This window comes from Cryptomeria japonica, chromosome 10 (assembly GCF_030272615.1).
Source record: "Cryptomeria japonica chromosome 10, Sugi_1.0, whole genome shotgun sequence".
Classification (NCBI taxonomy): Eukaryota; Viridiplantae; Streptophyta; class Pinopsida; order Cupressales; family Cupressaceae; genus Cryptomeria; species Cryptomeria japonica.
Window position 1 is genome coordinate 122931663 of NC_081414.1, and position 72089 is coordinate 123003751.

Here is a 72089-nt window from a genome sequence, read left to right on the forward strand (position 1 = left end):
CGAAGAATATCTAGATTAAAAAATATGAAAGACTGAACTAATTCTTGAGTAACTTTTAAATTTCAAATCGCTTAGAAATTACCTTGACTTCATGAATAATGCGTGAAGATCACTCATTGTTCAATATGACTAACCTACTATTGTAAATGTGACTACACCTTAAAAAGAAAATGCTTGTCGTGCATACCTGTGTGTTTTAGCAATAGCAACTATATGTGCAACGATAATACTCATAGAACATAACCAGAGAGTGTCCTATAGCTTTCTTAACGGAAGGAGATAAATTACAGCTGTAATATTAAACTTTTGACAGAAGGTTAATATTGGAACCCTATCAGCATAAGGGTACAAGAAACCATACAACACAGCTACAAATATTTGACCCTATGCATCCCCTTTATGAAATGATTGGAAGAGTGTAATCCAAATGTTAAACAAGCTTTGTGGCAAGAAGAAAGCATGCATAATTTCCCATGCAAAAACATAAGGCCTGTATGAGTTGCTCGCGCTCACCATGCTGTCATTCACCTTAAACAAAGTCTTCCATCATTGAAATTTTCTTAGGCATACTCATTGCCACGATTTAGTTTGTTGCTAATGGATTCAACGAAAAGAATCCAGTTCAATCTTTCATTTGCAAGGGTTAAAATTGAAATTGCCGGTATTGGCTTAGTATGGTGTTTAAGTTGTGGTTGTTCTTGCCATCAAGGTTCAAACCCCACTGGGGTGTTATTGTTAGAGTATTTATTTCAGGGGTGAGATCCCCTGTTTGTGACCTCACCGGTTCATGGCTCCAGGTCAATAGCGTTTATCCCTTTTAGAAAAAGGGTTGAGATTGAAGTAATAATAATTCTTGAAATGACCAAAGCAGATGAATAAAGCTGGATTGGTGAAGTACATTCTCAAGAAAACCAACTCCAGAAGCACCTAACAAAGGGATCAGCTCCACAACCAATTTTGCTATTTAAGGTTTCTACAAGATCACTCCAGCAGGCATTGCACAGTTACATACAACGTAGCTTTTTATATGGAGGGTTGCTTTTGGAACCTATATAAATTGATAGAAATAAGCGTGCAGTTCAATGACAAACCAGTGAAGTTGCAGAATAGAAATTAGACATTTCTACATTTGTAAACAAGTATTATAGATGTCACAACTGCCATTTAAAAGTCAAAACTTAAGATCAACGCCTAAATCTCACTTATCTTGTAGTTAGTTATTCTTGCACTTGCACCAAGAGGTGCCTTCGTGAATAAAATGAATTGACCTTCATTTAAAAAATATACAATTAATCCAACCATGATCCACTAACATATTATTTTAAACAATGATAATAATATTTGATTATATCTATGACAAAGAAGACTGATCACTAGCACCTCAAGTGGGGCCAGTAAATGGGGGTACAAGCCCATAACCCTGAATGCAAATGCAAGGTCAATATCTGTGAAGGCAAGACAAAGGACAATCAGCTTGTGACTTTCACATAACAACCTTGCACTCATTACTAAAAGTGTTTCAACATAATTCTACCACTCCTTTAATTTCAAAAATAGTCATTGTGCATGCAATCTTATTCAATAATGTTCTTAGAAAAACCTTCTCATCAACCACTTTATTGGCTTGAGAAAATGATACCAAATAACAGTTCCAGAAGGGAAAATGAACAAAGCATATATTATACAAGGAGGGAAACTGGAATTATGTTCACCTTGAGCTCTTGAAGTTGAAATTGGCCCAGTAATCCCATTGTCTGGTCCATTTCCTCATAAATTATAGACTTGCTGGCAAAATTTAACATTTACTAGCACTTTCTTTGAACTAAGCATGCCTGATCATTTCCCTGTACATCAAAACCTAGACTTTCCAGCAAAACTCATTGCTTGCACATTCTTACAGTAGAATAAGCCTTTTTCTCAGACGTAATTTACGCATTACACATTATCTTGTTTTGGCTTTCTACTGAGCTCTGCATACTTGTCTCCCATCAGTTGTAAAATTTCCTCCCACAGGTCTGAACTTGAAGTAGATATTGCAGAAATAATAAGATTGGGGCTGCAGGCAGCCACATGCCAGTACTTGTAAGAAGCAATCTCTTCCTTCAGCTGATCAAAACCCCAACTTGAGTAACCCTGAAAGAACTGAAAGTTCTGCGACAAAAGAACCTTACCTCTCACAAGTTCTGCTGCATGATGCAGGCTGTCCCTTGCACCATAATACAAACCTGGAAATACTTCCTCAAAAGAATCGCTAACAGCATTTTTGTCCTCGGATATTAAAAGAAACATGTTCTCCTCAAGAGGTCCTCCAAAACGTAGTGAGCAATCTGAAAAAACTGTAGCCATATCTGGATGTGTGGGTCTCCTGTGCACAAGGGAGCCATGCATGGGACGATTAAGGATTAATCCAAAAGGGCACTCGGCATCAACATGTAAAAGCAAAATTACAGTCCTTTCAAAATCTGGAATCCCATCTAGCCTTTCAGTCGCAATGAGCACACACCCAGGCTCTGGTTCATATAAAGGATGAGCCCACTTGGATCCAACGGAAATTTCAGAACCAGATTCTGCTTCTGACCCACTCCTAGAATCATTTTTCGAGGATTTACCAATCTGCTCTGCTGTGAAAAGTTTTGCTCTAAAAGCTCGCCAATCTAGATTTTGCACAGAGCCTGTAATGTCTGACTCGTCTTTTTCTTCAGGGTTTTCTTCTTCAGGAAGAGGAGGTTCATTATTATTTTCTGAACCAAACCACACGTCACTGAAATGAGCAAATGAAAATATGCGAAACTCCATAGAGTGACAATATTCAAACTAAAGATGAAATATTTAAAATAATTGATGAGTTGTTTGGCAAAAAGATTTTGTTCAGACCCTGTAATGTCCGATTCTTATTTTCTTCAGGAATTTCTTTGCTGGTTAAACATTAGTCGTGTTTTGCAAACCAATCCACCATTAGATATTTAGATATATTAAATATTTAAAAGACGGAAACCTTATTCAGAAAACAGTCTTTGCACAGATCCAGTTTTTCCCTTCATGATTTTCAGTTCAAGGTTCAATGGTACTCTCTGAAGTAATCCACCAGATCATACGAGTAAGCAAATTAAAAAGGGAAAACCCAACAAGTTTAAGATATAAATATTGAAAACGCTTGAGGTAATATTCCCAAACAGATATTTCACAGGCCTTGTAATGTCTAACTTGTATTTAACTCTTCAGGTTTTTCTTCTGCACATTCAGATGACCGTTATTATTTTCTGTACCAAAACACTCACTTGAGTGAGGAAATGAAAATGGGAAAAAATACACAAAATTAAGATACCATAAACAAAAGAGAAATATTTCTTGAAAAAAGGTTTTGCACAGGACCTGTTACATCCTTGTCATTTTTTCCTTCAGGGTGCTCTTCAAGAAGAGATTGATCATTATTATATTTGAACTAACCCACTGTGGCCAATTGAGAGAGAAGATGAAATGGGCAGGACTACAAAAAAGAAAGAAATAAAACATTTAAATAAAGTATGCCAAAGAAAGGTATGGGAGAAATTACAAACATTTTTAATATGAATTATGAAACATTTAAATAAAAGCATACAAAACAAGGGAAGTTTTTCTTCCGATAACAGATTGATACACACCACCCACCATAACTATCTGGGTATCTAACTTATACTGGGAAAACCTAAAAATAATCAACATTTTTGCCTAAATTCTATAAAATAATCAAATTGGCAAACAAAATAAATTATTGATTTTTACAATAGGTTACAAACACAACAATTTAAAACAAGAAAGCCTCAGTACCATGAGAGTGGTTTTCAATCTATTATCAATGTATCATTAATAGTTACACGTATTAAATCTCCCATCATTCTGCAAACGTGCCAGCAACATGGATCAACATTCTGAGCATGTGACAAGACAAACATTAGGAGGAATTCTGTTATTGATGAGTCAATGCAGAAGTACATGGCATAAAGAAATTGGACTGCATAGTTAGGAGATTAAGCAAGTCTCAGTTTTACTGCTATCAATACACTTCATTTAGATTCTCATTATGTTTTGTTTTTATAGATAGCACCTTATTGTTTTCAGATACAGAACTACTTTGCTATAGCAAATGGGACTGACCATGGCAGAGCCTCTAGCTCCGGTTCTACGAATTTCAGAATGCCAGGCAGTTTGGCCAAAAATACACAACAACAGTAGCAATGGTTGTGTTCAAATAATGCCCAGAAAAATGATCTGGAAGAATGGGAAAACATGGGAAAAATGATCCAAAGAACATCTCAGATCATCTAAGTGAAAGTTTTGGATAGAATTTTGAGTATTCCCACAAAGATATTTTTTCAATATTTTTTACATTTTCAGGGACCTTCAAAGTGGAATTGGCAAGCAGCATTCTTATGCTACCCTACAACCAAGATTGTTTAGTTTGTACCCTACAACCAAGATTGTTTAGTTTGTAACCTAAACTTTCTAACCTATATCTATATGAACTATGAATTTCAATTAATGGGCTACAGGTGACAATTCCAACAAGTAGGGGTACCAAATTAAATAAACATTTTTATTTACTAAGGCCATCCATTTATCCTTCCAATAAGGGTGTTAGTCACTACCAAGTGTGATGAATCTTCAGTTCTCAACAAGAATCCTAATTTAGTTATTTTAATAAGCTTTTTATTTCCTCTACTGTATGCTATACATAGTTTCGATAGAGCAAAAATTTTCAACTTAAATTTCTTTTTTTTAAATTGTGTATAATATATTGTGCATAGCTTCAAGTAATAGCTGTGTGAGTTTATTTGCTCTCTTCTTCCTGATGACGGATTGTGTAGTTTGATCCGAAACATCGAGGAAATAAACTCGCGCAGATATTACCAAAAGCTATGCACAATAATGTTATGGACTGCAGAAATCATATGTCTATGTATAATATAGTTACAGAATGTATCAAACGAGTCTGTAAAACATTGGGGAAGTGTTTCCTATTAGAATTGAACACAAATAGAGTACAAAATCATATCATCATGTGAATACAACAGACAATTGATAACTATTATGAATTTATGATAATTGTCATTACAAATCATCATCATAAATTGCATATCAATACAAGTTAAAAATTAAATTAGTTTACAATTTCCTCTTCTCCATTCTAGTGAAAAATAGGTAGAGGATCTAGTCCTTGCACATGGTTGCAACTCCTCACTCAGCCTAGAAGGTTGCACACATGGCTTCATCTTGGTACTAAATGGCAATGACTCCTCTGCCTCATGTTCGACATCATCTGGAATGATGTGATCCGATCCAATCTATACTGCTTCTGTTGTACCTACACCCTCCATAGCTTGTCTCTCAAAATCGCCAATCTCATCCTTTGTGAACAAGGGGTCTTATCCTACACAATCCAATCTATGTAGGGATCAATCTCATCCAAATCTATAAATGTAATATCTTGTTTAAATTTTTTAATACCCCAGAGGGAATGTTTGTGAACAAGGGGTTCTTATCCTACACAATCCAATCTATGTAGGGATCAATCTCATCCAAATCTATAAATGTAATATCTTGTTTAAATTTTTTAATACCCCAGAGGGAATGTTTCAATTGGTATTTTAATTTCTATAGAATGATATATTTGCAAGAAATTATACTTTTTCCAATTGATATTTTTGATAATTAGTCAAATTTGCACAATGGTGAGCTCTGTGTGAAAGCCCTCTAAGGAATTGTGTGTTTCCAAATCTAAATCTAGAGGGGTTTCTTACTCGAATTAATTGAACTGTAATTCCATGCTCCACCAAAAGAACAAATCAAATAATAGAATACTTCTCAATTGATCTCCTTCTCCTTACTTCGTCTCTCTTAAATACGATTTTTCCAACAGTCACAACTATTTACATCCCTTTCATATAGAAATAAGCTTTATTTTAAAATCCAATTTATATTATTTAATTCTTCCTTTGGTGACCCACAATTTCCTTTATTCTTCTCAACCGACAACTTCTCTTAGTCTTATGGATTGTTTATGTGATTTGCTGCATCTTTAATTAACTCTAATATTTTCTTAGCAGAAGATTATATCCTTTGTATGGTAATCGCACATCCATGGAGAATACACCTGCACCATAAATACTAATGTAAACGTCACCATCATTAGTAGCAACCTACTATGTATGTAGTTAAGGTTTTGGTTTGCTTAGGGAATATTAATATCAGCCCTTCCCAAGAGTGCTTGTCCTGAAGCATAGTAAATTTGGATGTTGAAGAATTTCCACACCCTCCCATGTACCATCCTCATCAGTAAGATCTTTCCATCGGACCAAATATTTTGTCATTGTTTTGATCCTTAGCCTTTTTTCTCTAAAATTTATAACAGCCTCAAGAATTAAAATTACTTTCCCTTCATCATCTAGTAAGGGTAGCTCTATGAAAGGAATAATTTGATTTCCTAGTGCCCTTTTAAGCAAGAGATGTGAAATACATGATGAATCTTTCTATTCTCTAGCAATTCCAATTCATATGCCACCTCCTCAATTCTTCACTTGATTCTATAAGGGCCATAGAACCTTAGTTTTAACTTCTCTACTCCATTCTTTTTGAAGGAAAACTATATATAAGGTTGTAGCCTTAAGAAGACCGTATCTCTTACTCAAAAGTTCTTTCAATCCGCTGTTGATCACCATATAAACTTTAATAATTTTGTGCTCTTTGTAGGATCTTCTTGAGGGATTTCAAAATTTCTAGACTTTGCATGACTAGACCTTTTGCCCCTGGAACTGAACTATCTAAGATGAACAAATCCACAAAGAATAAGGCACCATAACCATACAAGGCCTTGAATGGTGTCATACCAATGGACATATGATATGTAGTTTTGTACTAGTATTCCCTCAAATAAAGCCAATTTATCCAAGTTGCCCAATGCCCTGCTACATAAGTTCTTAAATAGCCCTCAATCCATTTGGTGACTATTTATGTCTATCCATCAATTTGTGGGTGATAACTAGTACTTGGAGACAATTTTGTTCTTGTTAAATGAAAGAGCTATTGCACAAATATGCTAAGAAACCTACTCTCTCTATCACTTACTATGTTTTTAGGCAACCTATGCAATCAGAAAATCTCTTTTAAAAATAAATCAACCACTTGAGGTGCCTTAAACTCTATAGGTATGGTAAAGAGATGACCATATTTAGTAAGTCTGTCAACCACAACATATATACAATCTTTACCTTGTGGCTTAGAGAATCTATAATAAATTCCATTGAGATAATTTGCCATTTTTTATTTGGAATCGGTAAAGGTTGCAATAACCGTATAGGAAAAACATGTTACGTTTTGTTCTATTGACAAGTAAGGTATTCCCAGATGTACCTAAAAACATCGTCCCTGAGACCCTTCTATGAAAATCTCTCCCTTATTTGTCGATATTTCTTGAAGTAACCTTGATGCCCTAGCAATGATGTGTCATGTGTGGCTTTCAAAACTTTATCCTTCACTTGATGAATTATGTCTTTGTCTAGAATAAGATTGTTCACTACCTGTTGTGACGTTTTCACAAATTGCCCCATTGCAAATGGGGACCCCTGCTTTTTGCTTTTTAGGGTTTGTTTTCTAGGTCCTTTAGGGTTTTGTTAGTTGGCCTTTGCATTTTGAGTGTCGCAAAAGGGGTCACCTGGATAGCAGGTCATGCTTGAGTGATGTCCTAATCCTGAAATTTGGTTAAGTCTGGAAAGTCCTGATCCTGAAATTTGGCTAAGTCTGGAAAGTCCTGATCCTGAAATTTGACTAAGTCTGGAAACTGAAAAACCTCCAGAAATTAGATTTTGCGATATACCTCCTGGAGGTCTGAAACCACTCTCAAACATCCTAAAAGTATATATGGAATATAACTTAAAGTATCACTTATACTTAAATGTTATATTCCATAAAATTATCCTGACAGAGAGTTCAAAAAGTCAAATTTCGCTCCTGACCCTCAGAGAAGGCCCACAGCAAAAAATCGCTCCTGACCCTCAGAGAGGGCCCGCAGCAAAAAATCGCTCCTGACCCTCAGAGAGGGCCCACAGCGAGATTTTGATTCCTTCATTTTGCAATGAAAAGAGACCAGGTTTTGATCATAAAGGGGAAATAAATGACTTTCTCCACCCCCCCGAAGAAGTTTTGACTTGAAATAATGAAGGACCTTGTTGAAAATAGAAAAGTCGCTCCTGACCCTCAGAGAGGGCCCACAACGAGAAATCTTATAAGGGTCATTGCTAGCCTTATTTGGTCGACTTAAGATGTCAAAGGCATGGGGATGGATGAAATGAGCAGAGTGTAGTATCCAGACTTGATCAAAGATGATGAATTGAAAGAGTTTTGCCAAGGAAAGGAAAAATCGCTCCTGACCCTCAGAGAGGGTCCAGAGCGATTTTCTTGGTGTGCACATTTTGGGACCTTTCTTGGACATGAATTTTTATTCATAGCAAAGAACAAGATGCCATCTTCCTTGGCAAAGTGATTTTGAGATGAAAAGTGAAGCATTTTGGTCCAGGTAGCAAAAATCACTCCTGACCCTCAGAGAGGGTCCAGAGCGAGATTTTCAAAAATGCACTATTCTTACAAGATCAAAGTATGTTTTATGATTGGAAGGGATGAAGGAAAGCATGTTCTATCCGTTGAATATAATTTGGAAGATCAACACAAGATGAAATCAACCTAAAATTCAAAAATCGCTCCTAGCCCTCAGAGAGGGCCCACAGCGAAAAATCGCTCTGGACCCTCACTGAGGGCCCACAGCGAGAAACCTAAAATGGGAATTTTTCATCCAAGTTTGAGGAAGGCTAAGGTTAGGCATGGGTTTGAAACGATGTTTGAAAAGCCTTGAAGTGAAAAGAAATCGTTGAGAATCAAAATTTTGAAGGCAATTACAAAAATCGCTCCGGACCCTCAAAGAGGTCCCATAGCGATTTTCCAGTTTTCTCTCCTTGGTTTGAAGAATTGAGATAAAATCTTGCTTGGACAAGAGGAGAACGTGATGTGTTATGCCTTGGAGGTAATTTGAAGATTAAAAGATAAAGGAATTTGCCTAAAACCCAAAAGTCGCTCCTGGCCCTCACTGAAGGCCCACAGCGAGATTTTCAAAAAAGGCATCTTTTCTTCAAAATGGTGCTAAGGCAAGGTTAGGACAAGGAGAAGAGACCTCCAAGAACATGATGAATATTATTTTGCCTTTGAAACTTGATGATTTTGGTCAGAAAATGAAAAATCGCTCCTGACCCTCAGAGAGGGCCCACAGCGAAAAAATCACTCCCGACCCTCAGAGAGGGCCCAGCGCGAAATTATTGAAAATCCTCGTTTTACCTTGCAACAACAAAGCGAGTTTGGATGAGATGGATGAAGGAAGAACATTGCCAAGTGATGAATGAAGTTTCAATGAAAAATGGTGGATAATCAAGCTTAAAATCAAAAGGTCGCTCCTAACCCTCAGAGAGGGCCCATAGTGATTTTTCAGGATCCTCTCCTTTGTTTGAGGAATTGAGACCAAATCTTGTGTGGATAGGAAGAAGAGATGATATTTTATGTCTTGGAAGCAATTTGGAATCCAAAAGATGAAGGATTAAGAGCAAGATTGAAAAATCGCTCCTAACCTTCACTGAAGATCCTGGGCGAAATTGGTGATATCCTTCATTTTTACATTATTGAGCGTTGATATTCCTTAAAATCCTCAAAATTGCTAAATTGGAGGCATTTGTAAAATTAAAATCAAATTCGCATTAAATCAAAGGCATTTTAATTTAATAAATTAATTTTTTAGGCCTTGAAATAATCAAAAATCCACTTTGGAGGCATTAAAATTAATTTTCAAATTTTAAATGAAAGTGAGCGCTCAAATACATTTATTTGCTTTTACAAGCAAGTCGGCCTTCTTTTGAGGGGGATTTTATTTCATTTTCATTTCCCTTTTGGCAAGTCGGCCTTGGAGGGAATCAAGGTGAGCGCTCTATATATGGGTGATGCTTTGTTCAAGTTTAATCATTCATTCATCCTTTCCTAAGTGCGAAATTGGAGAGCTATTTGAGGAGCGAAATCCAGAGGTTGAAGTGCGAATTGGAGGAGCGAAATCTAGCTAGAGTGGAGCGAATTTCTACTAAGTGTTGAAGATCAAAGAGGGTGGAGTCTATTCTTTTGAAGTTAGAGGAGGCGCAATTCATCCAAGGGAGAATTTTGATTTAAATTTTGCCTAGCAAAATCCATTTTTTGCATCATTTCTTAGAGTTTAATACTCAAGGGGAGGTATGGCAAAATCATCTTGACACCCTTGTTTAAGGTTTGATTTTTGGACATTTGTTTTGGAAAATCTAAGTATTGCATGGTTAATTAGGAAATGATAACTCGATATTTATCATGAAGTTTCCTGATTAAAATCTTAAATCTTCCTTTTAAGTTTAATTTCTACACTTCAAGATATATTACTAATTGTGAAATGTTGTGTAGGTATCAAGATGGTGATTCCAAAGCCCGGAGGATCTACAAGTCGGCAGGTTCTCATCAAGGACGATCAAGCAAGGATAAGAGCGACCTCCTCCAGTCTAGCATTGACAAAGAAGGCCTTCTTCGGACTAACATCATCAGGAATGACTTCTTCCAATCCAGCATTCCAAGGCGAGGTACATCAATCATCCTGCACATCAAAGACAAGAGAAGTCAGAGCAAGGGTTCATTGAAGAAACAGATAGTTCCAGAAGAGTTAATTAAAGCTAGCTTCTCAGCATCACCAAATTGGATATCTACCGGCATCAACGAGTGTCAAACGAGGTGGCATCCTAGTCATCACTCCTCCAATTAGATTGGTCCACCTCAGCGTGTCCAGATTCAATGTACCTAACTCATGGGAGGTGGCACAAACTTCGATGTACCTACCCCAACTATCCATTGGTCGAATTTTCCAAAGAAGACATGTGTCCTTAAAATGTAATTTTATCATTGGTCAAGCATTAAATGTTATGTAATGGTTGTAACAAACCCTAATTAGGGTTTGCATTGTTGAATCTTGGCCATTGATCTCAAATTCATCTGAGCCATCGAATTATATTATGGGCACTATATAAGCCCCGACTCTTCATTTTGTAAAGGCAATTGGAAGCAGTTAGAAGGTAGGGAGTGAATAGTTAGAATAGTGAATTAGTCAGTTGATAGAATAGCAATTAGAGTGGAGTAGAGAGAAAAGGCAAAGATTGTTGCCAAGGTGTTGTTGTAAAAGACTTGTAAAACTTTATTGAAGAAATGGTGAAATTCATGGGTCGATTCAACAATTTGCATGGTCTCTATACTTCTCATATTTGATTTCATGTTATTAGATGAGTGGAAGAAATGTGCTTGATTGATGGTGAAATTCGTATATCCATACTACTAGCAGTTTGTTGATTGCAGACTTGCCTTGTGTAGTCAATTGGAATCATTCAGCTTAAGCTTAACTTCCATTGTCGCTTCTTCATTGATATGCATCAGCCTGATGGTGTCTATGCCTGCAATGATGATTTGAACATCATAAAGCTTTCCTTCGAAGATCGCACTAACCTTGTGGAGATGGTCCTGGGATGTCAAAACAAGACTAAGTTAGAATTTCATCAAAGATCATTCATTGCTCTTACATTCTTAGTATCAGAATTAGATCCTTTCCTCGCCCTCGTCCTTTTTCCTTTTTTTTCAAATCTAAGCTAGTAAAATCCTATGATTCTAGCAAATCAGACGTTCAGGTCATCAAGTGTAAGTCCCCTTGTGATTCCAGCAAAATCACATCATACCACAAAGAGCTTATCCACACGTAGAGATTCTACAGCAAAGAACCTTGAAGTCACCCTGATTGATCCTTTTTGCGATATCTTCAGCATTCAGAGGCTTTACTCAAGAGAGGATAAGGTACCATTTGGGTATTTTATTCTGTGTTTGGTTGTGTACAAAATACACGTCAACACTACCTTATATCAATCATCTTGAATCTCTCCTTCAAGTATATCCGTGGCAAATGTATCCTTCCCATATTCTACTAATATGTTAGCCTTCCAATCAAGAAAAAACTTTGATAATGAACATAAGTAAGGCTTCCTTGATAGAGCATCAACTACTACATTATTCTTACCTTTGACATATTCGATGTCAAAGTCATTGGCTTGAAGCTTACTTACCCCCTTTTGTTGTTTCTCTTTCAAATGTGTTTGGCTAAGAAAAAACTTAAAACTATTAAGATTTGTTTTCACTACAAACCAAAAATTGCCTAAATTTGTCTAGAGCATGCAATATGTTTAGCATCTCTTTACATAGATGGAAAAGCTCTTTTCAATGTCTTCTACGTTTTTACTTTCAAAAGCTATTGGGTATCTTTTTTAAATTAACACCACTCCAATTCCTTCACTTGAAGCATACATTCTAGTACAAAACATGAACTTACTACTTTCTTTAGTTTATCAAAAAGCCTAATGAGTTGTCTTTGTCCAAACAAATGGTCCCTTCTTGGTCAAATTTGTCAAGGGAATGGCTAACTAAGAGAATCCTTTGACAAATCTTCTATAGTATCTACCTAACCCAAAGAACCCTCTCAATCGCATTAAATTGGTCAATGGAGGCCAATCTAAAATAGCTTGCGTATTTTGTTGATCTACTTTAACTCCTTGAACAATAATAACATCTCCTAAATATAGAATCTTTGTCAATCCAACCTCACATTTGGAGTCCTTAGCAAAAAGGAGCTATTGCTCCAAAATTCCCAAAACATCATCCAAATGTTGTAGATGTTCCTTCCATGTTTTGTAAATCAAAATATCATAAAAAAATACTAGAACAAACTTTCTCAATTTATTTTTGAATGCACGGTTCATACATGATTAGAAGGTAATACAAGCGTTAGATAACTAAAAAATCAATATGTCTAGAATGAAATTGGATAGCAATTTTATGCACATCCTCCTCTATCACCCATATTTGATGATACCTAAACCTAATGTTAGTTTATGAGGAGTACAGTACTCCATGCAATTCTTCAATTAACTCGTTGATTCTAGGAATTCAATACCCATTTTTTGGGGTTTTCTTGTTTAAATCTTTGAAAACTATGCACATTTGCAACGGTCCATCTTTCTTCAAAACTTCTCTTTTGTGGTAAGGCCTTTTGTTGAGGAAAAACTATTTTTAAAAAGGTTTCTTATTATGTCCTATATAAGAGGTTCTCTAATAGAACTTATTCTTGGCCATTGAAATTTCTCAATTCAAATCTCTTTTAATAGTCTCTTGATGGGTCAATGGATCAAATGTCTTAATCAAAACCCTAAGATGTTCAATTAACCCTTCAATGAAAAGGACAGTTAATCTTTTTGTAAAATCAGGCACTATTACCGATCACTTTTGGAATTCCTCCACATATTTCTCCACTATTCCCTCTTGCTTTTATTGGGTCAACTCTCTAAAATGAACTTCAAGATCCTTTCTATCAAAACTTTCAATTAATCTTTTGCAAAATTCATCATATGTGCCAATTAGACTATGACCTTGGGTAACTAACCCATGGTACCACCATTCGTGTCTATGCCTTCCAAGTGTAAGGTGGCAAATTTGATGGCATCGTCCTCAATCATAGTTTTTTAAATACCTATGTGTCTAACTTCTACACCCATGCATGAGCAATACACTTATCAAAACCACCAAATGTAAATAGTGTTAATTTCCCTAAAACTTGTTGATGGTTATATTGGCTTGATTGAGATCTAAGTTCAACTCTTGGTCCATTTTAGTTTATTTTCATTGTTATGCAATTACTGAGAGTCATCACTTCTTGAATCCCTAGAGGGAGATCTCTATATTCTATACACATGGTATGAATATCATCTTGCATTGGGCTTTGTGCTTCTCTCATAGGAACTTTCCTTTAGAATGAAAATAGGACGAAGAGGTTGTTGCTAGTGGAGCCTGATTATGTTCCTATTTTCTTTCAGCCATGTTTGGATCCTAGTTCCTGATAGGGAAGTCTGGTGGGGCTTGTCCTCCCTCTTCTATTGCCAAGGGATCCAAAGGGGGTGGCAACATATTTAGAAGCCACCCTTGGTGAGGGTTTGGAGGCACTGATCCCAAAGCGAAATTTTAAAATAAATAGCCTTGTAAAATATTATAATTTCATAGTCAATATGGATAGTTCATGATTAGGTTGCAGATCTAATGGTAGAAGTTATGTTGGTACCTTTTTTGCCCCAAAAGGCAACCCTCTTTTATGAGAGCTTTGAATTACAGATGTGTATTGGAAGAAAGCATTGTGACTGAGAGAGGAGTCCATAAGAAGGAAGAGGAGGTTGCAGCAAATGTGCTATAAGTTTTATCCTTTCATTTTGCTGGACAGAATAAAGCACTAGCTGGTTCTTTGTGGATGTAGCCCATATTGGGTGAACAACGTAAATCTATGTCTCTCGTATAAGTTTTTTGAGTGTTCTATTTTTGCATTCATTTTTTGATTATTTTGCTTCTCCTATTCCTAACAAAAGCCGATCTACAAATCCAACCATGTTTCTCTATGTGTGACTTTTTTGTTTATTATGGTGACTATTGTTGGTTTCAAAAGAACTTTCCTCACTATTTTGATTATTGAGATTACCACATTATTTTGTGTTTTTTGTGTTGGTGTTGGAAATAAGCCACACCCGGACCGACGATGGACTAGTCCAAGAGGGGCCAGTAGCTCAGTGGTAGAGCACTCCAGCAGCGTATGGAAGGTCCTAGGTTCGAGTCCTAGCTGGTCCATGTCTCAACATGGTATCAGAGCCAGGTCCAGGCTAGGAGCCCCAAGCACACGAGAGGTGTGGCTTAAGGGGGGGTGTTTGTGTTGGAAATAAGCCACACCTGGACCGACGATGGACTGGTCCAAGAGGGACCAGTAGCTCAGTGGTAGAGCACTCCAGCAGCGTATGGAAGGTCCTAGGTTCGAGTCCTAGCTGGTCCATGTCTCAACATTTTGGTTGTTATGCATCATATGTAACATCTACCCCATCATATTTAACATAAGGTCGAACTTCCTTTCAAATTTAACTTCAAGGTCTTATGAAGCTTTCTTCTCTCTCCATATTTACTTCTAATGCCTCAAATTCTAATGGAGTTTCCGTTTCTTTGTTCTTGGGAAATTGATATTGAGTATTTCTAAGTTCCCTTAGATGATACCTACAAACTTTGTCACTTGATTGCATAGGAAGAATGTAATGTCCCCTTTTTAGCGCAAAAACATGATATGGGGTGTCGTTAGCCTATTCTAACACGGTCCCGAAGGCTAACAAGGACATTGGTGGGATCCTGAGGTGTTTTGGCCTAGGTGTTTTCACTTTTCAGTTTCAGGCCAATCGGAGCTGCTCTGACAAGGTTTCTAGACACTTACTATTTATAGTAAGTTAGTCTCCAAGCAGTGACTTGAAATTTTTAGTGTTTCCCTGGTTGGCATAATTATCAGTAAAAAATATTTGAAGGCGACAATGATTTAAAGGGATTATCAACAATGTTTTAATATTTAACGATAAAGTGTAAAGTTAAATTAAATATTTAACTTTATCATTATATTATAAGGTTGGGAATATAGAGTAATGTTTAAAATATTAAAAGTTCCCTTTAATGTGTACATTGTGAGAAATAATATTTTATTCTAAAATGTATTATCCCACATTTAGGAAATGAAGTGTTTGCATCCAGGAAGAAGATATAAATTGAGGTTGAGAGCTCTCTTTTGGGGTATGCTTGGATGAGATTAATGTTATGCTGTTGGATTTCGTAGAGATCTGATTATTGGGCTTGGAGGACGGAATCCCTCTTTGCTAGCATTCTCTTCGCTGTTGAAAGACACAGTCAGGAGGATTAATGGTGTTTTCATTCAGGAAACACATTGGGCTTCATCTGGTGCTCTCGCATGAAGTTTTTACAGGGGTTTGAAAGTGCAGATTTGAAGATAGTGATTTTGCTACAGTACTGCGTGAATAGTGTTTTGCTACAGTACCACGTGAATAGTGTTTTTGCTACAGTACCACGTGAATAGTGTTTTTGCTACAGTGCCACGTGAATAGTAAAAATGCTACAGTGCCATGAATAGTGCTGCTATAGTGCATGAACAATGTTGGTATGAAGTTTACTTGTTTTTCCTGCTGATTAGAAGTTTGGAAGGCTACCATTACATCTGCAAACCACTACAACATTCAATTCCAAGTTTTTTCTATCATATTTTCATAACTAGGCATTGTAATTGCTGAATACAAACCTGAATAATTGTCGCAGCCCATAAGGCAGTTGAATGTGCACATTTATATTGCAAATCAGTATTTAACAACAAATAAGAAGTTTCGCATATATTGTTGTATGTTTGTCAAGTGTTTGATAAAATGCCATGTTGATTATTAAGCAATTTAATTGATATCACATAGTAGTTTGCAAGTTTCTTTCAAAATGAAAATAGGGGTGGTCATTACAAAGAAAAACTCACATGCTAGCAAGAAACAACTCTAATACCATTGGAATATCTAGTTTAAAAAATTTAATATCTCAAAGGGAATATTTTGCAATATATAATCAAGTTTAATTTTTTATTTCTAAAGAATGATATATTTGCAGGAAATTATGCTTTCTCCAATTGATATTTTTTATAATTAATCAAAAAAATTCAATGGTGATCTTTGTGTGAACTCACTTGAAGGAATTATAGGTTTTTATCCTCCAACTCCAAAACTAGAGGATTTCATCCTTAGCTTATATGAACTGTAGTTCCATGCTCCACAAAAAGTACAAATCAAATAATTAAAATGTTTCTCAGTTTATCTCCTCCTAGCTTGGTCTCTCTCTCTCTTAAACACTTTTTTTTCTCCAATGGTCACAACTCTTTACATGCCCTCTGATATAAAAATGAAATTTAACTAAAATTCCAATTTATATTATTTAATTCTTCCTATGGTGACCCAAGGCATCCTTTATTCTTCTCAAGCAGTGACTTCTCTTTGTCTTGCAGACTGTTTATGTGATTTGCTGCATCTTTATTTGCCACTAATGTTTTCTAAGGAGATTATATCCTTTGGCTAGTAACCACACTTCTATAGAGAAAAAACCTCTGCCATAAATACTTTCATAGACATTATATTAATTGTAACCTAGTGTGTATGAAATTAGGGTTATGGTTCAACGAAGGGGTAATACAATAAGCTCATGTGCATATGTATCCACCTTTCTTATGTGAAGATGAATGTTGTATTGCACCAAAAAAGTCACTAAGGCATCATTGAGTCAACTTATTGTGCTTCTTTGTGTGAGTAGCCTCAAACAAACTCTAATTGCACTCACATTCATAAATGCTACAAGGTTGAAACAACTTGAAGGCTAGCTTTTGAATGTTTGGGATATCTTGAACCCAATATTTCGACCAAGAACCTACAAATACAATATTCAAAAATTTGTAAGTAAATAATAATAATAATTGTAATTTGGAACTTATATGAAATTAGTAAAGACTTTAATTTTTTCACCTAGTGTCTAGATGGATATTCCTCAAATAGCTCATGGCAAAGAAAGCAAAGAAAACAATCTCCCTAAACTTGCTTGTAATTCTACAACTCTAAAATAATGAAGTCCCCTGACCTCAACCTCAGGTGTCATCCTCTCAGTGTATATTAAGAGACCGTCCATAACCTCCCCATTAACATTTATGAAATCATCAAAGAAGAAAAACTACAGTTTTGAGACAATACCCTATTGCATAAAAGGATTCATAGAGTTGATTGTTCCACTTCTAATCAATGATCTCAAAAATGAGATCAAATCTATTGTAATGCCCCCAATTTCTGCTGGAGTCGGCCAGCCCAGTGATAAATAAAATATTATATTATAAATAAATTTATATTTGTCCCTGGGCTGACTCACCTTAACTGTCCCAGGTTGGTTTATTCATGAGGCCAACCTATACAAAGTTTATCATATACAGAGAGTCAATTGAAGGTAATAGACATTGGAGAATTTATATTTTCTTGCATTAAACGAATGCAGAGAGGTGCTTGGGCGTATCCCCAAGTATTCCCAATCCTGGTGGAACAAAGGATTGGGGAACAAAATCCCTGCCACTTACTATCAAGCATTATATTTGCTCACTCATCTCCTACAACGTCCATTCCGAGCAGGTGCGATTCCATCAAAGGAGGCGTCTACTGGGCTTCAGGCTGAAGCAATATCTCTCAACACATTGCAGCCATCATAATCTTTCTGCACGTCCAGATGGCAGCAAGCCTACAAGGTCCTTTCAAGCACAAGATGGGGTCTATCACTGCAAATTGGATAAGGAAGCCCAGCACTAGCACCACTATCCTGATCATATGACCTGCCAAGTATAGCACCAGTCCAACTCAGATCTCTCCACAGGGTGAATAATCTCCAACACAATAACCAGACCTGATTATTATTGCACGAATCTTTTAGTCTGTGTAAATTCGTAACAACTGACTCAATGTAGATGGGGAACTGATATAAGTGTATGAATTCAGTAGCTCTATACATATTTTCTGCATATTAGCACGCAAGGATTCTATAATATTGCTGTCTGTAATGCTGACCTGTAGACAACCTGGTTGTAATAATGATAGTTATTGCTTGATCATTTATTTTTACTCAGAGTCAACATTGCAATCAATTTATTTTGAGTTGAGATTCTGTTGGTGTACGTTTTATCATATACCGAACATTAGAATAAAATACCCAAGGATACTGTATCCTCTATTGAAAAACCACCACTTATGCTAAGGTTGCAAGAAGACTATATGGCGATTCCAAGGTTTCTCTGGTCAGGTCTTGACGTGTGGATAAGCTCAATGGGTGTTGTGATATGCTGGTTATACACAAAGGGACTTACGCTTGGCATGTTCAATTCACAATGGAGGTTTCGACAATGAAGCTCTATCATCTGGGACTTGGATCATGGACTTCAATAAAACTAAAAAGGAGGTAAAGTTTAGAAATTCTAATCTTTTCCTAAGAATTCAAGAGACGGTAAAGACTGGGTGAAACTAATAACAACACTTTGTTTCGCCACACTTAGGACAACTACGCAAAGCATGTGCAATCTTCTAAGGTTGTGCTCAATATTTTCACACTTATGAATAATACCAACAATTGAACAATATTACTCAAAGTAGAAGTTAAGCATCCACATCAAAAGCTCACGCTAACTTTACATATTGAATGAAAATCATCCATCCAACAAAAGTATGAGCAAAAAGTTTCACCAATCTAAACTATCAAATCCTTCATTCATCTAACATACATGAAATAAAATCTAAACTATGATGAGGGATAAGAACCATGCAGACTCCAAAATAAGGGAAATAATCACCATCAATTTGAACAATGTATTACTTATTAATTTGGCAATCCTAAGCAACAATTGCTTATCTCAACATGTTTTGCAACATGCTCCCATAATTTACAAATGAGGGGTGAGCTCAATTTATAGGCTCCCCAATTACAATTCAATGGCCAAGATCGATTTCCAATCAACGGTTGAGATTAAAACAACCTAACCCTAATCAAAGTTTCCCAAAATAGATCAAATATCCGTCAGATGAGAGACAAGTGGCACAAGATGTTATTTTTTAGGATTGCACCCCCTTCTTCTGCTGAGAGGTAGTGTGTTCAATGAACCTAGACATGTTGACTTGAATTCCCCAATTTGTGCCGAAAAATTTGCCTAAGTATGGAAATTTGTCTAGAATACTCTTCTTGTCGCCAATTTATGTTGCACATGGGAGCTTGTCTTTGACTCTTCAGAAATGAAATCCTTCAAGAAATCTGAAGTTTCTTTCCATAGTTTTGCCGAGTCTAAAGACTTTTCTTTCTTGATGCCTGGAGACTCTTTCAAGTGCCTTGAATTTGGAGAAGAATTTGATTCATCTCCTCTTTATTTTCCCCTTTGTTCTTCTTCTTTCTTCCTGTTTCCTCTCCCAACATTTAGTCAAAATTTGATTCTTTTGGTTGTGGAAAATTCCACTCTTAGCCATTTTTCATGTATCAAACTTTTATCAACCCGTTCGTTTGATTGACCCTTGATTTCATGTGCTTGTCAAATTTATTTTCCTACTTGATTGCTGGTCTGATTTCATGTGAATTTGTCAAAATTTGTCTTTCCTCATGGCATGCCATCTTGACTATCTTCTTGTCTAATGGATCAAATTTGAGGTCATTGATCCAACATCTTCACATATTCCATTTATGCCTTGGACAAATTCATGTCTGAATTTGATCAACTTGCTTGGACAAAGGCTTGGACAATTTTCAAAACTGTCTTATGTCCTGACTGTGAATGTGCCAATTTATGTTTTCTCCCTCTTAGGCTGTCTTAAACCAGGAACTTGAATGTGTCTAACATATTAGGGTTTGTATCTTGGAACAAATTTGTGTCAATCTTTATGTATTGGCATGCTTCATGTCAATTGGCTTGTCACATGTTCTCTTGTCTTTGGCACATTTTGGAAATATAATCAAACAATTTGTCTTGCTCTTTGTCATGTCATCTTGGCAGGCTTCGGAAGTATGATCGGACAAATTGGACAATTTGTCAGGCCATCTTATTCTTGTAAGGACAAATTTCATGCTTTGGATTGTTTGGCATGCTCGAAGGCTTTCCTCTTGGCAGGGCGAAGTTCACATATCCTTGGACAATTTTTTATTTGCTCTTGATTTAATCGGACAAATTTTGTGCTTAGTTTCTTTGGACAAAATCTTTGGACATGTCTTATTCCTCAACAAATTTTGGATGACTTTCTTCCTTGGATATGAAAGGGTGGACTTTCCACATCTTTGGACAGATTTTGGTTCATGCTTCATTTCAAACTTGGAAGGTTATCACATGTATATCAGATATAAACAATCTTCCTCTTCCAAGACGGGTTTGGAGATGATTAAAAATTTCCTTGCTGATCATGATAGCAGCAGTTGGACAATGTGAATTCAAATTACTTTCTAGTTTGTTCTTCCTTAGGCAAGTCAACTTTCAATTTGCTGTCTTGAATGATTTTGGATGAGTTTTTAATATGTATCTTCCTCCAATTTGTCTTGTTTTCTCATCAAAGGCAGATTTGATAATCTTTTGGACAAGGTGAAGTGCATATTTGGAAGACTTTTAAAAAGGCCATGTGCAGATTTGATTGATCTTTCTCTCCTTAAGCGGATTCAGGGATGAACAATAGTGAATCTTTCTGAATATGATAAGATACAAAGAGCTTTATTGTCTTATCATCAAACCTTCAATCTGTTGTTAATGGCGAATTTGGAGGATATACTGCACTTCTTGAATACCTCTTTCAAACCCTTAGATTTGCTTTATATGGCCAATCCTCATAAAATCTAATCAGACTTTGGAGTGATTTTCAAGAAGAATTTGAACTTCTTTCTTGAATCTGCTTTATTCCTTCTTCTGGAGATGTTCAAGGTAGAATTTTCACCTTCAAACTATTATCAATGCCGAATTTGAGGAAAATATTGAACTTATTTCCTTCAACCCCTTGATTTTGCTTTATTTCTCATTCAAATTCTTCTGAAAATTGGATTTTGGAGTTGCTTCCTCTGACGAGTTCGAATTATTTTTCTTCAAACCCTTCAATTTACTTTATCTCTGCAAGACTAATCTGATAACATGATCAGATTTTGGCATGAATTTGATAATCTTTTAAGTTTTTGAGCTGCTTACTCTGATCACTCTTAGCAATTTTCTTGAATTTGGCAAAGAGAAGTGATGGTAAAACCTTGTCTTTATAGCTTCTTGAGTTGCTTCTAGAAGCTTTATTGTTTTATTCTATCTTTAGAAAATTTAAACTCCTTGCCTTCTTCTAGAAGGAAGCTTGGAAGATTCTCAAAAATTAGAAAGTTTTATCGTTTTATCCTCCCTCTAAGAAGTTGGAATTTTATCCTTAGAAGTTTCCATCATGTTTTATAAAGTTTTATTTGTTTTAAATCTCCTTCTAGAAATTCGAATTTGAGGAAGGCATGACACAAAAAAAAATTAGTTTTTTTAATTTTTATTTTTTTGACTTTAATTGTTTAAATGCCAAGTCATCATACTTGCCATCTTTAATTCTCTTGGAATGCCATGTCATCTTTTATTGCCAGCTAGGAAATTTATATCTATGCCATCTTCAATTTCGCCTAAGTGGGCCTTACATTCTTTCTCAAGCGTTGGCGAATTTTGCACATCTTCTTTATGCCATGTTTTTAAAGTGGACTTGGAAAGAATTTCTTGCTTGTGCCATGTTTTTTTCTTGCCTAGGCGTACTTTGAAGGCATGATGGACAATGGGAACTTTGAAAATTCTTGGACATGTCAATTTTGAGCAAACCCTTTTTTTTATTCCTTGTGCCATGTTTTTAAAGTGGACTTGGAAAGAATTTCTAGCTTGGACAAGAGGTGCACTTTGAAAATTGTCAAGACATTTTGGTGCATGAATAAACTTAACCTTAGGCAGGACTTAAGTAACCCTTGCCACGAGTTAGTTAACCCTTGGTAGGAGTTTAACACTTGTCGCACAATTTTTTAAATTGATCTTGCTCAAACTTGTTCTACATTTTAACTGATCGTCTGCCATTCTACCCTTGAACCTTGTTGAACTTGTCTACCATTTTTATTTATTCAACCTGGATGAAATTTTCAATGTGCCATTCCACTTGCCATCTTTTGACTTGGTCAACAGTGTTCATGCCATGTTCATACCTTGCTGGTTCATCTGGACAAAAAACCTAATTTGGATTTCCATTTTGCTTTTTGCACTTGGAAACCTCATTTTTGAAATCTGAGAAAATGGGTAGGAATAATTCGGCATGGGGATCAAAACCCTAATCTCAGAAAAAAGCAAAATTTTCAACCCCTTGCTTTTTACACTTGGAAGCAAAAATTTTCGAATCTGAAGACATGGGCAAGATCAGAATGACCTGAAGAACAAAACCCTAATCTCAAAAAAAAAAAAAAAAAAAATTGAAGCCTTGCTTTTTATATCTAGAGGTGAGATTTTCAAATTCTGACAAAATGGGTAGTAATTAAATAGCTCAAAGAACAAAACCCAGATGCCAGTTTCAAAAAAGCAAAAAAAGCAGAAAAAGCAAAAATTTCTAAAAATAGCAGGTTGTTAGAAATGACCCTAAGCAATTGCGATCCTCATCCTTCAGACCTTCTGAACCCTTTGACAACATTCATACATGATTTTGAGCATGATTTCTCAACTTGGCTTGGGATGAATTCTCAAAAACTCTAACTCATTGTAAAAAGACTGGTGATTAGCAGATGCAACACCAAAGTAGAACCCTAAAAGGCAAAAACAAGGGGTCCCCATTTGCAATGGGGCGATGTGTGAAATAGATCACAACAGGTTCAATATCGGGATTACATTGAAGCAAGATCAGAGTTGCCTAGACTCTTAATTCAGCTAGTCTATCTCTGTTGACTGTCTCATGCATATTGAAGGTCGTTGATTTATGTATATGAGATCTGGAAATCAAGTGTTAGATATCTACATCTATGCATTTCATATTAGCAATCCTAAGAGGGATATTTTATCTACCCCTATCTGTTCTATAATAGTTTAAAATTTGGATAGCCTATTTAGCCCTATTCATGGCCTTATAAATGCATCCCATTGAGTTTTGCTTCCCAACCACCAAGCTCAAAACTCTTAGCAACGACTTCAACACCTACAAAAAAATTAAAATTATAAACTTACAATTAAATCAAATACTTTTCAAAATTGAGAATAAAAGATTCAACTTGAAATTTAAAATTGAAGTTTGAAATTACTTTGATGATATCTACAACTCTCTTCAAAAAGGCATCATCAAAAAACTATCTATGCAGACCTCTTTCCATTAGAATTTTTTCAATAAGTTGATTCTTATCATACTTGACTCAAAAATATCTACTTCAATGGTGTCAACAAACTACAAATATTTCACAACATTAGGGCATTAGTTGCAAACCTTGTGACACTAACTTGCAAAAGCTTTTTTCTCTTGATTTTCTCTATCATCAAGCTGAGAACCCAAGGAGGATGATTATAAATGTATTTACTATTTAGTGATGGTTCTAACATCTTCTACAATCATTCTCACCCAATCAACTTTTACGGTTACCTATGACCACCAAAACAATGCCTCAATGGGTCACACAAAAAAGCTAAAAGAGTGATGGATGCTTCTCCCAACTGCCACATATGTTATTGCATTGTCAATGACAATTGACACCAAATTTTCAACTCAGACCTCTAAGAGAACCTCCTCCAACATTACACTCAAATTTTTTGCATTCTTTACTTTGTTTAAGGCATCAATTGAGTTCAAGAAAACCATCTTACAATTCGAAACTGTTAAAAAGTTGATGATGGTGCAATTCCCACCCATATGAAAGAATGGTGCATCTAAAATTTCATCACCGTTTCTTTTTCTCTTTTAGAATTGACTTTACATCTATAACAGCATCCTAGAGCAACTGCCCATTGTACCTATTTCTTGCAATTCTTAATGTCATGACCATATACTCCTAGCATAAGCTCTTCACTACACCGAAGGGAAGGTGGATGTGATACCAAAATTTGCAAACATCTTATCTACTTCCTAGTGCGCCACCTTGTTCCACCTTATATCTTGCAATGTGTTTATACTTACAAAAAATCCTTGTAACTAGAATCTACTCAAGCCAAATGAGATGGATGTGTCATATATGCATGGGCCACAACTAAAGCCTACAATATCTATCATATGCATATCTACCTTTATGTCCACTACCAAGTCAGAATTAATGGCTACTACTATGGTTGCATATGACTTTGCCTCTATAATTTCTTCTAATCCAACAATGCAAAAGTTGCTTGCATTTCTTGTTTTGCATCTTCCATGATTTTTCACGACTTGACATCGCAACAAGGAATGCATGCGATATGATACTTGAGGTGATTGATGCCTCGATAAACCTTTTTCATGTAGAAGATGCAAATCACACTCTCCTGGATCAGTCCTACTATGGCATGTTTCCAATTGGCATCACGGATTCCAATGGGGTGACTTTCACTTCCTAATGCTGAGCTGGATGTCATTGTATGCTAACCTGCAACATGTTTAAATACAAAAAAAAGAACAATTTGAACACAAAAAACAAAATAAATTTTCATATAAAATGCATTTCAAATGTATATAATTTAACCAATATGACAAATTTTTGTACCTAAACCATAAACCCTGTGTACAAAAGAATATAAAAAACAAAAACAACAATTGCCTTCATAAAATATAAAAAACTTGCATAAATCAGCAATAAAAATTATGGAAATTGAATTCAATGCATGTAGAATTGTAAATCATGTTTACAAAACTAATATTAACATTTTAGCAAGAATTTACATACTTGGAAGGAAACAATCCCCCAAAAAAAACAAAAAACAAAAAAACTAACCTATAAACTTGAAATTCCTCAAATTCATTATTAACTCACTTGAATTTGCTTAAGGGATGCTGCAAATGCTTTGTCAGTAAGATGTGTAAGCATGTGGGACTAAATATTCAAAAAAACAGTAGCACATAACCCACATCCAAGCCATGTTTCCTCATCCTTTCCACATCCAAACAAGTTTCACTGTCATAACTGGCAAGTACTAACAAGTACTGGCTGCAAGTTCAGTAGTTAAACTTGTGAGTTTCTCGCAGTGGCAAGTCACGAGTTACTACTAGAGTCCCAAGATTTTTATACCTGCAAGTACTCGACATCTTGGCAAGTAGTTGAAATATAAAACTACATAATAGCTAAATTCAAAGCATCTGATCAAAGTAAAAAGCATACATCTCTCCTATAAAATTTGCCAATGTCGTATAAGCTCTCTGTTGAAAAAGAAATCTATTTTATTAATCTTTTTGGTAATTGCCAATTTTGTTTTGTTTGAGTTTTGTTGTATTATTGCTTATAATAAATTAAATTCCTCTAACAGATATATTGCCAGTTTAATTATCAGCTTATTTCAAATCATGACATTAGATGAAGAAAAGTCATATTCACTATTGTCTATAGCACTAGCTTTGCTACCAGCCATATAGCTCTCAACATGCTGTGAGCTGTGCTGGATTCTGTAAGATCTCATCATTCTGATTCTAAAATTACTCTCCCTGGTATCAAGGGAAGATAAATGGAAGGCAGAAGCACATCATTGAGTTAAGTATTCTTGGAAAGATAGTTACTGGCCATTCACCTGCTAATACTCCTTCAAATGCCAGAGCACCTGACTAGGGCTTTGAATAGATTGGTGGGCCTCTGAACCCTTATATATGCAGACAGATTTTATCTCTTTGAAGTGATAGGTAAATGATGCTTTACCCAAATGTCAAAGACCCCTACTGAGCTCACAAATATGGGGGAATTTCAAATGCTGGTGCACTGCAGATGATGCTTTGTGAAAAGTAACCATATTGGTTTGACATCTTTCCAAAATTCTGTTGGAGAGTAGGGCAACCAAAGCTCCTGAAATATCTCTGATCTCACTCTAGATCACCCTTATACTTTCCCTACATTTATTTGTCTATTGTGAACCTAATGTGAATATGAGTAGGGTTAACAATAGTTTACAATCTAAATAAATGTGATGTTTTAGATTCTAGATATGAGACTTCCTTTTATGGTAACAAGAGGACTTTTCTTACTTTACCTTACAATACATTGTTCAAATGTAAAATGGAAGTTTCTGTTGCAACGATTTGGAATGATCTTCTAGTAATCTTAGGATGTCTGCACTTTGCAGAAGCCAGTGGTAGGCCTGTGATGAGGTTACATTAATCTTGAGGAAAAATTTCTTATTTGTTAGATTTTCTCTCCTGTGGACAATTGAAATGGTCAATTTTTTTGATTGAGATAAATGGAACCCTAGAGCACGAATTACAATTTCTTAATTTCAATTTTTAACTATTTAAAAAACATATTTAAAACAGAAATTGTCTCATTCCTGAACCTTTAAGGCATGAATCGCCAAGGAGTTGTAGTGTAATATTAATATAAAACTCCTCACCGAGTAACCCAAGTTCAAATTCATGCTGCAATAAGATGTGGGGACAATGTAATGCCATGATTTTGGTTGCACGTTCAACCATAACCTTTATTTTCAAATTTATGCTTAGAGGTCCTAAAAATGAGCTCTACCCTTCACTTAAAGATTTACCATGCTAAAAAATATTTTGAAAACTAAAAGAACTTAGAAAATAAAGATAACTAAAAATATAAAAAATAAAAGTATGAACCATCCAAGGGATTGTAAAGTAGCGTCAATGAGGAAATTCGTAGCAGCATAAAGCAGCAGATAACTCCAGTAAAGTTGTGATAAAGGTTTCTAATGTAACAACTATTAAGGTACACTTAGATGATGGCCCATGTTTGCGAATCTAGGTATAGGAATCTCATGAACCCCATTACAAGCTTGTCCCATAGGCAGCCCAGAACTTCATCCAAGATTTAATAAGGCAAAGAAAATTAAGAAATAGAAGTAAAGATATAGTTTTAAAAAAGAAAACAAATATAAAAATTCAAAGGAATTGTGATCTATTGGTAACATGGACATTTGTAAGAGTATCAACCATATTCAAATCCACCTGCAGAAATAATGCAGTCAATTATTACCCGTTAAAGGGTTCAGCAATAATAATTCATATGACCAATTTAAAGCTGAGAAAGAACAAGAAGAGCAATCCAGCAGAAAATAAAAATGAGTGACCAATTTAAAGCTAAGAAAGAAAAAAGAAGAGCAATCTAGCAGAAAATAAAAATGAGGTATAGAAGACCCCTCCCCCGGGCTTCATCAAGCTGGATTTTGATGGTGCCTCGTTAATCATGGTGTCGCAGTGGCAGAGATTGTTCTTCTTAAGGACAATGGCAGTTTCATCCATGGTGGTTCATTTTTTTCTGGATCACAAGCCTAACAATGTGGCTGAATGGGATGGTATAGTTGCAGGGTTGGTGTTAAGTTGTTAACCATAGTAATGGAAAACTTGAATTAAACATTGTTACTGCATCTAAAATGCACCCACCCCCAATGCCATGCCATTCTGACCCAGGTCGCCCAGATTTTTCAATAAACCAGCCAAACTGGTTCAAACTAGCAAAAAATCAGATATATATATATATATAACAAAAAAAAAATCTGTATATAAGAAGTGCAATTGAAGAAACCAGCAGTTATTTCAAACTGGCTGGGGGTTTGTTTTCCTAGAAACCCTTCAAAATTGAATTTTTTGTCATTTTTTTCCATATTTTTATGATTATTTTAATGTCTTCTAATTTGTCATGCTTTTACCATTTTAAACCTGTGTAATTGAATTCCATTTACACTTTCAATTTGCAGTGTCATTCTCATGTAAGTATAATGTTATTGTAGTGTTAATTTCTTCTAATGGGGTGCAGAATCTTCAAGTAGAAGGGGATTCGCTTGTAATGATCACTGCTTTAAAGAAGGGTGCCTATCCTAATTGGAAGCTGGTGAGACCTTCAGAGGAAGCTCTCTTCCTTTGCTTCTAATTCAAGGAGGCTTTTTTCTCTCATTGCCACAGGCATGCAAATTCCATAGTTGATTACTTGGCAAATTGTTGAGCTTATTAGCACCCAATTACAACCTTGTCTAGTATTTATCCTTCCTCGTGGACTGAAATTGAGAAGTTTTTGAATTCAAGCCTCCTTAAATACTTAAAATGGGACTATTTGGCTATAGTTCAAAACTTCAAATGCCAAAGGGAAGTATTGTAGCAGCATTTATATTGTTAGATGATGCTTTTGAGTAAATCATTTGGCTCATGTGTTTTGATTTCAATCCAAGCTGTTGTGTTAGAGAGTGTGTGAGACGGATTATTTAAGACGTGTGATGTATTATTGTATTCTTTTGTGGCTGTGACATTTGCTATCGCTTTGGCACCTGGGTTTGATCTAGGCATTCTAGCTTTGGATTTTTAAGCATCTGTTTACTGCAGTGGCTTGAAAAGGCATTCTTTCAAAGCCCATGCTAGCTTGAAGGCCATTGTCAATTGTAATAGTCTACTGGCACTAGGGTTTGTAAAGGAAGTATCAGGAGAACAAGGAAGGAATGCAGGATACACAAGCTCAAAAACCATCATTCATGAAGATTTTGCAATAAAATGGGTAGTAGTTGTTCCTATTCAGTTATAGCTTCCTCAACTCTTCTTACCTGATTACTTTGGCAACATGACAATTGTGTCTTTTGAGGAGGGCGCAAAAGCTAAGGCGAGCCTCGAGAAGGTTAATATTGTGAAGAATTCTCCAAGGAATGCTACACAATCTAATTGAAAGGATGGTGTATTTCTAGAACCAAAAAAGGTGGGTCGGGAATTGCAGCTGCTTAAAGCATTTTGTTGGGATATGGGGAAATCTCAACAGGTCTCATGGTGACCAATAACTAGGATCGCCTTGAGGATTCAAGTGACGTTACCATCCCTATATTCTAAGGAGACAAAAATCATGGTGTGCAATGCAAATAAGAGTGTTTTCATGGCATTAGGTTCCCTTCCCTAGACATGACAGCTCAAGCGCTAAATAACTACAGTTGTACAAGTTGTAGAGGTAGTTGGTTGGGGGATTGATACAAACTCTAGAATGAATTAATGGGTATCTGCTAAGTTACTGAATCAGCTTGAAGCCTTGACAGTTCGAGGTACAAAACATACCAGAATTGGAACTGATTCGTTTGTGGATTTAAGCATAATGTTTTTAAACTAGTAATGTCTGGAATTGTCCCCAGGTATATCTAGGCAATTCCATTTGTGTCAGGGCAATTCCAAGGCATATCCAGGTAGCAGTAATCATTTCCAATGCAATTTAACTTATTTTCTTTGACTTTTGTCTTTCAAAATGTTGCCTTAAACCCTAAACAGGCATTTTAAACTAATACAAACAAATAAAAATGTATTTTTGGCTCCTTGAACTTTTCTATCCAATTCAAACTTGTTACTTTCATGCTGGCTATATAGGTATCTACCATGGCCCATTTTCAAATATTTTGTTTGATAGTAAATTACAATTGCAATTTTGTATTTGCCAAAGCATGGTATTGATTAGTGACTGTAGAATTTTAATATTGAACAATGAATATCTATCATGACATTCAAGTTTGACATTTTGATATTGAAATAGTACTGTATTTGTAATATTTATGGTAGTTTTGTTTGGTATATGCATAATATGTGGCATTCTGGATTTTTACACTGCAAATATGTATATAATTTATGATTTTTATATATTTTTTGCATGGGTGTTCCCCAAATGTACTTAGCCCAGAAAAATTTGGCATACCAGCATACTATAAACATTTACCCAGGTTGCAAACCCATACCCAATTCCAAGCAATAGGGTATTTGTTAAAAACACTTGCGTATGAAAAAATTTGCATGCTGTGTGTTTCCGTTATCAGGGAGCTGACTTCTTTTTTAGCTCCATTCTTGTTGATATTGGATGGTCATGGATAGTCATATTTTGCATGTTTTGTATAGGGTACTGCAGCTCTGTCTTCAAGACCATTATGGTCATTTCTGTACAAGCTCTTTATATATTCTGCTATGTTTTTCTAAGGGTGGGGGCCCAATAGAATCCCCCAGCTAATTAACTAAAAATGCAGCAAGTAATTCCAGCCAAAATGTGGCAAGGCTATGATGCAACAATTATAGGAAACATTTAAGCATTGACCTGTGTTTACAAAGCTTAGGAGTATAGTCCCATCCTACACCAGGGCCCATACCATATGGCTTGACAATAATGTATACATTTAAGTATAACCTATGTTCACAAAGTTTTAAGAATATAATCTATGCCCATTCCACCATATGGACTAACTCTTATAATCTAAGTTTACATACAACATATTGCATGTCAATTATGGTATAGTAGTTCGAGGATAAGAAGAAGAAGGCTGAAAAACACTGATTTCGTTAAGAATCTGACAATCTGTTGTATACTTTGCATGTTTTACACCATTTATGGACCATATACTTCTTTACAATATTCAAGCCCTTTTTCAAGGTAGTTTTTCAGAACATGGTTTTATACCCACTGTTTCATAACACCACTTAGCAATTTCTATGTCGATCAGGGTTATTATGGACGTGGAAATCTATCTTATTGTATTCTGAACGGTTAAGTGAATGATTTTTCAACATAAAAGTTTCCTAAGAAATATCTGTATTTCATGACTGAAAGCTTTGCCCTACTCTGTTGTTTTGTGGATTCAAATTTAGTTAGCATAACTCCACTTATGAAATTTTCAGTTCTCTTTCCTTTCAATTTTAACACCAAGAATGACATACGAAGCAGAGTGAAAATTAAAACAATTTTATAATAATAAATACCAAGAATGACTTGATTAGCATGAGTAAAGTTCAATTAGTTTGTATATGATCTTTCTAAAGATCAGTTTGACTTAAAGGGCATTCAAATAGTGTCCCTCCACTCAATTAAATCCCATGTTTAGGAATCTTAAAAAATATATCCAAGATAATCCATTATTGGTTAAATTCAAACATAACCCATGTTTATAAACCTTAATAATGTTGTCCCATAGCTTCAGCCAAGGGTTACCCTTAAATTACTTAATTAAAAAACAAAAACCTTAATTCTAAACCCTAATTGCAAATCACATGTGCCATTGCTTATTTAGAGAGAGAAAAAAATAGCTACTAATTTAAGAAAATTAGATTTTTAAATAATTCAGTCACTTACTGCTAGCGAAGGAAATGCACATCCTCCTACAGGGTTTAATTCTCCAGCTTCTAACACAAGAAGATTTCAGATCTCTGTCATTTCCATGGCAGACATTTCTGCAGTACCCAATAGTGCATTCAAACTTGTGTGGTCTATGCATTCTGGGATAGAGAGAATATTTGAATTGAGCATAAGACTTGTGTGAGGGTATATAAGGAATGCACTTGGAGGCCAGGCTTTGTGTTACTAATGACTGAACCTCCATAACGTTCATGGATCACTGTAAGAAACAAAGAAAATATGGAGATTCAGTTGAGCTTTTTTTATACTTTGCTGCAAATTCTGTACATGTCCTCGTAAACGCGATGGCACCAACAAACTATCTCCTGGGATAAGCGATAGATTTAGAAAATTGATGGGTAGGTGTAAGGTTTAGGAAGTGAATTTACGCAAATTTCTAGATAAGACTTCACCCCATGTTGTTGATAAGAACGAGATTATTTCTATTGTATTTAGAATTAAAGATTACTCTTATTTTTTAAGCCGATAGGCTTTTAGTGGGAGATGTTTGCCGCTGAAGTGCAAGACAATCTAGTGGGATGTTTGCCGCTGAAGTGCAAGACAATCTAGTGGGATGTTTGCCGGTGGCCGGAATCTTTCGCTGGTAGCATCGTGCCGTGTTTGAGCTGATAGGCTTCCTGTTTGAGCTTTAGCCCGAAAATTGTCAGACTTGCCATCTTTGTTCGTCTTTTCGTGCCCGCATTTTTTTTCCACGACGGTTGTTATCTTTGGGCAAAGTTTGAGGAAACGACGGTCGAGCTCCAACAATGGCAGTGGAGTACAGTTCGGGTAAGACTACAAAGTTATTTCGTCTCAGGTGAACATTAATGACTGTGCGGACGGAAAAATTGGGTTTTGTGTGATGGGTTTCAAGAAGATGGAAGCATTTGGCCGGTTAAGCTTAGTGATTAGCGCAGGGTTTTCAATTGACTTTTTTTTGTTGGGGGCGTTGTGCAGTGTTTCGGCTCCCTATCGACTTATCGTTGCACGCACTTCCCGTGCAACTGCTAGTATTAATTGTTTACTTTTTTATTGTTATTTGTTTTAGTAGGATTATTATTGTGAAGAATGAGAGTTTTGTGTAAATAGGCTAATAAAAATATGAATTTTTTTATTTTTTTTTTGTGTAAATTTATTCTTTAAAACATGTAATTTTTCTTTTTTTAGTCTTGCGCTTGAGATATGTATGTTATTTTAGATACATTTGGTAGCTTTATTTCTTGTAAATTTTAATTGCTTTGCTCAATACAAAAAAAAATGAAAATGATGAATATGTGTCTTATATCATTTTAAATAAAAAAATTAATAACATATATTCATGAAAAAAATGGAAAATGACACATTTTGAAGTTCATATAAAGCATAATTATAATCGATAAATTTGAAAAGATAAGAAACAAGGTCATTAAGTAGCAAGAGCTAAGTCACTAGTAGGGATAGATCACAACAATTCAACTTTCCCAAATGTCAACAAGGTTTAGATTATCAAGAACAACTTCCAATCAACAATTGCACCCTCTGCACTTTCTTTATTAGCACAAGGCTGATTGTCACAAATAATAGAAATGGCCAAACCAAGATAAGAAAATTTTCTAGAGTCCAATCATCCAAAGGCCCCACAATTACTAGGTTCAAAAGAGGTTGAAGACAAGTGGGATGGTTTAGAACAGCCACAAGTCAGAGGGCAAAGTTGGTAGCACTTTAGCAACCATACATAAGGTATTGCCCCCATGATCCAAAAGGGCCTATGAATAAGCCACCTCAAGTGCAACTCACTCGCACATGAGTTTGCATGAGAACATTGGAACAAATCATAATCTTGGCGTAAAGAAAGAAGTGAATATCAATAGAGAAACCAGAAAAAATAGTATAAATTATGCCTCCAAATGCTATAAAGAATTTTCAACCTTAAAATATTCTAAATGTGGGTGAATTTGACAATAATTATGGACCAATGTCCTAAAAACTCATATGCCATGAAAAGGGTTTAGGGTTGAAAGGCCTAAAGAAATCATGAATCCAATTCCAAGTAATTTGGGCCCTCTAAAAAAAATAGAATACACAATTAAGAGTCTCTAGTTGTCCATAAAATGAACTATGAAGATTGACAATGAACAACCAAGTTAACTTGCTACCAATATGAAGACCTTGGTAGATAATAAACCAAGCTAAATGGGCAAGTTTCAACTCAAAAATGGCTAATCAAATAATATAAATTGTGTGGTTCCAAGAACCCATAAAAAGTGTTGAGAATCAAGGTAGAAATATTGCAATATTAACTCTTACAAAATTATGCAAATTTGAAATTATATAATTATTCAAGATTACCCAATTAAATTAAGTGATCGCACATTTGACATATAAGTATAAAATCAATAATACCATATATGAGACCAAATTTATGTGGAGAAACTCTTTTGAGAAAAAATATCCAAACAAGAAAGAAGGCAAGTATATTATTAATCATCAAGGAGAGATATACAACAATACACTTCACTACGATTCTCTAAGAAATCTAGTAGCACCTAGATACCTGCAATTAAGCTTATGAAACTACTACAAGGGCTCCAATGCATAGAAAATAGGGAAAATCACTATGGTATCCCAAAACAAGAGGTAGAAACCATCGACCAAAATCCATGCCTAGCATAATAGACAATCTATAAACATAGTAAAAATTATTAAATGATCACATGTCTTCCATGTGGGCTCCTAGCACATAGTCAATCATATTTGGTCAATCTTGGGTGCTCGATAAATTTTTGATGACTCCAATGGATACAATATAGGATACATGCAACAACATACACACCTGGGTGCCCAAATTTGGAAGACACAAATGATGTGTCAACATACATCAACATGTAAGGCAAGATTGTCCCACTCCCAAAGTAGATGCCAAAATAGAATTATTCCTCCAAGATGCTTTTGTAACCATCGCTAAACATGTGTTCACCTTTATATATATAATTACAACATAGATTAATAAATATTATATATTTTAGCCTCTCATTTCCCCTAGGTGTCCAACCCATTCCAAGGAAAATAGAGACACGTGAAAAATGTCTTAGGATTGCAAGGTTAATGACACCTTATCCTAACATTCTCCCAGTTTACATTATAGATTCCAAGTACATCCATAAGATACAAAATAATAATTAAGTACAGTAAATCAAGACTCGTGGCCTTCCAGCACCTAGAGAACTTATCAATGGTCATTAGTTTTGTAAGAGAGTTTACAACATTATCCAAAGTGTCAACTTTTTCTATCAATACCTTACCATTCTCAACCATTTGTTGCATAAAGTAATATTGAACATAAATATGCTTAGTATGAGCATGATACATAAGATTTTTGGCCAAACATATGGCACTTTGACTATCACATTGGATCATCATAATCATGCAATCAAAATCAATGCATGTATCAAGTCTATAATTCATACCACCTCATTAGAGGCATCTGCAATAGCCATATACTCTACTTCAATGGTGGACAACGCAACTATAAGTTGTATTTTACTCATCCAACTCACTACACCTACAAAAAAAGTAAAAAACATAGCACTAGTGGACCTCCAACTATCCAAGTTGCTACCCAATTTACATCAACAAAACTCTATATGTCCAATGACTTTATCACATCTTCAGTACCATGATAAACTAAGAAATAATCAAAAGTTCCTTTAAAATATCTAAACACCCCTTTAACAAATTACTAATCTTCTCAACCAAGGTTAAACATAAACTTGATCAAAAATCCAATTTCTTGGGCTATATACGGTCTCATGCAAACTTGCATACATTAAACTACCAACGACACTAGCATAAGGAACCTTAGACATTTATTCAATATTATCATAAAAATTAAGACGCATGTCTAAACTCAACTTAGTACCAATAAAAATGGAATATTTACTAGCTTATAGTCTTGCATATTAAACCATCACAAAAGTTTATCAACATACAGTAGCATCCTAAAATTGCACCCCTAGCATTTTTTTATCGCATTTGGTTCTTCGCCTTAGTGTTTGCATGCTTTGGCCTGATTGGAGACCTGATTATGTTATTAATACATGTCATAAATATCACCTAGCTAAAAAATGCACCTCATTGCCACCTCGATCCTACCCCAAAACAGGGCAGGACAAGGGTGTGGTGCCCTGGTCCTCCCTAAAGGGGACCTATTTTGGACCCCTTGGCCCATCTCAAATTTGAGTGGGAAACACCCCTCCATGTCGACTCATGTCAGAAAATTAATTCATTTTCCCTTTGGGCAAGTATATAAGAGGATTTCCCCTCTCATTGGATTAATCAGACGACATTCATGAGCAAGCATTGAGCATCCAAGAGATCAAGTATTCAAGAGCAATTGAGCATTTTCAGTCTTCCTTCAAGCTTTGGAGCAACAATAGAGTCAAGGTTTCAAGCATTGAAGAGGAGATCATCATCCTAATTCATGAAGTCCTAATTCCGTGTGGAGGCAAGAAAAACTTCACAAGGAGGTATAAGCATTTCATTTTCAATCAATTCAACATCCCCTCAAAGAGGAGGAATTGAACTTTCAGTCATTTCAATTACATTATTTCAACCACTTGGTTGATTCTAAAACTAGGGTTTGACCTAAAGGCAAGCCCCTATCCCCAACACATTTCCATTTCCTTCTGTGTGTAGAAAACAGGTGCACAATTGTAACTCTCGGGATAAGTTTCAGACACAGAGACAAAAAAACCCTTTTCAGTGATCGAAAATCTTGGAGGACCAAGAGGGGCATCCTGGTCCTTGCACACAGTCCTTTCTACTTTTGTCAATTTTTGCAGAGTAACTTTGAATCATCTCATACTTCTCAGATCCAGGTGCACGACAAAATCCTGAATTTACAACTCGTTGTTTTCTCAAATTTGTCTTCATTTCTTGCACTTAGTCTTAATTCAACTAGTCAACTTACAAAAGAGGGTCAAACACATTCAATTTCAGTCAATCTACTTAGTATTCAATCCCAATCTGATTAGTGACTGAATCTAGTGGATTTTCCCCCTCTTTTGAATGTAAAGGCATTTCCCCCTCCAAACGAAAATAGGTGATTTGGTGACTTCTCCTTCTATCTTGCAAATTGTCAAGTCACATATTTTCCCATTTACATTTTGGTGAAGCCGAAGTGTCTTATCCTTACTTTTTATTTTCATTTTCAAATCTAAGTGTTATGCAAATTACAATTCAAATTTTCAATTACAAGTTTAATTTCCTTGCAATTTTCAAAAATTGAGAGGTTAAATTCACAAAAACCCTAATTTTTAGATTCAAATTTGAGCCTGTGATTTGTCCAAATTGGATTAATAATTTTAGATCTAAGAACTCTTCAATTTTTATAATTCAATTTTACATTAATATGTTCAATTTTCAATAAAATTTCAAAAAAAATGAGTGGTTAAATAAAAAAATCCTAGTTTTTAATTTTAAAATTGAACTTGTGGATTGTGTAGATCTTGAATTAATTTTCAGATTTGAGTTCTTGCTTCAATTTCAAAATTCACATTCCCACCTTATAACATTCAAATTTTCAAATTTAAATTTTTGAAATTGAAATTAAGTTGTTTATGCAACAAACCCTAATTTTTAAATTTAAATTAATCTTATCCAATTTCCAAATTTCCTTTAAGCATTCAATCAATTTTGTTAAATATAAAGCTTTCTTTTGTCCTTCTAACCATCATAAAATTTGGCCCTTAGCCTTAAGTGTGCCCATTTTTGTTTCATTCTTTCAATTAATCATCCTATTGCACATCCTAAGTGTGTCCTATTTCGACCTTCAAGGCCTTATTTTGCATATCTAAACATCTCCAATTTTCATATCCTTCTGGAATTCGCATCAAAATCACAATATCTTACTTCCCTGAAAATTTGGTAAAATTTGGTCAAACCATGTAGCTAGCTACCTAGTCCTGACTTTTTCTCCCCAAATTTTAGCAGCTTGTTTTGACTGTATTTTACTGTTCAATACCAGAGTTTGTGAAATTTTATTGATTTTAGGTCACCCTAAGGTTGAAAACAAATATAAATTTCAACATTCTCAATTTAAATTTTTTAATTAAGTGGTTAATTATATATACCCTAATCTTTAAAATTAAATTGATTTCTCCAACATTTCAGCATTTCAAATTTTAAAATTTTAAAATTAAGAAATTAGTTTTGGACAACCCTAATTTTAAATTCAAATTTCCAATTTCCCTCCCTTAGTGCATGACCTTTACTACTATTAGTCCTACCTATAGTATCCCCGTAAGAAGAAGTTATAGAATTAAGGTTGTCCGAGGTTTAATTATGAAGGAGATGGAGCCTAATTTGGCTAGCTTTTTCAATGAGGATATTAGTGGTTCTTCCAATCATACAGATGTCCATGTTTATCCTCTTGATAATTCTCATGATGAGGAGGAATCACTAACTAGGGTATTCGTTGACCAATTGGCGAAGATGGACAATCAATTTGACAATATTCAACAATGGATGAGTCAAGAATACCCGGAAAGTGAGGCTCTCTCATTGATTAAAGGATTAAAAAGAATGATTCAAAGTGATAAACATGATGTTTATATCTTGTGTGGTATTTCTCATATTGTTAATTCTATTATTATGCCCATGAAGAGTTGTGTTGAAGCCCTACATTTTACACAACAGCCTAATCAAGTTAATCATTCCATTCCTTTGACCACTTCTATGACTAGTGTTCCCACCTTAACATCAAACATCATGGTTACCTCTACACAAAATGTCATACCTACAAGTGTTAGTCATGGAGAAAATACCTCTTCTTTCATTCCTCCCACCATGAGTGTTCCCCTTGTTACCCAATCACCTTCACCACCTATAAATGTTAGTCAAGGGGGCAACTCCTTCAATCACAATTCCTTCATTCCTTCTATGAGTCTTCCATTTGTTACCCAATATTCTCCAATACCTACCTACCACAGTGTCTCACCTCCTTATTCTCAATCTCTTCCTTCATTCAACAATGTTTCTCCTCCCTCTCAATCCAACATGTCTAATTTCAACCCTTCTACCGAAGCTACCATCAATAGTCTAGATCAAACAGTGTCCTCCTTACAACAACAAATAGCTTCTATGAATCAATATAAGTATAATGTGCCCACATTTGATGTAGAGAGACCATTATCCAATGATATTGTTAGAGTTGTCCCTCCCAAACATGCACAAGTCCCTCAATTAGAACTTTATAATGGAAAAGGTGATCCCTTAACTCATGTTAAAACATTCCAAACTTTGTGTAGTGACTTTGCTCATGATCAAAGATTGTTAGCGAAATTGTTTACTAGAACATAAAGGGATAAATATTTGCAATGGTATTGTTCTTTGCCTCCATATTCTATCACCTCTTTTCAACAATTGGCTAATGTTTTTATTCAACAGTTTCACAATAACATTGGTCCTAAAATTACTTTAACTAATTTGATGCATTGTAAACAAGGTATTAAAGAAAAGGTGACTGATTTTATTGGTAGATATAAGCATTTGTATTCTCAAATTTCTTTTCATGTGCCTGATCAAGACAATCAAAGAATTTTTATTACTAATTTGCAAAAAGAAATTAGGGATAAACTTCTCTTAACTGAGTTTACTTCCTTTTCGTAGTTGTGCGCAGTACTTCACAATTATCAACTAACTGTGAGTCAATTGAAGCAATCTCCTTCCATGGCTCTAAGTGATAAGGGTGATAGTGCTTAACAACCATTTGTGAAGTTCAAACAAAACAAAGGATTCATCAAATCCAATGACAACAATAACAACATTCAAGTAGCAGCCACTACACGTGCGTCTCCTTTGTCTAAATACTTTAAGAGAGAAAAATAATTTACTCCTTTGAATGAATCTTTGCATAGCATTATGTCTCAGTTATTACAAATGAATGTGTTAAAAATTCCCCCAATTAAACCAATTGATCTATCTAAGACAACTTCACTTTACTTTGATGCTTAATCCTTTTGTCAATATCATCATCAACCTGGTCATGACACTGAAAAATTGTTTTTCATTGAGAAGTAAGATTCAAGATTTGATTGATAACAATACCATATATGTGGTAGGTGTGAATGATAAAGGAAAAAAATAGCTCCTCCTAATCAAAATCTTCAGATTTTCATTGATCCTTTACCATCCTATTCCACTAATGTAATTGAGAATGATCATCTTGCTTTCTATCCCAATGATGTTGGCCTTGAATCTAATAATGTGGTGAACCTTGTAGATCAACAAGAATCTCCTAAGGACTTGTGCATCACATTTGATCCCAGTGAGACCATTAAAGCACTTGATGGCCCATTATGCATAAGTGCAAAAATCAAAGGTATACCTTCTAGAGGAGTGCTTATTGTTCTCACTTGCATGGTTAATGTGATAACTGAAGAATTTCTTTATACTTTGTGATTGCATCAAGTGATATATGATGATACTTATGTGGTAGTTAGAGTTTTTGATGGCTTCTCTTGTCCTACTATTGGTTCTATCACACTTCCTATTGATGTTAAAACTAAATGCCTAGATTTTCAATTTACTATCATTCCTACATTCGATCAATTTCGTGTGAAGTTGGGACATCCTTGGCTCTCTTCCATGAAAGTGACCGCTTCTACTATTCATAAGTGTTTCAAGTTTCCTCATAATGGTAAAATAATAACTGTTAATCATAGCATGTATCAACCTGTAGTGAGGCATGGAGATGTTTGTCTTGATTACTTTTGGTTTGAATAATTCCAACCTCTTCAACCTCGAAGTGATGCTCTCTTTAAATCATATCAAAATTGGAAAAATGAGATGATTTTTTCATTGAGTAAACCTATAAATCCAACACAGAGAATTCCTCTTGATGGTCATATACCCTTTCTTGAGGATAAGATTATTCTTCCTCCTAAGGAAATAAATAATCTTCTTCCCAAAGAGGAATCTATTCCTTCTCCTATGGATGAGTTCGCTCTTCCTCCCAAGGATAGACATGCTCCTCCTCCCAAATGTCAAGATAAGGGTAGAACTATTCCTCCTCCTCATGATGGACCCGATCTCCTTCCTACACCTCCCATTCCTCCTTTATATGGTGTGGTTTCTCCTCCTTCATCTTACAAAGAGAAGTGACTGGCCTCTCCTATTGTCCAACCTAAAATACCTATGCACATTCATCCTTCCCTAAAAGAAGAGAAGAAGCATGTACCTGATGTGTTAGACAGTTCAAATAACCGGAAGACAACTGAGAGGGGGGGGTGAATCAGTTTTCACAGATTACCAGAACCTTTTAATATAATAATAGCATTTAAACCAATTAAGCATAAACAATAATCATGGAATAAATACTATCCACATGACACCAAGATTTATACGTGGAAAACTTGGTAAAGGGAAAAACCATGATCGGAAGCCTACCCACAGTCAGCTAATACTTCTACAGTAAGTATGTAAATTACAATTGAGGGGCCTGCACTTGCAGGAAGGCCAACAGCCTAGAGCGCACTGCTCATCACAAAAGGAGCCTCACTGAATACATAGAAATTCATACTACAATCCGGAGAAGTGTTTGAACTCCAAAGATAGCATCTCCTATGCTTGAGTACAGTTCCAATTAAGCTCAATACAGGAGGACTAAATCCTCTTACATAAACCCAATTCGATCTCCAATGATCGACCAAATCCTCTGCCTGAATGATATTACATTATTCACACACTACATATCCATATCCCATACCATGACCTTGTATCTATATGATCTACAATGAGATCTTACAACTATATATACAAACCCTCGACCATTTACAATCAGGTCGGCCACCAAACAATAAACCAATTACATAATTACAAAACATGTCGGCCTTAGACCAAACAAATAATATCCAACACATAAGACATCCTAGAAACACATTGAGAGGTCCAATCCACACGTTACATTAAACTGGTCCATAACCTAGATCAACCGAGACCCAATATAGGTCCACACGCTAAAGCAATGATCTCCATTCGTCAAGTCTCGAACATGATCACAACAACATCCTGAATCTCCACCAGAAGCTACACCAACACCACTTATGCATATCATCAAAGATCTTCATCACAATCTCTGCTAGTGAAACCCTCGTTGGAACCACAAGCCAAGCTTCCAAGCAAATAGGGTAGCATCCAATCACGAGACCAAAACCAACTGACTGAATATGAGCATGAGTATCATGAATAAGCCAATTCCATAACCAAACCATATCGGATCCTACTAGATCATGTCAGATCCAAACCAACCAGAAAGTACTCAACCTACCAGGACCAAAAGGGTGCAGGTAAAGCATCCAAACAACTAGTATTTACATCAATGCAACACATAATCAATTCCACCAAATGGCCAACATGATGAACCCAAACATTCTCAACTTTCAACCAAAACCAGATGAAACCTTCGTGCGAGAGAACACTAATGGAGATGTCGTGATAGAGCTCATGAAGTTGCTTCCCAAACCATTTATTCTCCTAAAACACCAACTATTGACATGATTCCATTTTCTCCTAAACAAGATGTTCAACCTAATTCTCCAAGACACAAAATGCTTAAGACAAATGGTGATTTAAGTTTTATTCATGTTAGAGATCGTATTTTTATTAACCTTGACGAAGAAATGGGTGAAAGTGTTGTTAATGATGAAAATGTTGATGTTGACAATGATTTATCTGCAAAATTTTCAAAAGCAATAATCCTAGCTCCTAGTAACGAATAAACTGACTCATCATTAGAGCATGGTCCTTGTTTGGAACTTGTGATAGCTCCATCTACTGTGCTCGATGTTTCTCCTCTTGCATGTTGTCCACCTTCCCGAAATAATGATCAGCAAGATCAGGGGGAGGATGACATGCTTTATTAGCTTCATTAGCACCGTAGATTATCTTTCTCTCTCCCCTCTTGCTTGTGGTCCTTCTATTTTTTTTCCTATTCTTCTATTTGTTGTCCCTAGTATTGTCTACGTGAGGACAATGCAAAGAATTGAGATCTCTTTTGGTCTCTCCCATGTTGACTCAAAAGACACATGTGTTCCCTTCTTCCATGGTGGTTTCCTTTCTTTGGGGGATGAGGACAATGCTATGCACATATATATACATGATGTACATGAGTTATCATAAAAATCACACTAACTCCAAAGTTACATGAAGCCACCCCATGCTTTGTGTTTTGTATTCATTATCCTTTGATATGTCCTCTCTTGGGGGCTAAATTATTGCAATAATGTGCATGTATGTTTTGGTGTATCCTACCTTAAAGCAATTTCTCTCGACAAGGCATGTACAATCGCTTTAACGTGGGGGCATACAATCCACTCATGATTCTCTCTCTTGATACTTAAAGTTACTTTTCTTTGTAATTTTTGGTATTTTTCTTTTCATGACTCATAGTAAGAGAACCTTACTAGTTGTAGTCATGGTTCCCTCTTTCTCTCTCATGATCTTCCCTTTTGCCTTATCATTGAAGTCATAAGATCCTAAAGTCCACTAGGGGCTTGGTGTATCTTACCTCTTTGATGTGGTGAAAGTATTTCAATCTAAACTCCTTGTACTTTACCGCGAGTATTTGCATAAGCTCATATTCTTGCTAAAGTGGGGGCTAAATGTAGCATCCTAAAATTGCACCACTAGCAATTTTTGATTGCATTTGGGTCTTCACCTTAGTGTTTGCGCCCCTTGGTCTGATTGGAGACCTGATTATGCTCATAGATGTCATAAATATCACCTAGCTCAAAAATGCACCTTATTGTCACCTTGATCCTGCCCCAAAACAAGGCATGGCGCCCTGCTCCTCCCTAAAGGGGACCTATCTTGGACCCCCTGTCCCATCTGAAATTTGAGCGAGAAACACCCCTCCATGTCGGCTCACATTGGAAAATTAACCCATTTTCCCTTCGGGCAAGTATATAAGAGGATTTATGGTACAGTCATGGTTAGGAGGGACCTCAAGGAGATCAATCCAGACCGTGCAACAGGAGTAAAACACAATGGAAACAAGACAAGATGATGGAGGCAATGCAGAACTAAATGAATTATATTATGAAAACTAATTACAATCTGTCGACAAATGCAGGCTACAAGATTCAACTCACTGGCTTGAATAGATACATGCTCATTTACAGTGTCGGTTAATTCTGAACCTCTTAATCTCAAGATAGATCTTCTATGTTCTAAAAACTGAATTCTACAAGCTTAATTACATTGATTTATATGATCAAGAGGGATCCACGTCGATCCAAGAAGAATAAAATACCAATGAACAAGTTGAAACGTGTAAAACCACCAGGTTGGCCTCCACCAAAGAGAATCCTCTGGAAAATCCAAAGGATGAAGTGTGGACCAAAGGGAAGGTCGGTTACATGCCAAGGAATGTTGGAAACAATGAACTGAAGCTTCACAAGCTACGAAATGGATTCACAAGATTCGACAATAGCAAAATAGGTCCAAGCAGTTCCGATGTTATAAGCCAGAAAACTGTCTCAGATTCCAGATTTGATAACTTGTTGAAAAAATATCCAAATGTCCTATGGACTTAGGATAAGGAAGATAATCATGTCTGCATGCAAAATCCAGCTCTGCAAGATCTGATGAGCAAATGCAAGAAAAATGCATAAAGAAATGTTGAAACTGCAAAACAAGAAACAAACTGAAAAGAAATATTTTTGGTTGATGCAAGATTGCCAAGAACCAGGGATGCTTCTGCATCAGACATCTGGGGTTGTTGAAAAAAGTGAGTCTCTCACTTTGTTGGGGTCAGAGAGAAACCAAGATGGTCTACCTCTGCTTGAGAAATCCAAGATGAATCTTCAATTGGTCTGTCTTTCCATTTCACAAGATATTCTCTGTACTGGTTGTTTCCGGTTCTACGCCCAATCCTACTATCCAAAATGTCTTCAATCTAATTGGGTTCCTTATGGGGCATCTGCTTCTCCAAATCTGTAATATTGTCTTCACTAAATTTAGATTCATGATACTAATGTAGATCTGCAATGTTGAATATGGGTGAAATACCCAAACTATCTGGCAACTCCACTTCATATGCATTTTCGGAAGTAAATTTCCTCAAGATCTTACAAGGTCCAAACTTTCTCATCTACAACTTGTTATAGGTCCCAAATGGAAATATTTCTTTGCTTAGTTACCATCACTTCATTGCCAACTTCAAATTCTTATGTCTTCTCTTCTCATCTGCCTTCTCCTTATACTTGTTGTTCATATCCTCCAATTGCTATCTAACCTAAACATGTAAGGCCTTCATATGATCTGCAAATTATTTTGCTTCTGTACTCCTCTTGTCTTCATTACTAATATCTCTTCATTTTGATATACCTCTAGGGTGTACTTCGGTAAAAATCTCAAAAGGTGTTCTTCCAGTACTCTTGTTCAGTGAATTATTGTAGGCAAACTAGGCTTGTGCAAGAATCAAATCCCAACTTCCGATCTTCTCTCCAACTAAGCATCACAAAAAATTTCCCAAACTCCTATTTACTACCTCTGTCTATCCATCAGTCTGTGGGTGAAAAGTAGAACTAAATTTCAAATATGTCTTCATCTTCTTCGAAAGTGTCCAAAAATAACCAACAAACTTAGTGTCTCTGTCTGAAACTATGCTCTTAGGTAATCCATGCAATCTCACTACCTCCTTGAAAAATAAGTCAGCTAAATGCGTTGCATTTGATGTCTTCTTACAAGGTATGAAATGTGTCATCTTCAAGAATCTATCCACCACCACAAAAATAGAAGCATTCCCTCTTGGTTTTTTAGGAAATCCAAGTATGAAATTCATGCTTATGTCCTCCCAAGGTCTCTCTAGAGCTATCAAAGGCTTATATAATCCCACATTCTGACTACTACCTTTTGCAATTTGAAAAACTCTACAGCTCTATACAAATTTCTTAACATCCTCATGAATATGAGGCCAAAAGTAGTGTTCACTCACCAATGCCATTGTTTTGTCAACACCAAAGTGTCCGACTAATCCTCCACTATGCTTCTCCTTTATCAAATTTTCCCTCATAGAACTCTTAGGTATACACAACTGAACTCCTCTAAATAACATGTCATCCTAAATGAAATAATCCAACCACTTACTTCTGTCCACCATAACCAGTTCTCTACATGCTTTCCAAGGTTCTGCAAAATCCAGGTCATCATCATACAAGGTCTTCAACTCTTCAAATCCTAACATTGTCACTCTCATCTATGTCAAAAAATTTCTCCTTCCACTCAATGCATCAACAACTTTGTTTGACTTCCCACTTCTATGCTTCAACATAAAGGTGTAACTCTGCAAGAACTCTACCCATCTCATACGTCTCTGATTCAACTTACTCTGACTGTTCAAATACTATGTGTAGTCACATAAATCTGTCCATTTTAATTAAATGAATATTTCGTATTTATTTGATTAAAAATCCACTAGCCACCAGTTAATTAAATTAATATTTAATTAATTCATCCCCAAACATTCTTCTATTAATTAAATAAATTATTCAATTTATTTTAATTAATTCATTAAATCAAATTTCCAATCAATTAAATAAATAAAATCTATTTATTTAATTAAAATCCCCTTTTCCTCTTTTAAATAAATTAAATAAAACATTTATTTAAATCATTATCCTCCCCACTTGCATTTTCCTACAAATGCAACTTGCACACATTTATTAAAATAAATGAATTTTTATTTTAATAAAATCCTATTTTCCCTCACCCACCAAATCCACTTGCAAAAATCTAATCCCCTTCTAGATTCTTCTAACCCCTTCCTAATTAGCCTAATCCATCCCCTAATTATTGTCACATTCCTAAGCAAAATGGAGTCACTTCTCAAAGTCTAAAAGTCTTTGATAACCATTAAAGGCTTTCAACCTTCAACCACTTAATTCCTCAAAGTCTTTGATAACTATTGAAGGCTTCCAACTTTCAACCACTTAATCCCCAAAGTCTCCAAAAACCATTAATGGTTAACCCAAACCCTTCCACATGGTTAAAACATTTGTTTTGACTCAACCTCTACCCAACCCAAGGGTCTCATCAAGCCTTTAATGCTTTGACCATGATTATCTCTTAATCATTTGCACAAAGGTTTATCCTTGGATTAACTCTTAATCCGGTGGATAATCTTAATTTAGGCTTGACCCTTAGCCTTTAGATAACCATGAGGTCTTCTCAAGCCTTTAATGCCTCCAACCTCTTCTTTCAACCCAACCCTATGTTGACATTTGTCACCATTTTATTGGTGCCAATTATGCACATGGATTCCCAACTTTCAAGCTTGACCCTTGATTAAACCCTTCAATCCTGGCCATCCATTTCTCCATTTTTCCTATAAATAGAGCTCATTCCTTCATACTCCAAATCCTGAAAACTTGTATGCATCTAAGCTATAGACATTTTAGAGAGCATTTTAGCATAAGAAATCTAACATCTTATCATTTTGGTTAAAATACATCATTTTAGCATCAGTATTAGCTTTTTATTTCATCATTTAGAGCTATACTACAAATCTCAATCCTCCATAAGCATGCATAGTGCAAAAAGCTACTGAGAGCTACACTATTTTGGAACTTGGAGAGGAGAGGAACAAGGGAGAAGAAGCTAAGGCCATGCTAAGAGGCAGTTGGAGATGTCTCATGATCTTTGTTCTACTTATTAGATATATTAGCATGTCTCTTTGTGTCTCTTTTGGTATGCCTTCATATGTTTAGTTTTAGATTGACTAACACTAATGTTTTGTGTAGCTTTTTTTGTGTTATTTGATCATAGACTAACCTTGTGCCATTTAGGAGGGCATCATTTGGTGAACCCGACGTGAATCGAACACGCAACCTTCTGATATTTTTTTTTTTTGTTAACTAACATATTTTGCTTGTTGAAAGTGCCACACAGGTCACGCTTCGGCGCTAATGAACACGTTCTAGCGCTATCAAAACTTTTTCTTTCAGCGCTATTGTCCCTAAAATAGCGCTATTGCCAACGTTTCAGCGCTATGGACATTATTTTAGCGCTTCTGTCATCATTCTGGCGCTATTGAAACAATTCTGGCGCTTTTGGCCTCTCTGTTTCTTCTATTCTTTCAGCGCTACAGTGTAAATTAGCGCTTATGCAAACACAGACTAGCACTTTTGTATAAATTAGCGCTTTGGTCCAAAACACAGACTAGCGCTATTGCGACAGAGTGTTGTCCAAATCGACTTGTAACCAAAAAATGGAACATCTTAGGCTTGTGGAAGCCCCCCTTGAACACTGATTTTTACTAACTTGTTTTTGTTCATGCAGGTTAACAACTCACCATAAAAATCACACATTTTGTCATTTGGTGCTTAAAAAGAACATTGAAAAACACAAAAACAACAAAAATAAATAAATTTCATTGTTTTCTAGTTAGGACTCATTTTCTTTTGGTGCTTAAAATCAACAACACAAATTTGATTTCCTTGCATCAATTTGGACCTAAAATTTACAATCCACACTTCAAAATTTTGGTGCAAATAAAATACACAATCCACTTATTTTGATTTTTTGCAAACAAATTTTACTTCAAGCAAAAACGTGTTTTTCATTAAGTTGACCAGGATTTCCAAATTTTTAGATTACAAACACATTTTGCCATTGAGGTAAAAACGAACACCATGGTTGTTGGAGCAACATCTCCAAATAGTTAGCTCATATTTGCAATGATGGATTAAAAAGAACAAGTGAATTTCGTGTTTGGCACGCTTGTGCACAAAGGTCAGTCGAGTGGTCCTACTTCTAACACACACTATCCTCTCCCTTGGCTTTCGTGGTCCTAGGTGCAAGAGAAAAGTGTTAGTAACACTCAAAATTTTATCTTTTTAAGAGAGGCCTGCCAAGGGATCGATACTCTTGGGAATGACCTCGAGCGGTAAATCCTTCGAGCCGCTATAGAAATCAGGTGAGAGCGAAAGCTGTAGCCTTGGGTATAGCTGTTCCTACAGTGTAACTGGCCGAAAGGACAAATGGGCCCCACCACCAGTTACAAGGCTCTTAAGTGAGTCACTACATAATGAACTTATGTCCAAAGCCATCGAACATGACTAAACACCTTTAAGTAGTAGCCCACTCGTTCTATTGATTGAGGATATTTGAGGTATAATTTAGTGCAAGAGCATAGAAGGTTTTGCTCCCAAGATACTCACCATACATATTTCCTTGAGTAGAAACATAGCTTTTTGAAAAGTCACTTGTGGCTTGATAAAAGTGGTGACTCCCCCATCATAGGGATCATCTATTTGTTATGCTCGTGCAAGACTTAGTATATCACATCCTTACCTGCCACGGCGGGATTCATAAGGTATGTAGTACCAAAGTCGAAGAAATATCAAGATGTGGGCTAAATTTATCACAACTGGCCATTTGACCTTAGGGATAAAAAGTGTTTGAAGTGTGTTCGTTTTACAGACCTAGTGCAAATTGAGCCGACTTCAGGCTTTGGAAATACACCTTAAAATAAATCTAAAGGAAGGGTCAAAAACAAGTCCAAAGATTGGGTTAATCTAGACCCATACTCATTTGTGCCTTTGAGGCAACATTCTTGTGTTTGTGTGCTTGCTTTGTTTTCTTGTCAAAGAAAAATCAAAAAATCAATCCCAAAAACACAGTATTCATCCAACATTTCTCAAAAACAAACAAAAATACCAAAAACAAAGTGCAAACAACAAAGAGACAAATTTTATGACCATTCTTCACATCTTGCGAAAGAAGAAGTGTCATCAGAATATCAACTTGAAAAGGAGACCATTAAGCTCAAAGGCTTTGATCAAAAGGAGGAAATTCTTCTATCTCAATAGACAAATCTTTGTCTCACATAGAGTCTTTCTACATCGCATGCGTCTCTACCTTCAAGGTAAAACAAACGAGTTTGAGTCAGAATCATTGAACCGCAGAGCTTTTATGCAATATAGAGCTCTGAGTTATCACAAAAATCAAGGAGGAAAGATTAATCCCAACTTCTTCCCAAACATCTGTATCACCTACAACACAGCTCGAGAAGTGCCACCAACGCCTGAAAGGGAAGAAGAAGAGTTTGTTCCATTTGTAACACAAAGTTTTTATTGAGGTTGAAAACAAAACATCCATCATCTCATTCATACATCATTATTCCATCATCAATCCATCCCAAAACTCTCAAAACATTAAGAGGTTCTTGTCCCAAGATTCCTTTTTAGATATTGCTTGAAATCAAACACATCACATCACTTTTTAGATTGTTTCTACATCTAGGATAAGCTCATCCTAAGAGACACATCTACGCAGGGTAAAACTAGTTCATGAGTGAATCCTCTTATTACTAGGTAGTTAAATCTGTAACACATCTCAGATTTCTCTACACCTTATCACATCAAAACTTATCAAAACAAACAAGCAATTCAAAGAAGGAATTTCGGTTACATCTACCTTAAAGTGCTAGAGATCCCCATACAATACAAATCACCAACCATCAATCTTTCATTTCATCGGCAACTCATCATCATCTTCAATCAACTTCAACAAAAAGCTTGCAAACAAAATGGCTCAAACCCGATCACGGTCAAGGCAACGAGAAATAGAAATTGAGGAAGAAGAGGAAAATCTCAATGAATTTCAAGAAGCACTTGGAGGCAATATAAATGACGAAAACCCAAGTACTCCCACTCCTTCAACAATCGAAAGGGTTCAGCATAACCCTCATTTTAACAGATTGTTTGATGAAATACTCAGGAGCAATGCGGATGCTCACTTCTTAAAACTTGCTCAAGAAGGAGCCAAACTCCCCTCTGACTTTGATCTTGCCCAATTAAGACAAGCATCAGAAAGACAAAGTCGCCATGAGGAGGAAAGAGATAGAAATCACATCAGATATAACATTCCTCGAGGTAACCCACCACCTCCTCCTCCAAATGAAATGGAGATGTTGCGGCAACAAGTCGAGAATCTCGCCCAACAACTTCATAGTGGTGTTAAGACCAATCAATTCTCACTTAATGACATCTGTCCCTATCCTTTTGATAGGAATCTTTATATGCCACCCTTTCCACGCGGGTTCAAAACACCAAAATTTGAAAAATATAGAGGAAAGGGAGATCCTCGTGATCATGTCAGAGAATTTCATTCCGCTTGTCTTGAAGTGGCATATGAAGACACATACCTAATGCGCCTTTTTCCCCAAAGTTTGGGAGGAACAACCACATCATGGTTTTCCCGACTACCAGGTGGCATTAGAACATTTGAGGAACTCATCCAGAAGTTCCTATCTCATTACTCTTATAATATTGAACGCGACATCACCATGGCTGATCTGTGCAATACCAAACAAAAACCAGGGGAACTATTCTCAGTATTCCTGCAACGATGGCGCCAAATGTCTAGCAGACGTTCTCTTCAGTTACCTGAACGAGAACTAGTGGAAATTTTCATTTCCAACTTAAACGAAGAAATGGAATTTCACCTGGATGTCAAAGACATAGACTCTTTTAACGATATGATCACCAAGGGTTTAAAATGTGAAAGGGCACTCATCAAGAAAGGACTCATCAAAATCTTTAATGAACCAAAAGATGGTCCTCGCCCACGCTTCAATAGTGATAAACCGAACTTCTGGAACAAGAATAAGAATATCGTCAACGATGGGGTTGTGGATGCTCGAACTATCCAAAATGCACAACCTGTGGTTCGGTTTGCAGGACAAAATCCTCCACCTCAGAATAACACAAATGTTCCTCCTAATCAAGGTCGCATCACATCCCATGATGAACCAAGACCTCGTCAGCAAAAACAAAAATGAACATACACTCCCTTAGGGGAACCCATTGAAACAGTGTTGCGACAACTCATTTCTCAAAATTTGATCACTCTACCTAAGTTATCAAACTATGAGCCTCAAGTCAAACCAGCATGGTGGAGAGATACTGAACACTGTGAGTTCCATCAAGGAAGAGGACACAAGACAAGTAATTGTCACCGATTGAAAGATCTCATTCAGGATCTTATTGACCAAGGAGAAATTGAAATTGAAGGACATGACCCAGAAACGACCAATAATGATCATCTAATGTTCAAGAATCCACTTCCATCACAAGATCAAAGGGGTCCTTCCACTTCCTGGCGAGGCATTGATACCACTGATTATACGCAGGCTGCGTATAACTACACTGTAAATCACCTGTATGATGCCAGTGAACAAATTGCAACTATAACCTTCAAAAATCCCACCTCAAATTGCAATGTTGTTACACGTCGTGGCAAGGTCACCATCAAGGAAGCTCCACAAGGCACCACCTCCATCCCAAAGCAGTACAATATTGTGGAACAATTAGACAAAACCCCTGCACTTATATCCATTCTAGAGCTATTACGCCTATCGCCATCTCATAAAACAATCTTGGATCAAGCGCTCCAAGAGGCGTCAGTCCCTGCAAACCTAAACACAGACCAATTTCAAGCCATGGTTGGAAATCTAAAGTCATCACCTTGTCTCACTTTTTCTGAAAGTGACAACTCTTCCTTCCAACAACCACATAACGCCTCACTCCACATCGAAGGATTTATCAACCAACATAGGATCAAGTGAGTCTTGATAGATAATGGAGTAGGCCTGAATATTTGCACACTACAGTTGGTCACAACATTGGGATATGCAATAGAATCAGTGGATCCTCGCAAGAAGATCACCATTAAGGCCTATGATGATGCAGAGCATTCATCCAAAGGAGCTGTGGTACTACCAATCCGAGTGGGCCCTATGGTAAAGCACATCATCTGTCAGGTTCTGGACCTTCCTCTGCCATATAATTTATTATTAGGGAGACCTTGGATACATGCCATGCAAGTTGTTCCATCTACCTACCATCAATGTATCAAGTTCCCACATAATGGTGCAGAGATCACAATCTTGGGCGATGCAAATCTCTTTGCATTTTGCCATAATATCAGCCATCAACCGGAGATTACTGTTCCTAATAATAGGGAAGCCATTTCCTCCACATCATATGTAAGTCCCGCCTCTCTTGCCAGTTCGAACACCCCTATACCCAAGCAAGAAAAGCTTAAGATGAAAGTCGCAGAGGAAGGTCCCGGGGAATATAACTTGAGTCAGCTCTTTTGTGTGGGACAAGTGCCCACTTCTCCTAGAATACATGGTAAACCACAACAGTTACTCCAAAAACCCATAGTCACGCCCGCATGTGCTTTAACGCCTTTCATCCTTGGAAAGATTCAAGAGGAAGAAACACAAGATGAGGACCTAGCAGACTAGATCTATAAAGATCCCATCACCACTAATATACCGCGAGTTACACTTCCTACGGAACAGTATGGTAAAGGCCTCCTCATTATGCAAAGAATGGGGTATGATGGTCAGAGTGCTTTGGGATACTGCAGACAAGGACGACATGAACCTCTGCTACCAGAATTCAAGCCCAAAGGTAATACAGGCCTAGGCTTTGAAAAAGAGGTCCTTCCTAAACTCAGATTCAAAGGAAAACCTAGCAAACCATTTTGCCCACCTACTACAAAGAGGACACCTTTCATAATCAAAGCACCATCAAAAACTATCCCCACTGCCCCATCGAGGCTCACAAACCCACCGCAACCATCTACAAAACCAACCATCCCATTCACAACAGCCATCACATCAATAACACCAATAGCGGCAACAACTGTATCAGCACCCGCAGTAGCATCCATGGCACCAGCCATTCCAACAGAAGTCACTAAAACAACACTGCCAATACTTCCAGTGACAAATCCTTTAATCCCCATCACGGTTCCTGCAGCACCAATCACTACAAAGATACATAAACCAATCACACCTGTCGTGTTTAATCCTAAAGACATCCCAGTATGGTATAGTAATCGAATGCTGGAAAGTGATTCAGAGACTGACTCACATGAGTGGGAATTTGATTCTGTATAGCTTAACACTTCAGATGAGGAAGGCACATCACCACCTCCACCACGCAAAGACATCCCTGTTTACGGAGAAGCACAGATAAAGACCACTTGGGTTCCTGAGTCGGAAACATCTTCCACAGACCCTACGTCTCATCCTACACCTGATTCTGATAGGGAGAGTACCATCAACGACCTTCACCACACTGTCTTAACCCTCACTGATACATCTAACGAACTTAACCTAATCGATGATGTAATGCCCATTATCCACCCTAAACTCATCGAATGGAACCAATCAAATCCTCCATGTCTTGACCTCTTCCAAAACGATGAGGCCATCATTGACTTTTTGGAATTAAGGGATAATCTACCAAGCGGGGATCACAAAGCTAGATTCGCCATTGAACTTAATAGTGCAGCATACTTCAGGGCGGATGCCAAACCTTTCAGCTGCAAAAACATAACAATAAAACATGGATCTTCCAGTGAAAACCACACCGTGGCACTGTTTGATCTGATAAAAGTAAAAAGAAAGAGCGTATCCAATGGTGAAAACCTCTCTGAGGCACCTGAGGATGAAGGGTTTGACATTCTCCCTGCTAATGCACAACAGGAACGATCAACGATCCTCATTGAGGAGACCAAAGAATACAATGTGGGGACTCCTGAAAATCCTCATATCATACATCTGGCATCTCTTCTCACTCCAGAGGAACAACCTAAATTTATAGAGTTCTTCCAGCAGCGTCAGATCAACTTTGCATGGTCATATGCAGACATGCCTAAACTTGATCCTGATTTAGTTATGCATCATCTCACGGTAGCAGAAGGAGCCAAACCGGTCAAGCAGAAGCTTCATAAGATGCATCCCCAGATTGCAACGCTAGTAAAAACAGAACTCAAGAAGCTCCTAGATGTTGGTTTCATTAGACTAATTGATTATGCAGAATGGATCTCCAACATTGTGCCAGTTGGCAAACCAAAAGGGGGCATCCGCATTTGTACTGACTTCAAAGATCTGAATAAGGCATGTCCTAAGGATGACTTCCCCTTACCAAATATCGACATCATAGTGGATCTAACAGCAGGACATGCCATGCTTTCACTCATGGATGGCTTTTCCGGCTACAATCAGATAAAGATCGCACCCGAAGATCAACATAAGACAGCCTTCACATGTCCATGGGGCACATACTGCTGGAATGTAATGCCTTTTGGTCTAAAGAATGCAAGAGCGACCTATCAAAGAGCAATGACCACCATCTTCCATGACATGATGCATACTATGATGGAAGATTATGTTGATGACTTACTAGCAAAATCACTCACTAGAGATGGGCATCTCCACATCTTAGATAAAATCTTTGATAGACTGGAACAATACCATGTTCGACTCAACCCAAAGAAATGTGTCTTTGGAGTAACCTCCGGGAAACTTCTAGGATACATTGTCTCAAGCAAAGGCATTGAGGTCGATCCAGCAAAGGTTAAGGCAATCATGGACATGCCACCTCCAAAGAATATCAGTCAGCTAAGGACATTACAAGGGCGGCTTCAATCCATCCGAAGATTCATTGCACAATTGGCTGATAAGTGTCACCCATTCACACACCTGCTACACAAGAACATCCGCTTTCAGTGGGATGCCAGATGCCAACAAGCATTCCAGGCACTTAAAGACTATCTCATGAATCCACCATTGTTGATGCCACCAAATCCAAGTAGACCGTTGTTACTTTATATCTCAGTGACAAGTACAGCATTGGGTGCCCTACTGGCACAACATAATGCAGAAGGCAAAGAGTGTGCTGTATACTACATCTCTCGCACACTGGTTGGCTATGAACTCAATTACACACCTATTGAGCGAGCTTGCCTAGCAGTAATCTTGGCAGCCACTAAATTACGGCACTATTTGTTGACACACAAGGTACAACTCATCGCAAAGATTGATCCACTCAAGTACTTACTTAGCAAAGCAGCATTGACAGGTCGCTTGGCCAAATGGGTAATGATTCTAAGTGAATTTGACATTGAGTATGTGGACCGTAAAGCTATCAAAGGTCAAGTTATTGCAGATCAGTTGGCCGATGCACCACTCATAGGCGATCATCCCCTCATTTCCAATTTTCCAGATGAAGAGATATTCATGATCACAGAGGTACAACCATGGAAACTATATTTTGATGGCTCGTACACTAGGAATGGCTCGGGGGCAGGCATTCTGTTTATCACACCTCAAGGTGATAGCATCCCGAAGTCTTACAGGCTCACATTTCCATGCACCAACAATATAGCAGAGTATGAGGCCTTGATCACAGGACTCAGGCTAGCCATACAATGGAAATTAAAAGAACTGCAAGTAGATGGTGACTCCCAACTAGTCATTCGACAAGCAACAGATGAGTATCAGACCAAAGATGATAAACTCATGCCATATAAGCAAATGGTGGACAATCTAAAGACATCGTTTACTACTATCACTTTTGAGCAGATACCAAGAGATCAGAATCGAGCTGCTGACGCTATGGCTACTATCGCATCTCTACTAGATCTTCCGCAGAATTCAACACGCTACGAGTTCTTGGTAGAACAACTTTGGATCCCCGCTTATGATATCCCTGAATCTGAAATGATATGTCACCTTGTCGGTTCTGAATCCCCATGGTATGGTGAGTTCTACACCTATCTCCGCGATCACACCCTTCCTCGCAACCAATCTAATAACCAACGAAAAACCTTCATTCACCAAACTGCTCGATATACCATTATTGCCGAAACCCTATACCGACGCGGTCTTGATGGTACTCTCCTTCGATGTCTGGAACAAGGTGAGATAACAAAGGCTTTGGAAGAGGTTCATGAAGGAATTTGCGGGACTCACTCAAGTGGTCCGTCACTAGCCAAGAAGATCATGCGAGCTGGATACTATTGGCCATCTATGGAAAAAGATTCCTACTACTTTGTCAGGAAATGCAAGAAATGTCAAGTTCATGGCGACCTGATACATGCACCGGCCCAGGAACTGCAACCAATCACAACACCATGGCCTTTTTGTCAATGGGGCCTTGACCTTGTGGGTAAGATTCATCCATCTTCATCCAACGGCCATAAATTCATTATTACCGCCACTGAATATTTCACAAAGTGGATCGAAGTTGTTCCACTTACCCAAGTCACCGGCAAGCAGATCGCCTCATTCATCCTCAACTACATCATCTGCCAGTATGGTGTGCCCATGTCCATTGTCACAGATAACGGTCTTCCTTTCAAAAATCAGGATGTCCGTGAGCTTTGTGAGAAATTTCATATCCAACATCGCTTTTCCACTCCCTATTACCCACAAGGCAATGGTCAGGCCGAAGCATCCAATAAAAACATATTGAGGATCCTAAAGAAGACAGTCAGTGATGTCGGTCGTGATTGGCATGTTCAATTGAATCCAGCGCTATGGGCATATCGAACTAGCATTCGGACCCCTACAGGTGCAACTCCTTATTCATTGGTCTATGGTGCAGAAGCTATCTTACCTATTGAGGTTGAGATACCATCATTACGGGTTTCCTTGCATAATCTGATAGATGATGAAGCATATAGAGTATCCCGTCTTCAACACTTGGAGTTACTCGATGAGAAGCGACAAGCTGCATACAACCACCTCAAAGCCTATCAGTAGCGCATGAGTAGAAGCTACAATCACCGAGTTAGATCTCGTACATTTGAGGTAGGTGATTTTGTTCTACGAGAAAATCCTCGCAACCAACCAAATAGAGAACATCAAGGCAAGTTTGAATCAAACTGGCTCGGCCCATATGTTGTCACTGCTGTATTGGGGTCCGGGGCATATCAGCTGGCTACATCAAAAGGAGAACCGCTTGCAGATCCAATCAATAGCATGCACCTCAAACAGTTTTACACATAAGCTGTACAGAGCATCAGGCTCCCCTGCATACCAGAAAATACCAAAAACATTTAGAAAAATGTCCTGAAGAAAATACAAAAACATTAAAAAAAAAAAGTAAAAGAAAAAAAAAAAAAAGGGAAAAAAAATAAAAATCATGCATCCAAACGGTGAACAACCACTCCGGTGGCACCTTGGGTAAGTGCGATGGTGAAAACCTGGCAAATAGGCGCCACTCGTAAAGGCAATGGCTCCAGTATCTTTCAGGCTCGTTGCGATCACATTCATACACACATCTATCCATCCATCCAACCATGGCTTGTTATTTGACCTGCAATTAAGAAAGTACTCCATGCATCTAGCATCCCACCTTTTCATAGTCAGGTCTAAAAAATGGGGGCAATACCCTTAACCTATTGATGGAAGTGGATTCTACATTGTCTTATGTGTCATTACGCTCTTCATTCAGGCAATCATCAAAAATATCCAAAACATTCAAAAATGTCCCAGAAAATACCAAAAACATTCAAAAACAATACAAAATACCAAAAACATTCAAAAATGTTTCACAAAATCCAAAAACATTAGAAAAACCATCGAAAATCATCCAAAAACATGGCAACACCTTGTACATATTCATCCAATCAGATACAAAACAAACATTGACAAAATACTCACACAAATGACCACTTATCACTCAAACCAACACAATCAACATCAACAATCCAAACTGTCTTAAACAAGGATGCATCCTTCCTTACCAAAACAAAGACAAGATGACGTTTTCTTTGACAAGAAAATTCTGTTAGGCTATCAAATACTTGGTTGATTTGTGAGTACAATCGTTTGTTTATCTGTATCGGCATCTTTCAGCATTGTTTTGTATCGTTTGCACATTATTTCCGATGAAGTTCTGGGGCATGTACTAATTGTGTCTACGTGGGAAGTTCACCAAGTTACGTGATCTTATGCCAAATGCAGTTATAGATCACTACAGCTTGCTGACTACAGCGTATACCTCGACCATATGAGCATGAACCATTACCAAGGATCCATATTCTTTATTCTTTATGTATATACTGTTTGTTTATAGGTACAATGCTCATTCTTTGCTTCCTCCTCATCCAATTTGGATAAAGGTTTTATTTTCTTAGTACGGTATGCACTTGTCTCAGGATCTGATCAGCCTAAGATCAAGGAGGATGACCCAAGTCATACATGAAAAGAGATAATCCTTGTCTGTTCTGCAAGCAATACTCTGGTCGACTTGACCCTTATATCAAGTCGTTTGTATTAACTTGCTATATTAAAATCCATGAAAGAAATACTCAGGTCATCTTGAATCATTGTGTCAAGATGCTTGTATTCTCTTCCAACATTTTAAAGCTCAATGATGAAAATAGAGCACTATGGATCGTCATTCCATCTCATCTGTACATACTGCATTCCGTTGCATTCCAACCATCCATACATTCATAATAGCTGCATATCATGCATACATAGTCATAAATAATGCATACTCTATTTTCCTCTTCTTCCATAGGAATGAGTCATAGGTCCTCCATTTCTTCTAACATCGAACCCTCCCAACCCTCCCCATCTCGATAATCAACATCACATACCCTTCATCGTTTCCCATCAACCCAATCAAGCCACGTTCATCACCATCCATCTCTAATAGGAGGGATTGCGCTTCCCATCCTCACTCATCCACACAATCAAGCAAGTTACTCTATCTACACAGATACATCGACTCACACACACCTAGACTATCAACAGATACTCTGATCAAGTATCTTCGGGTCTCAACAGGTAATCGATCATGGTAATCCTAAACTACATCAGGCATTTATCATAATGGCCTAGTCTCAACGGGGCTGCCATGATTCCCCACAACCATCCATCACATGCACACACTATCAATTGATCAACCAATCAAACATAATCCAACGGACAATTACATCAATTGTCTAAGTCTCAACGAGTATTTTCGCTTCATATACCTTGACTTCATCGGGCAATTACATCAATTGTCTAAGTCACCATCAGGTCACTTTGATTCACTTACTCAGACTTTATCTTGTCCAAGCAAACAACTGGCATCAACTGTCATGCTTTGACTTGACCGGGGCAATTAAACCGATTGCACCAGATTGTCCAACCAATTTTGATCAATTGTATAGCATCAATCCAAACCCCACACTACATCTACTATGTATCTCCTGCATGACCTAAGGGTACTCACTGGCTTGATGTTTCTCCATTCTTCCCCTGATTTCTTCTATTTTTCACCAGTCTAACTAACTTCTTCTCTTCTACCACCCTGCCAATTTTCATTCTTTTTCGAGAGATCGCCCGATTTTTTGAAATTTTTCGGCCCATCTCTCGAGGGGGCATACCACCCATTAAATTTACATTTTATGGGGCATTTCTTCACACCTATTTTTCTTTCTTTGAAACGACGCGATAAACCACACCGTCTCAAAGAGGGGCAAATGTAGTCACATAAATCTGTCCATTTTAATTAAATGAATATTTCGTATTTATTTGATTAAAAATCCACTAGCCACCAGTTAATTAAATTAATATTTAATTAATTCATCCCCAAACATTCTTCTATTAATTAAATAAATTATTTAATTTATTTTAATTAATTTATTAAATCAAATTTCCAATCAATTAAATAAATAAAATCTATTTATTTAATTAAAATCCCCTTTTCCTCTTTTAAATAAATTAAATAAAACATTTATTTAAATCATTATCCTCCCCACTTGCATTTTCCTACAAATGCAACTTGCACACATTTATTAAAATAAATGAATTTTTATTTTAATAAAATCCTATTTTCCCTCACCCACCAAATCCACTTGCAAAAATCTAATCCCCTTCTAGATTCTTCTAACCCCTTCTTAATTAGCCTAATCCATCCCCTAATTATTGTCACATTCCTAAGCAAAATGGAGTCACTTCTCAAAGTCTAAAAGTCTTTAATAACCATTAAAGGCTTTCAACCTTCAACCACTTAATTCCTCAAAGTCTTTGATAACCATTGAAGGCTTCCAACTTTCAACCACTTAATCCCCAAAGTCTCCAAAAACCATTAATGGTTAACCCAAACCCTTCCACATGGTTAAAACATTTGTTTTGACTCAACCTCTACCCAACCCAAGGGTCTCATCAAGCCTTTAATGCTTTGACCATGATTATCTCTTAATCATTTGCACAAAGGTTTATCCTTGGATTAACTCTTAATCCAGTGGATAATCTTAATTTAGGCTTGACCCTTAGCCTTTAGATAACCATGAGGTCTTCTCAGGCCTTTAATGCCTCCAACCTCTTCTTTCAACCCAACCCTATGTTGACATTTGTCACCATTTTATTGGTGCCAATTATGCACATGGATTCCCAACTTTCAAGCTTGACCCTTGATTAAACCCTTCAATCCTGGCCATCCATTTCTCCATTTTTCCTATAAATAGAGCCCATTCCTTCATACTCCAGATCCTGAAAACTTGTATGCATCTAAGCTATAGACATTTTAGAGAGCATTTTAGCATAAGAAATCTAACATCTTATCATTTTGGTTAAAATACATCATTTTAGCATCAGTATTAGCTTTTTATTTCATCATTTAGAGCTATACTACAAATCTCAATCCTCCATAAGCATCCATAGTGCAAAAAGCTGCTGAGAGCTACACTATTTTGGAACTTGGAGAGGAGAGGAACAAGGGAGAAGAAGCTAAGGCCATGCTAAGAGGTAGTTGGAGATGTCTCATGATCTTTGTTCTACTTATTAGATATATTAGCATGTCTCTTTGTGTCTCTTTTGGTATGCCTTCATATGTTTAGTTTTAGATTGACTAACACTAATGTTTTGTGTGTGTTTTTTTGTGTTATTTGATCATAGACTAACCTTGTGCCATTTAGGAGGGCATCACTACGAAGCTTGACAATTGGTATACAACACAAACTCCGTAGGCAACAAGTAATGTCTCCACTTTTTCAAGGCTTGAACTATGGTATAAAATTCTTGATCATTCATTGAATATCTCCTTCTTGCATCATTCAACTTTTCAATAAAATAAGCTACTGCTCTTCCTTCCTGACTTAACACTGCTCCAATCACATTTCCACTTGCATCACAGTCTGCTTGAAATACTTTGCTAATATCCAGTAAAGCTAGAACGGGCTACTTAGTCACCTTTTGCTTCAACAATTCAAAACTCTTATCTGCTCTAGTTGTCCATTTGAAATTCTTGCTATCTCCTCACATTGTCTCATAGGGCTACAAACTCAACTGAAATTTCTGATAAACTTTCAGTAGAAACTAGCCAATTCATGGAATGATCTAACCTCTCCTATGCTTTTCGATGTAGGCCATTCAACAATTTATTTTACCTTCTCGGGGTCCATCTTCAATCCATACGGAGATATCACAAATCCCAAGTTATCAGCAACTTCTCTTCTCTCAATCTCTACAAAACTTGTCTTAAATGCAACAAATGCTCCTCTTTTGTCTTATTAAAAATCAGAATGTCATCGAAATACACAATAACAAACTTACCCAAGAACTTCTTCAATACCTCATTCATCAATCTCATGAAAGTACTCGGTGCATTAGTCAACCCAAAAGGTATCACCAACCATTCATACAATCCTTCATTTGTCTTGAATGTTGTCTTCCACTCATCTCCTTCTATGATTCTGATATGATGATATCCACTCTTCGAGTCTATCTTTGTGTAATATTTGTCTCCACTTAACCAATCCATTATGCCATCCATCCTAGGCAAAGGAAACAGGTACTTCACTATGATCTTGTTTATTGCTCTAGAATTGGTACACATCCTCCATTCTCCATTCTTCTTATGTGCTAACACAGTTGGTATTGCACAAGGACTCAAACTTTCTTTAATCAAACCTTTCTTCAACAATTCCTACACTTTTCTATTAAACTCTTCATTTTTTGTCGGCGTCATCCAATGTGCTTCTTTGTTAGGCAAACTAGCTCTGGGAATCAAGTCCATGCAATGACTGATACTCCTCACAAGCAGTAATCCATCAGGCACATTATCTAAAATGATGTCTTCATACTCTATCAACAACTCCTTTATCTCCTATGGTTGTTCTCCATGCTTCGGGTTCTCATTCTTCTTGGGAACTAAGGTAAAACACACATTCTCATGTCTCGTTCCTTCCAGGAATTTCCTTCCATCAACCAAACAAATTCTTGCATTCGTACAGACTTCACTTTTTAGGGGTTCCTCCAAGGGTAACAAGGTTTGCTTCATCCCATTTCCAACAATAGTGTATATGTTCTTTCTCCCATCATGTATTGTCTGTCTATCAAATTGCCAAGGTCTTTTGAGCAAGATGTGACAAATATCCATAGGCATAATATCACACAAAACTTCATCATGATAATCCCCAATTTTCAATTTCATCAAACATTGTTCACTTACTAATATCTTATGATCATCTTGAAGCCACACTATTTGGTAAGGCTTAGGGTGTTTCAATCTTTCCAACTTCAACTTATTGACCATCTCCTCTAAAACAAGATTATCTAAACTACCACTATCAATAATGACTTCACAACACTTACCGAATACCTTACATCTGGTCTTGAACAAATTTCTCCTCTACAAGGGTTCTTCGTCATCTCCGGTATGACATGAATCTCTCCTCATCATCAACAATTCTCCATCTTCTAGTTTTTTAGTTGATTTGGTAAGGTCTTATTCTACCAATGATGTTTTTCCAGTGTTCTATGCCTTCTTACATTCAAAATCACGATGTCCCTCTCCTTCGCACTTAAAGCAAGTTCCTCTAAACACTCTCTTATCTTGTCTTATGTCATCTTTTCTATAACCCTCATTTCGATAACCATCAAGTTATCTTCTCCGGTAGAAATTTATGTCATCCGTACTTGTACGAACTACCATCCTTGCTTACTTCCTTGCCCTTGCTCTGATCTACACAGGTTCCTCTTCCTCCAGAATATCCTCTTCCTTCAGAAAACCTTCTACCTCTACCTCTTTGTCTCTGCTCATTTCTTTTGTTTAAATTCTCTTCTTCTCAGGGCATATTGATAAGCTTCTTCAACACTCAACAACTTGATCAAACTAAGTTCATCTTGTATAGACATCCACAACCCATTCAAATATCTCGCAACTTGTTCAACCTCATCATCAGTATGTCCAGATGTGATATTCAACTTGTAGAACGCTTTGGTATACTCCTTCACACTAGATTCCTTTTGCTCTAGGTTCTTTAATTTCCAAAATAGATTCACTTGATAATCAATTGGCATAAACTTTGATTTCAACTTAGTAACCATCTACTCCCATGATTTGATCTTCTCTTTACCTCTTCTCTATCTATCAACCTGCAAATGTTCCCACCAAAGAGATGCATGACCTTTCAACTTAGTACAAGTGTATCTTACCTTCTTATCTTTCGTGGTGCCTTCAAAATCAAAATACTTTTCCATATTCGTGATCCAATCTAACATCTTAATCCAACCTGCCATCATAATTCGGTGGACTAAAATGTGGTCTGGTATTCACTCTTGACAATGCTCTTATAATTTTTTCTTCATCTGGATTATTCACCGGTGGATTTTCTACTTGTTCTTCTGGTGCTTCTTCTTGTTCATCTTCGTTCACATCTTCAACATGTCGACCTCTTCTCTGGGTCATTTCAACTGCTTCTAATTGGGTTGCAATTCCTCTCAACATTTCCATCATAGTAGGGTCTACATTTACATGTGCTTCACCATTCCTATTTCCTCTTCATGCCATCTTCACGCCAGTCCTCTGCAACTGCAGGTCGGATCCACAATATGTCACCCTACAACAAAATCTTATAGGACAACATAATCCCCTAAACGAAATCTCACTTTGATACCACTTGGTGCAGTCACAGTTAGGATGGACCTCAAGGAAATCAATCCAGACCATGCAGTGGGAGTAAAACACAATAGAAACAAGACAAGATGATGGAGGCAATGCATAATTTATTTAATTATATCATGAAAACTAATTACATTTTGTCGACAACATGCAGGCTACAAGATTCGACTCACTGGCCTAGATACATACATGCTCATTTACAGTGTCGGTCAACTCCAAACCTCTTAATCTCAAGATAGATCTTCTATGTTCTAAAAACTGAATTCTACAAGCTTAATTACATCAATTTATAGGATCAAGAGGGATTTGTGTCAACCCAAGAAGAATCAAATACCAATGAACAAGATGAAACGTGTAAAACCACCAGGTTGGCCTCTGATGAAGAGAATCCCTTGAAATATCCAAAGGATGAAGTTCGGACCAAAGGGAAGGTCGACCACATGCCAAGGAATGTTGGAAACAATGAACTGAAGCTCTGCAAGCTACAGAAAGGATCTGCAAGATTTTCCAATAGCAAAATAGGGCCAAGCAGTTCCGATGTTCTAAGCCAGAAAACTGTCTCAGATTCTAGATTTGATAACTTGCTGGAAAAAGATCTAAACGTCCTGCAAACTTAGGATAAGGAAGATAATCATGTCCATAAGCAAAATCCAGCTTTGCAAGATCCGATGAGAAAATGCAAGAAAAATGCAGAAATAAATGTTGAAACTGCAAAATAGGAAACAAACTGAAAAGAAATGTTTTGGTTGATGCAAGATTGCCAAGAACTAGGGATGCTCTTGCATTAATTTCCCCTCTCATTTGATTAATTAGATGATATTAATGAGCAAGCATTGAGCATCCAAGAGATCAAGCATTGAAGCATTCAAGAGTAATTGAGCATTTTTAGTCTTCCTTCAAACTTTGGAGTAGCAATGGAGTCAAGGTTTCAAGCATTGAAGAGATCATCATCCTAATTCATGAAGTCCTAATTCCATGTGGAGGCAAGGAAAACTTCACAAGGAGGTATAAGCATTTCATTTTAATCAATTTAACATCCCCTTAAAGAGGAATATTTCTACATTTAGTTGTTTCAATTATATTATTTCAACCACTTGGTTAATTCCAAAACTAGGGTTTGACCTAAAGGCAAGCCCCTATCCCCAACACATTTCTCTTTCCTTCTGTGTGCAAAAAAATAGGTGCACAACTGTAACTCTCAGGATAAGCTTCAGACACAGAGATGGAAAAACCCTTTTTAGTGATCAAAAACCTCGAAGGACCAAGAGCGGGCGTCCTAGTCCTTGCACACGGTCCCTGCTACTTTTGGTAGTTTTTGCAGAGCAACTCCAAATCATTTCATACTTCTCAGATCCAGGTGCATGACGAAATCTCGAGTTTACAACTCACTGTTTTCTCAGATTCATCTTCATTTCTTGCACTTAGTCTTAATTCAACTAGTCAACTTACAAAAGAGGGTCAAACACATTCCATTTTAGTCAATCTACTTAGTATTCAGTCCTAATTTGATTAGTGACTGAATCTAGTGTATTTTCGTCCTCTTTTGAATTTAAAAGCATTTCCCCCTCCAAGCAAAAATAGGTGATTTGGTGATTTCTCCTTCTATCTTGCAAATTGCCAAGTCACCTAATTTTCCCCTTTGCACATACTTATATTTAATTTAAATATTGAGCTTTGATACCATGTTGAATTTACAGATTGTGCTTTGATACCATGTTAAATTTTGCAACACAAGCACCTACAAGATCTAATGGCAAACAAAAACACCTCCCACAAACAAGAGATGCACAAATGACTGATATATTACTCAAAAACAAAGAGTACATAATGAATTACAATTTTACAACGAGGTTCTTATAAAGAAAGCACTATGCTACAATTGGGAGAACTAAAGTGCAAGCATTAGGAGCTAAAAAATCTCAACTCTAGCTAAACTAGATGCACAAAATTAAGCTAGAAGCAAGCACTCCTAAGTGAACTTAAGCAAAAAAGTATATCTAGTTGTAAATGTGATGTTGGTGAATAAATTAGGGTTTCACAAATTATGCTTTGTAAACTAGGAAATGACCTAACTTTTACATTCATTACATTAAAAGGGAGATAAATACACTATATCGAACCTCAATTATTTTGGGAAGAGGGTTGAATGTTGATTGTAGTCCTTAATCCCTTTTTGTTTGTGTTGAAAATGTAATTGGAATTGTATAGTTTGAATTTAGGGGAAAACAATAGATAATTGAGAGGAAATAGTAAAAATAGACTGTTATAGATATCCAACAAAGCCACAGACAAGGATCTAAGTAGAAGAAGATGTTTAGAATTTGTACCTAGAAGTTTAGCCTAATTTTTTGAGACTAGGTAGTACAAATTCACCCGGTCCTCCAAGTTTTGCTTTGTCAAAGAACTTGTTTGTCATCGTCAACTCTGTCAGAATCTTCGAGTACAACTCCTGAGTCGATTCCATACACACATTAACTAAGAGAAAAGTGTTGTTGATAGAGGTTTGCCTTGGGTCAAACCTCAATTTAGGAACTAAAATTGAAATTGAGATAGAAATTGAAATGGAAATTGCAACAATATGCTTTCCTTTTGAGGGAAATGCCAGATTTGAAATAAAATGCTTGTAATTGAAATGTATATCTTGATGAAGCTTGCTTGAATCCTCACACAAGGGTTTTAGGGTTTCATGTAAAATGTCTTCATAGAAGGTTGATCATGGATGCCATTTTGAATTCTTGATCTTGAATTCACTTCTTCTCTAATGCTTGATGAATGCTTGATTGCTTGCTCACTTGAATTGAATTATGATCTTGATTTCACTTGGGAGATTTCTTGTTAGTTTTCAGATGACAGGAGTAGACTTCCTTTTATTCTTGACTGCCCAAAAATTAATTGAATTTTTGGAGTTGGCCGACATGAAATCAAAATTCTCACTCACTTGAGGTGACCATTGTGAGGACCAAATTTGGGTCATGATTAAGAGGACTAGGGCGTTGGGCATCCTAGTCCTGAGAATCAAGACTCAAGTTCAGTAAGAAGGTAGGAAAGGTGATGAATTTGCAAGTTTGTAGGATGATGTGAGCATAATCAAAATAGTCATTGGTCATTGAAAGACAAAGCACCAAGGTGAGGTCTAGGAAAGGACAAAATCGTATGCGGATATAATTTACAATACTACATTTAGCCCCACTTTAGTAGAAGTATGAGACCAAGCATATTCACGATAAAGTACAAAGTCACATTGAAAAACTTTCACCAAGATATCAAGGAGACAAGACACACCAAGCCCCTAGGGACTTAAGGATCTCACTACTCGAATATCAAGATAAACGGGACAACACATGAAAGGGAAAGAGAGAGCACAAGTGCACTGGCCTAGTAATATTTAGTGCTTATTGTGGCTCATAAAAAAGAAAAATGCCAAATTAAAAAGCAAAATGCTCAGTTTGCAAAGTAACTTAAGTATCAAAAACATACCATAGTGTATGCATAAAGTGTAACATTGAGTGGAGTGTATAGTCCCACATTAAAGTGATTAAATATGCCTTATTATGACAGATTGCATTAAGGTAGCATGCATCCAAAAGACAAGAATGTTACCGCAATGAGATGCCCCCAAGAAAGGAAAAATCAAAGGATAATGGTCACAAAACATATAGAAAAAGCACATATGGGATCCGCTAACTCTAGGGTCAGTATGGTCTTCTAATAAGTAATGTATATCAAGAACATTTGTATTGAATTGACCTCATCCCCTAAAGGTAGTGGAACTATGAACACAATGGAAGAAGAGAACAAGAAAGAACAAACAAATGTCTTTTTGAGTCAACATAAAAGATACCAAAAAAGATATCTCAATGCTTTGCATCATCCTCAAGTAGACAACACAAGGCACGTTTATGAACAATAGCACATGCATGACGTATAGAATAATTGAGATACAAACAGAGGAATATCACAATAGATCCAACCTCTTTATTACCTTGCACAAACATAGCAACAAGGGTCATTCAAAGAGAACATAACATAACACAAAAAACATATCAAGCAACACATCACAGGAGAAGCACATTACCAACTAGCAAACACAAAAAATAGAATCCACAACACGAATGAAGCTAGTTGTAGCATTATAAAATTGCGACCCTCGCAATTTCAACCACATCTTAGGCCCTCACTTATGTGACTGCATTTCTCTACTCGACTGAGACCCCTCTTTGCACCTTCATCTCGAGTCTTCTCCCATCTCAGCATTGATGACACCTCAGGACCCTGTCTAGGCCCCGAAATAGGCCAGGACAAGGGTGTGGCGCCCTTGTTCTCCCTCTTAGGGTGGCCCTAAAATGGGTCCATCCGACCCTTGAACCTAGTTTGTTCCTTGAGGACTTAAATCCCTTGATGTCGGACTTCAGTGAGATTAAAATAATTCTCCTAGGCTAGTATAAAAGGGGATCTAGCTCTCTCATTTGCATAACAAGGCATAAGCGAAAAACATACAAGCATGAGAAGAATAAGCAAAATTCAAGCGGAATGTCTCCATTATCATCATCAAGCATTCAAGTTCTCTTCTTCATGTGTCTTCTTCATTCATCCATTGGAGCAACACCAAAATATTAATTTGCAAGCATGTGTGTGTGTTAGGGTTTTGTCATTTTACATGCCATTTCATACAATATTTATGATTGCATTCAAGAAGCAAAGCAACAATCATCAATCAATTGTAGATCTACAAGGTATACATTTCCATTATTTACATTTAAGCATTTGCACTTACTTTATCTCAAGGTTGATTCCTCAACCGGGGTTTGACTAAGGCAAACCCCTATCCACAACCCTTCTTCCCTTCTTTTTTGTGTGTAGGTTGCAGGTGCGCAACTATAATTGAAGGTTTGGACTTGGTCACGACAACTTTTCTCCAAATTTGCAGGGCAAATCCGTATCAGTCTAAACATCTTAGATCCATATCCATTTTTGTCTCCTTTTCTACATAGTCAACAAGTCAACATATCTATTTATAAAAGAGGGTAAATCATATTCCAACAACTTGCAATCCACTTGGTATTCACATCCTTATTCCCCTTGGATTTGGATCTAGTGGATTTAGCCCTTCTTTTGAATGTAAAGTATCTCTCAAGTGAAAAATATCCTAGTGGTTTCCTTTCTCTCTCCTAGGTGGGGAGCCACTAGGATCCAATTTTCCACTTTACATTTTGGTAAACTCGACGTCTTACATCTTAATTCCGATTTCTTATTATTAGATCTGAATAATTGCAATTTGTTTTCCCTTTTTGGAGGACTAAGTACACTTTCAACTTGGTCACAATGACTTTTCTCCAAATTTGCAGGGCAGATCCGTATCAGTCTAAACATCTCAGATCCGTATCCATTTTTGTCTCCTTTTCTACATAGTCAAAAAGTCAACATATCTATTTACAAAAGAGGGTAAATCACATTCCAACAACTTTCAATCCACTTGGTATTCACATCCTTATTCCCCTTGGATTTGGATCTAGTGGATTTAGCCCTTCTTTTGAATGTAAAGTATCTCTCAAGTGAAAATTCTCCTAGTGGTTTCCTTTCTCTCTCCTAGGTGGGGAGCCACTAGGATCCAATTTTCCACTTTACATTTTGGTAAACCCGACGTCTTACATCTTAATACCAATTTCTTATTATTAGATTTGAATAATTGCAATTTGAATTCCAAAATTTCATCTTTTTGCGAATTTTAGAGGTTAATCGCATAGAAACCCTAATTTTGCATTTTGAAAAAATGAAGCTTTTGAAGTGTAGCATTTTAGTTGCTAGTTTCAGATCTAATATCTATTTCAAAATTGTAATTCAAATCTATCTTTTCATTCTGCAAATTAAATGGTTAAAAAGAAAAACCCTAATTTTTAAGAATCTCCTATTTAGACCTTTGACTGCCAATTTGACCAATCTTGACATCTCCAAATCAGTTGTTTTTTTGGATTCTGTAATAAAATCATAATTTCTATAATCCTTGAAAATATCGAAAAAAGTTGGTCGGACTAGGTACACTTTGCACTCAGTCCCTAGCTTTTTTCCCGAAATTTTGGGAGTCATAATTGACTATATTTTTCTGCTTAAATCCATAAAATTGGCACTTTATCAATTTTTACACCTCTTAAGGTCGAAAACAAATTCAAATTTCAACATTCTTAACTTTTAAATTAATTTTCATAAAAAGGTCCTAATTTTAGATCTTCTTTCCAAGTAAATTAAGATTTTAATTAAGAGACTTTCAATGGCAATCAATGGACTAGATTTCTTTCCTATTTCACATATGATTACATTATTTTTAACATATATTTATTACAATCATGAGTTTGATAATGTCTTCTTTCCTTTCATGTTGCTTCTTTTCATTAATAGCACTTGGTCATATTTCTTGGCATTTGTGCTGAGTATGTTAAAACATGATGATATTATGTTGTCATTGATGTCAATATGCTGGAGAGTGAACCGACAATATGTTGAAATGTGAACCAGTACAATGTAGTAAACTGGTATAGTGGTATAAACCAGTATATTGAGCAATAGGTGAAGTGGTATGTTTGTCCAAGAGAACCAGTATGATGAAATGTGAACTGGCATATGGAATGTTCTATATGAAGACTTAACATGATATGACTACCGATTGGTAGTCTTAGCTTAAGGGTTTCCGGTTGAAGTGTTCCAAGCCTGTGTAACTCAACCAATGACATTGTGTGATGAGTTAGCATTGTAATGAAGATCTGATCCCGTTGCCACGTCAGCTTGAGCGCATGAAGGATATTGCATGAATGAGATCGATCCTACCTACCTCGGGAATATGCGAAGTCTCTGTAAATGGTGGAGAACGTGTGATGGGTTACAAGCCGCCATGAAAGCAGTGAAGAATGAACGATGGAGAATGTCTTGAGATATGTTTAAGACTTTTATATTCAATGCAATGAGTTCAACGGTCAGGATTGAACCATTTGAATTACTTAACCTAAATGTTTTAGGGTTTAGGGTTTATGCTACCGACCTAACTGTTTCCTATAAGGTCGATGTTGTGTTTCATGCTGAGGTTGTTGGCAAATGGTGTGTGTGTACCTAAGTGAAGAGATACGTGATTCTTGCCAAACCAGATGAGATAAGAGGATTGATTCCTGCATTGTGTGTGTGCAGAAGAAAGGAACTTGAGTGGATCTGCATTAGGCATTGAGTGCTATTATCAGATCATTGTAATACATGTTGATCTTTAACCACTTCAATAGTTGGAAAATCCCTTAACCAGATAGCTTTAATCAGCTTGCTGTAAATCCTTTAACAGGGCGACTCAAACTAATTGAGTTCTTGAAAACCTCTAACAAGGTAACCTCTAACAGGGTTTAACCCTTAACCGGGTATTTAGCCATCCCTTAACTGGGTGATCTCTAACAGGATCGGTTCCTAGCAGAACCCGTTGTAACAGTCTTTAACCAGACTAGGCTCCTAACAGAGCGGACTTCTAAAGAGTTCAAAAGTAGCTTGTGGGTATTCATCCCC

At 36.7% G+C, this 72089-nt stretch overlaps 1 protein-coding gene across 2 annotated transcripts; it reads right to left on the reverse strand.

Annotated features, from left to right (window-relative positions):
* Positions 1–1178: 1178 nt before the first annotated feature.
* LOC131046606 (uncharacterized) lies at positions 1179–32225 on the reverse strand. Of its 2 annotated transcripts, XR_009106033.2 has the most exons (3): positions 31765–32225; positions 1713–2741; positions 1179–1445 (listed from the first exon to the last, which is right to left on the reverse strand). XR_009106033.2 is itself a non-coding variant. In XM_057980383.2 (2 exons), exons 1-2 carry the CDS (start codon positions 32018–32020, stop codon positions 1936–1938), a joined length of 1062 nt encoding a protein of 353 aa, XP_057836366.1. In that variant the 5' UTR covers positions 32021–32225; the 3' UTR covers positions 1179–1935. The 2 variants fall into 2 exon arrangements, 1 of the variants encoding a protein (XP_057836366.1); XM_057980383.2 differs by having other exon boundaries at positions 1179–2741.
* Positions 32226–72089: the final 39864 nt, after the last annotated feature.

Coding starts and splice junctions, on each gene's coding strand:
- LOC131046606 (XM_057980383.2), bottom strand. CDS start 32,020: ATGAACGTTATGGAGGTTCAGTCATTAGTAACACAAAGCCTGGCCTCC. Junction 2,742..31,764: donor GTGCATTTCCTTCGCTAGCA/GTAAGTGACTGA, acceptor GGTTTGGTTCAG/AAAATAATAATGAACCTCCT.